The sequence below is a fragment of the Dipodomys merriami genome, unplaced genomic scaffold (assembly GCF_024711535.1).
Source record: "Dipodomys merriami isolate MVZ:Mamm:240054 unplaced genomic scaffold, mDipMer1.0.p SCAF_103, whole genome shotgun sequence".
Classification (NCBI taxonomy): Eukaryota; Metazoa; Chordata; class Mammalia; order Rodentia; family Heteromyidae; genus Dipodomys; species Dipodomys merriami.
This window is the reverse complement of record NW_027202305.1, coordinates 4,751,189-4,821,303: the sequence shown is the minus strand read 5'-3', so window position 1 is coordinate 4,821,303 and position 70,115 is coordinate 4,751,189. Positions and strand designations below refer to the sequence as shown.

Genomic DNA, 70,115 nt, shown 5'->3' with positions numbered 1-70,115 from the left:
GACTCCTTTGAACTCTGGGTAGCTTCACAAAGCAAGTGTGAGATTTGGTGTGTGGGGGGGGGGGGAGGGGGGGATTGAAGACAATATCCACTGCCCTTGGCATTCCCTCCTCATTCATTCCCCATCTCTGCGGGTTTCCCGGTCCAGCGGAATCCCATATATCTGGTGGAGGTGGATAGGATAACAATGGAAGCTCAGGCCTCACCCCTCTGAACAAGGCAGAGCCAAATCCAAATTCTGATGCACCCTGAAGGCTGAGACCTCCATTAGGGCAGATCTAAGAAACCAGCACAGTGGCCTCTGTCCCACAGTGTCACTGAACGGATGCAGAACGTAGGATCCGAGTGAGGAGACTGTGCTGTGCATCCCATGGGGATGGAGGGTGGACGGTGGGAAGCTGGTCCCCTGCTTTCCTGAGCTCCCCTATCATGCTCAGCTCAGCGTGGGGTGACAGGAAGGGGTCAGATGACATAGCCAGCAGCGGTCTCCCCTGCACCAGCCTCCACCCTTCCCCAAGCCCAGCACCCTCTCCCCACCGGCCTCGGGCTGCTGCAGAGCAGAATAGAACATGTTCTCTGCATTGTAATCGCTTGTTTACCTGCTGGGCGCATAGGGGGAAGGGAGCTCTCCCTCACACTTGTACACCAAAGCTGGCACTGGCTGGTTGAGCCAAGGAGCTGGGAAGTGTTGGTTAAAGGACTCTAGAGAGGGACTGAGTTAATGACTTCATTCCTTACTTTTTTTTTTTCCAGGGCATTTGCTGATTTTTCAGGGCCGTGCTCAAGCCTATCTGGCAAGCACAGAGAGGGCTTTCTCCTGGTCCTGCCCCGTCTCTCCCTGTCACATGGAATCACAAAGAATGGGGGCCTCTTCCCTCCTTGCCCCTGGCTCCTAGGGAGCACTCACCTGGCTGGCTCGCTTCTCACCCTTCCTCCTGACCACTGACACCAGGCCCAGGCTCCATGCACTTGTGGATTTCCAGATTGTGGACCAAGCAAAGAAATCTGACAGGCATTCCCTCCTTGAGCAGCCTCTGTGTCCCTCCCCTGACCCTGGTGTGGCTTGCTGGGGCAGCTCCAGCCCAAACTCCAGGACACAGAGCCCTGTGGGGTGTGAGCTGAGGAGCCCTTCAGTCTCTCTCTCTCTCGAGCTCCTTTCTTGGGCAGGTGATCACCTCAGTTGCAGAACTTCCTGTCTCTAGAGAAGATAGTTTGTGGGGGGAGCAGGGGCAGGCAAGCGGTCCTGATGGCGGGGGGGGGGCCTTTGGGGTAACTGACCAAGCCACCTGCTTGCAGCAGCCGGACTTGTGAGAGAGGGGAGCAGACCAGAGAGGCGTGTCTGCTGGGATTCCAGGTGAGGCCGGAAATGTCCTTTGAATGATGCACTCACCTGGACAGGTGCAGGCAAGGCAGGGAGGAGGCATTTCCCGGGCCCATGCTCCATCCTGGGAGACGCTGCCCCACACTGAGCAGGAACGCCCTGGCACTGGACCCCTTCCCAGCACCTCGCGGTCCCTCTCCTTCCCCATCTCTCAGGCAGCCCTCAGAAGCTCCTACCACCCGTGATCTCCCACCCACAAAGCACTGGGGCACCACTCCCGGTATTCATGCACCGAGCTGCCAGCACCCAAGAGCCTCGTGCCTGAGAGATCCTGAGGAGAACGCAAAAGGACGACTGTTCCAGTTCCACCATTCTTTCCATATTTATTTGTGATTTTCACACACATCCACACCCAGAAAAGTTTTCCTCATCCACAGGCATGAACTATAATTCCCTCTACAAAAAATGGGTAAATGCTTAATTCTTTCTCTTTAATTACCAATTCTTTGAAAACAAATTGGTTCAATAACTACCTCCACTGGTGGTAAATGAGTCAGTCTCTGTCTCTGTCTCTGTCTCTGTCTCTGTCTCTGTCTCTGTCTCTGTCTCTGTCTCTGTCTCTCTCTCTCACTCTCTCTCTCTCTCTCTCTCTCTCTCTCTCTCTCTCTCTCTCTCTCTCTCTCTCTCCTTTCTAACTCATGCAGCTGTTATCCAATCTATCCATCCACCCATAAATAAATATAAAAGAAGGTTGGTCAAGCCTCCGCCCAGCAGAATGACAGAGCTCTGGCTCAGCTGGAAGGCACCTTTTGCTCTGGCTCAGTTGATCCTCGGCCTCCCCTCCAGTCCTCCATCCCCAGTGCTTTTGTTTCCCCATTGGGACTGAGTGCTGAGGTCCTGGGTTGGTGGGGAGGGGCCGTGCATGCCAGCTGCTTGTCAGGGAGTTCCCTTCCCAGGGCTCCTCCCGAGGCCCACAGAGGAAAAGTGCATCCCAGGAAGCAGCAGAGATGCCAAAACCTTTCCACCACCAGCTCCAGGAGGCTGAGGGAGGAAGACCGTGGGTTCCAGCCAACCCCAGGCTACCTAGAAAAATCCAATTTCAAAGCAACAAGAGAAAAAAAACCTCAAGAAGAAAAAGGCAAAAAAACCAATTTAAAAATGGGCAAAGGCTCTGGGTAGTTCTCCAAAGAAGAGCTATCAGTGGAGAATAAGCCCAGGGAAAGGTACCTGGTATCATCAGTCATGGAGGACATGCAGAGCAAAGCCACCGCGAGACAGAGGCACAGGCAAGCTTGGGGAGACGGCCACCCTCCCCCATTCTGGTCAGGGCGTGAACCGCTGCTGCCACGTTAGGGACAGCAGTCTAGCAGCTGACCACACGCTTAGACATGCTTACAATGTGATCTGCCAATCAATTCCATGCCTAGGTATTTAGACAAATGATAAGCCTATTTCCAGAATAAAGCGTACAGACACGTTCCTAATAGCACTATTCACGATAGTCAAAGGGTTAAATAACCCAAAGGTTGTTTCCATTCATCAGTTGATAAGATGGAGAAGTTGAATGTGGTATATCCTTACAGTGGAATATGATTCAGCCATAAAAAGAAATGAAGTGTTGAAACATGCTATCGTATGGATAATCCCTGGAAACATTATACTAAGTGAAAGAAACAAGTCACCAAGGACCATGTGCCCAGGGCTGGCATGCCTGGACAGGCAGGAGGTTGACTAGCAGGTACCTAGAGCTGGGGGCTGGGGTTGGGGAGCAAGGTGCAGGCTGCTTCTGGGAGTAATAAAAGTCTTCTAAAATTGATTGTAGTGATGGTCACACACTAACATCCTCTGGCTTGCACACTTGGAGTGTGTGACTTCTTCGGCAAATGAATTATATCTCAATTAAGTTGTTAAAAATACAACAGGGAGACTTTTGCTTCTAGAAGTTAGAGAAAATATATTTTCCCTTGTTCTCTCACTAGACACAACTGAAAACCCCCAGATAAATGTGCAGAGACTCTGAGAAATAAAGAGATGAAGATAAATTTTCCAGGACCTCCAGATCTAAAGAAAGACATAGTAATGAATTCTCTGGGTTTCACTTTTTTTTTTTTTTGACTCATACATGCCAGACTTAATGCTGGAAAAGCTGGCTACCTGAAAATATCAGCAGCGACAGGACAAAAAACCCTAACAAAAGCCCACTAGGTCTAGTAAGATGGCGTTTTTAAGACAATAACATCTCTACTGTTGAAAAACATAACAGAAAATAAAAGCCAAAAACCCATGGCCCCACACCTGCTTATGACAGCAAAGGACCAGGGAAGAACTTTGATCTGTGCCCTTACAAGTACAACCAGGCACCCAGCACCCTGCTGAGGTTGGGTCAGAGTAGGCCGCTGCCTCCTGCCACCAAGTAACAAAGGCACAAGTGTCATGGTCGAAAGGACCCATGGAGGCAGATCCTTCAGTGTCAGACTTCCTGCTCCTTCTCTCCCTCCCCCCCTCATACACACACACACACACATATGCCATATCACAGCTGGGGTCCTCAGAGTCCCCGTCACCCCCCCCCCGAAGAGCAGATTGAAGAGAGCATGTGTGGACTGGGTTCTGCCTCATGCATCTAGAATGTACCATGCCAGGAGAGGAGACCGGTATGGACATTGTCACAAGGTATGGCTTAGTGAGACCCAGTCTGAAGCCTGGAGGCCAGCTAGGGGGTGAACCTGGACGCGCTAGCAGAGTGGACACGCCTCAAATTAGACACAGCTTCGGAGAAGCTGAAATGGCTTGGTAACCATCGCTACACAGAGATGCGCAGAGGGGGTTCAGAGAACGGATTGTGAGGCTTTGAAGGTGATGGGTAGGGTTCTCCCTGTGGGCTTCCCCAGAGAGGGGGCTGTACAGAGCCAGTCCCTAACCACTCCTCCACCGTTGAAGCAGGATGCCACAGGGTGCCATGTAGCTCCTCTCCTAGGCAGACACGCGTGTCCTGTTCCACCAGTGGGGGGGAGTCACATTCGTGGGGTTTCCCTCTGCCTTGGACACGCCCTTCATCTCCTGCCCAGCTTCTCTTGCACAGGGTGGTTGAGAACTGAGTCCAAGGAGAGAGAATGCACTGACCCACGTCAGCATGTGAGAGAGGACATGCGCGGTCATGGGCTCAGCGGTGTCTGTCTCGAAGGAGGGGCCCTAGCCATGCCTACCCCTGGTGGGCTTCTCCCTGAGGTTCTGGGCCACGTGGCTCATGGCTCCCAGTGCCCAGGAGCACTGGGGACACTAGTGCGAAGAGCCACCCACCTGCTCCCCCGGGACGGGCGGCTAGCCCTGGCTGCCTCCAAACGGAGGCTTTCTTCCTCTGGCTATTTTCTAAACGAAATGGGAAACTATGAATCTTATCAAGAGAGACGAGCGCGTTGGGACTGTGTGGGCAACATAAAACTATTGAAAGTTACAGCGGCTCGATGGTACCCTGAATGCATCCACGTGACCCAGCCGACATGGCGGGGGGTACGTCAGGAAATGAGACTTCCCTCACCGTTACCCAACATCCATTATGCCACCAGGCCCACCCCCTCCCCCATTCTAGAAGGATTACGAAGAGTTAAAGAAAAAGGGTGGAAGATGTCTTGAGCCCAAGAAACAGAACAATCTTCAAACCAGGCAACCAGAAGCAGCCCCCATCATCGGCACCGCGCACACAGGTTCATTCTAGCTCAGTTTGTCCTCCTCAGAGGGAGGAGGTCGAGGAGCAGCGATTCTAAGGCTGGAGGTTTAAGTCCCGGCCAGATCCTGACGTGGCCTCTATGGAACGAGGCTTGGGTTTTACCCAGAGGACAATAGGGACCCATTGAGAGATTTTCAGCAGAGAAGAGACGTGATCAGATTTGCCTTAGAAATGTAGCAGGGTGGTTCCCTAAGATGGTCATGTGCTGGGGTAGCCGGAGCAAAGGCGAGCTGCATCTTGTCTCCTCCGTGGTGAGTTTCTGGTAAAGAATGAAAGCTGCTTCCACCCCTCCTCCACCCTCCAGACTGAGGAGGCCCCACATGCCCGAATGTCTCCCAGCCCTGGGCTTTGCTTACCCACAAGGGGGAACTGACTGTGTTTCTCTGTGTTCCAAGGCAAAGGAGGAGGAGGAGGAGGAGGAGGAGGAGGAGGAGGAGGAGGAGGAGGAGGAGGAGGAGGAGGAGGAGGAGGAGGAGGAGGAGGAGGAGGAGGAGGAGGAGGAGGAGGAGGAAAGGAAGTTAGCAAGCCTTTCTGCCTTATTGTTTTTCAGAAGGTCTGGGTCTAGCCAGAGAGTGTCAGGACTAGGAATTAAGAAGAAGAAAAATGGCACTCAGAGAGCTTATGGGATAGATAGATGGGGCATCCAGAGAGACTGAGTGCCAGCACTTGGTGATAGTCAGACCCAGTCAGCAAAGAGAGGACAGGATGCACTTAGCTCTCAGGGACAGCAGGTCCCCAGGGATGTGAGCAAGGGTGCCTGTGAGCCTACAGCTGGAGTTTCTACCCTGCCCAAGAGCTGGCGGGCCCTGCCGCACATGCTTTCTGAGTAGCTGGGATGACAGGTGCATGCCACCACAGCCAGCTTGTCATTTTCTTATTGGTTGAGTTGGTGTCTTGAAAACATTTTTTTTTGTTGCCCAGGGCCAGCCTTGAACCACAATCCTCTCCATCTCAGCCTCCGGAGTAGCTAGCATTGCATTGAGTCACCATGCCTGGCATTCCTGATTCTTTTGGGAGAAAAGCCCACATGTATCAGTCTTACGTGGATCCTGAAGGCTGTTCCCAAAGGACAAGTTGAAGACACTTAGTTATTTAAGGAATTACATGTTCATGCCCAGGCCTTAGCTGGCTTCCATGGCAGGAGACTATAACCAACCTAACTGAGCAAATTGGTAAGGGTCAGACTTGACAACTGCATCCCACTGGACAATGGGTGGGTGGGTGGGAGGATGGAAAAATCCCCATTTGACAGATTGGGAAACTGAGTTTCAAAGCATCAAACATTTTGCCCAAGATTATAAAAACAGAGTCTAAGCCTGCTACCCTTGGCTTTCTTTGTTTCCCTTCCAGTCTCTCAAACACCATGTGTTGACTTCCTTTATCCTGAGCACTGTGTAGTACACTGGAGAGACCAAGACAATGGAGGAGAGACATTCCAATATGGCATCTGGAAGTGAGCGGTATGCCCGAACCAGGCAGAACAGAACGCTGAAATGAGTCCTACTTGGGAAATGGGCCAGTTGGAAGGCAGTTGGGGAAACTGAGCTCTGAAGATGTCCTCAAAAGAGACATCCAGTCAATGGGGTCACCGGGGCTCTGTGCCCAGCTGTCTGCTGCTTTTCTTCAGTGGAGTCCTCACAAACCTTTGTTTCTCCTATTCTCCTGCTGTGATCAATTCTTTTTTTTTAACCAATCTCTAGGCTCCAAAACACCCACAGCAAAAATGACACAAGATTGAAGCCTTTAGAGCTAGTCAAGAGACACCAACCGCGTGACAAAGTGCACACTGGAGGCTTGTACGGAGAGAATCCTGAGGGAGCTCAGGGCATGGACAAGTGACACGTGGGCTGTCCCACAGGACCAGTGGCAGTTGTCAGGCAGAGGAAGGGGTAGAAGGACAAGTTGCCTCTACACAATCACCCACCCCATCCATGACACCTGCTGCTCCCGGGCCCGCCCCACCAGCCACAGCCCCGCCCCTTTCCAAAAGTGGGTCTGGAGACAGCTTGGGGCCCGCCTCCTGGGGCAGGGCTCTGCCGGTACCTCCTGAGGTCCTCCTGACTCCACACCCCCTCCCTCAGCCCGATCTTCAGTTTAGCTAAGCTGCTGGATCCCTTTGGGTTTGATATCATCTAATTGGTTGTGGCTAATCCCATATTAACTTCTCTGCAGAAGCTAGAGGACCTCTCCCTACCCCCCCATCACATCCAACCCCTATAGAAGCCGCTCTTATCGTGTTTATGAGCCTCCACAGCCACCGACAGCGAATTTGCATATAAATAACCTGCCAGCACCAGAGACTGCAAGAGGCACCTGGTAACGACTCTGTTTATTACTCTGGAGAGAGAAGGAGAGCACAAAGGCCTGGTGCCTGGGTGGCCCAGTCGGACGGCTACATTTCCACCTGCTGATTAGCTGAGAAAGGGTCAGTGACCCCCCAACAACAGAGAAGGAGGACGGGGAACCTCCCAGCTCCGCCCCTTTGGGAAACCCTGGCCCTTAGCACAAGACCCGAGGCAGGAAGATCCGGCCTGAAAATGAATTCACGCAGCCAGGTAGGGCTCTAGGCCGGGCAGAGCTGGGGGAGCTGAGGTAAAGGGGGATGCGGGATAGGTGCTCAGAGGACCGGCTGACAAAGAGGCCTCACTCCAACCCTGGTGAGGGCGACCCAGGGTTTGATGAAGGCGATAGGGTGAGGGCTCCCCCTAGGGGGCACCCATGAGCAGGGCGTTCAGGGTGGGCCTTGGAAGAAGAGCTAGGTCGGCCTTCCCAGGTCAGGGCAGAAGAGGAGGCATTCCAGACTGGGGCTTGGGGGACCGGTGAGCAAAGGCAGGTCACGTGGAAGCCTCACCGAGTGGACTTTTTGACAGCTGGAAGGGCCAGCTGGAAGTGACCTAGACCATGCAGGCTTCCAGACAAGGGAAATGGTGCAAAGGCCCTAAGTTCAAACCCCAGTACCACAAAACAAACACACAAACCTAAGTTCTTTGTACTCACCCACCCAGGAGACGTAGGGTAGAAATAGTTGAATTACCCCTGGGGAAGCACTGGACACATCCTCAGAACTGGGTTCAAATCCCAGCCCTGCCCTGTGCTAGTTCGATGGGGAAGCCCTCCCTCCCTCTTCTTTGAATTGGCTCCCTCATCTTTGAAAGGAGGATTGTAGCTGCACCTGGCTGGAACAGGAGGAATGCATATGATCCTGGGTTAAGGTTACCTGGAACCCAGCAGGCTTTCTGAAACACTCATCTTTAAACTTAAACTAACCAGACACCAGTGGCTCACACCTGTAGCCCTTGTTACTCAGGAGTCTGAGATCTAAGGATTAGGATTTGAAGCCAGCAAGAAAGACCTTGAGACTCTTATCTCCAATTAACCAGGAAAAAGCCAGAAATGGAGGTGTGGTTCAAGCGATAGAGCACTAGCCTGGAGCGGAAAAAGCTAACGGGCAGCACCCAGGCCTTGAGTTCAAGCTCTGGTAATGGCACAAAATTTAAACTATGTCTCAAAAGTGAATGAAGAATAGTTTACCACATCCCCCAAACACCCACACCAGGAGATTCCTTAAAAGCCTGTGTGAGCTGGTGACAGAGAGATTCATCAGCTCCTTTGTGAGGCTGATCAGCAATTCCAGGCGCTCAGGGCCCCGGGTGAGTGTCGGGCAGGGCCTAGTAACAGGTTGCAGAAGAGTTGAGGGTGCTAGTGACTGACAGCACGGAATGGGCTGTGGGGAGAAGCAGGTGCCAGACATAGTGCAGATCCTGACCCCAAGGTCCACACTTTTCCCGTGGAGTCTCTTAGAACCACTGCCACGGGCAACTCAGGCCAGACAGACCCATCACAGGATTGAACAGAAGGATAATTCTATATCTGTGCTCCACATCCTGCTGGTCCCCTAAATTCACTAAACAATAGGCAGGTCTCTACAGCTCCCTTACTATTTGTGCTGAAGACCAGCCCTGTGCTGCCGGCTTTCCCACAGACCACTGCTCACAGGTGCTCTGGGCCAGCCAATCTCTCTGGAGCTGGGGCAAGGAGGGTAGAAAGATCTTCAGGCCTTGGGCAGTGATATAACACAGTGCTTTCCCAGTGCCAAAGCCAGCGCCACGCGGGCCCCAGCAGCCATCCTGGAGAGGCAGTTGTTGGCAGGCATCCTTCAAAGGATTATTTCCAAGGCCCGGTGGTGCGGCCCTAGGTGGAAGCTTAGCTTGTGGTCTGTTGATTCTTTGGGGCTGGAAAGAGGTTGAGAAGAGTGATCGGCCGTGGTGGCCTAAGTGTTTGGGGGGGGGGTCTTGCTTTGCTGAGACCATTCCACCATGGCCAGCTGCTGTGCAGAGTGTGGTGGCTTTCTGGCGATTAACTGGAGAAAAGAGTTTCGTAGACCTTCCTGCCTGGGCTAGCTTCTAACCACAAGCCTCAGATCTCAGCTTCAGGAATAGGTTAGGATTACAGGCATGAGCTACAGGCCCTTGGCGACTGCCCATTACTTTTATCTCCTGTCTTCTCCTGGAGTGGCTGTGATGGGCGCTGCCAGGCCCAGTGGGTGGTGATACAGCTGTGAGCTGTGAGCGCAGGTAGGGAGGGGGAGATGACACGAGAACCTCAGGAAGTGGCAGGTTTTCATCTGAGGGGCTGGGAGTTGGGGGGAGACACAGAAGCAGATGGCAGGATCAGAGCAGGGCGATCAGGGTGACAGAACCAACAGGGCTGGCTGGAGCGGCGCTAAGCCGGGTGCCTGGGCATGATGGAATGGCAGCTCAGGAGGGATTGAAGAGAGAGAGAGAGAGAGAGAGAGGATTTGCTACAGAGCCCCGAGCCCTAAGAGGAGCGGGGACAAGTAGAGGCTGATGCTTTAGATAGCTGCAGCTAGGAGGCAGGGGTGGGGGTACAGGAGTGAGTTAGCACCTGGGCAGAGGTGGGGAGGGGGTTCAGGGGGTGATTTAACACCTTGCCAGACAGGACAGGCAGGACCTGTGTGGAGCAGAGGGCTGCTTCCACCTATCCCCCTGCTAGAGACAGAGAAGAGAGGCTGGCTGAGCGGAGCCAGTGAGCAAGAGAGAGAGAGCAAGCGAGGAAAGGCACAAAGCTGGCTCCTGACACAGCCCGCAAGCACATTTCGCCTGCCACATTCAGACACATTCCAGGGCAGCTTTCTTCCAGGAAAGGGAAGCATGGTTCAAAGAGAACATAATGAATTGGCTGAAATAAATAGCTAATTAGTTCCACATAGCTTCAGAAGTCTGCCTAAGAAGTTGTGGAGTACATTGGCCGGCCACCCTCCCTTCCAGGCCTGACGGACTCCAGGACACTCTGTCTGAGCCTGGAGGGCTCCCAAAGCCAGCGGCCCTGGCCAGCAGGAGCCTGCCCACCCACGCCTGGCCAGCCCTGGCTGGAACCTGGAAGAGGCCGCTGCCCTAGGCCAGGGCCCGGCAGGTGCAGACAGGACCTGTGGCTGTCCCCTTAGATACCTTGAATAACTTCCTCAACTCCTGTTTCCTCAACAACAAGAGAGAGAGAGAGAGAGAAAACCAAACGCGTAGCTGGGGCATGGTGGTACCGGCCTGTCTTCCTTGCGTCCAGGAGGGGAAGACAAGAGGGTGGACAGGGCCAGGCTGGCGTGGCTACGGAGCAAGACTGTTTCCGGGGGTTCCTTGAGAACCACATGAGAAAAGCTCATGACAGAATCGCTGTGAAACACTAGCTTCCTGAGGCAGGAGGGGGGGTCCTCACTCTGCACACCCCCCCAGTGGAACAGAATGCCTGGCCCAAAGATAGGTTAAATGCTGTTGAGGGACGGGGGTCGGGGGGCAGCTGAGAGCATTCAGGTGAGTCTGTCCCCGGGCCAACCCCGCGTGACGTTCATCTGGGTTTTCATTTAATGTCAGCCATAGCTCGGTAGTTCTGGAAGGAAGAAGGTGGGAAGTGGTTCAGGGTGATGGAGCAGAGCTGGGCGGCTCCCAGGGGGCTCCTGTCTCTCCTAAAGCTCCGTGATCCCACCATGGGGTGGCAAAGGTCATTTCCCGCCATCCGGTTGCAATCCAAGGAGATCTGGAGCTCCGTGACACATCAATCTCCTTAAACACCCCTCCCCCCATGCACGGTGGGCATGAATTCTAATTTAGATATAAGCAGGAGTTAAGTGGCCGTTGACGGGTTGACATGTTTTGTAGACATGTCATCAAATTCTTATTAATTTTGATTTTCCACTTCCCTTTTTGCCTCTTGGGGACCAATCCATTCTCTTCTCGGGTACCAAGCATTTCTGGAAACCTCGGCGGCGGAGGTCAAGGTACGAGACGTCAGGCAGACGTCCCATCTTTCTGGGGAATAGGAGACAATTCTGTTTCTAGAAACAACCAGCCGCATGCTGAGTGGGCCCTGGCGAGCTGTGTGACTTGTCTCCGCCTCCATGTTCTGGTTTGTGTGGGCTGGGGAGGCAGCTCGGGGGACGCCAACTCCCCCGTCAGAAGATGGGTTGACGTGCAGGTGTGGGGCCACAGGGGCCACAGGTCCTGGATGTCTAGATGCTGAGCTGTGGCCATCTTGCTTGCCTGGGAAGTAGAGACTCTCCCTCATGTACAGTGAACCAGTTTCCTCCTGCAGACCAGGAATGAGCTCCCTACACCAGCTCCCTGGTGGCTATGGGCTGAGCACTGGCATCCCCTTTAAGTTCATATGTTGACACCCCATTCCCCTCTGCCCCCCAGGGTGATTGTATTTAGAAATAGTCTAAAGGGGAGTCGTGAAGGTTAAATGAGGTCAAAGGGTGGTACCCTTTGATTTGTGGCCTTAAAGAGCAGGAAGACACACCCCATGTCGTCTTTTCCTCATACAGAGAACGTTATGAGTATTAACTAGCAAATTCAGTTCTCACAAAGCTCAGATATATTACTATCATGACTTGCCTTTCACAGCCGTGGAGACTGAGGCACGGAGACGTAACTTGCTCAGGGCGGGAGTTGCAGACCATCACGGCTTCTGCTCTTGAGGCGTTGGCGTTTCCACCAGTCAATATGCACGCGTTGAGCTGTGTCTGGCTTCAGCGACGTTCAGGGGTCATGGGAGGAAAGGAGGAAGTGGAGGCATTGGCCCTCACCTTTCAAGAAGTCTTCTGGGGAAATTAAGACAAGCTCCTAAATTCCAGGAGGTTAAAAAGTCATCTTTGCAATCAACACGCATCCCCAGCACCACCACGGGGCTCTCCGTACACAATTCTCAGATGAGATGCTAGAATAAGGGATTGGAATACGTTGCTGATTTTTATATTGTTGCCTTAACAAATTGCTGCAGATTAAGCGGTCTAATTTGCCAGAGCACAACTTATTGTCTTACAGTTCTAGAGGTCAAAAAAAAATCCAGCCTGGCTCTTATGAAAGTCAAGGTGAAATTCTCCCGTGCCCTTCCCAGGCTCTCCAGGCTGCCTGCATTCTTTGGACCATGGCTGCTTCCTCTGTCTCCAAAGCCAGCATGCGGCTGTCCTTCCACATCTGTTTGGGAAGTCCTTCCTGGCATCTAACCCAAGTGGCGCCCACCGTGGGAGGCTGGTGAAGGAGAGGAAGACGGGGTCCCAAAGCTTTCTCCCTGTGAAGTTGGGACCATGCAGAATCTTGGCCTCTCCTCCTCCAGGGCCCCTTTGGACCTGGGCTAGCCCACAACAGCTCTCAGTGCTGAGATTTGCATCCCGCAGTGTCCCTGTACCCTAATGCAATCTCACAAATCTGTCCATGAGCATTAAAACTCATTTTCTGTCTTAATGACTCCTTTAACTGAGCTGATGGCTGCCCTTTGGAAGGAGACAGAAGACCCCACGCCCTCCGTGTCTCCTTGCCTCTGTGTTTTTAGACAGAGGTGCCCACAGCTGGGAAAATGAGAGGGGCTGAGAGACAGGCGGTGGCGGTGTGGCCCTGGGGACTTTCTCTCCTGCCAGTTCCTCCTCCATCCCATTAACCTCGCTCCATGTGTGCTGTGTTAATGGGCTGGGAAGTGCCCACAGCTCCTCTTGCCTGCAGAAAAAAAGGGGCTGTCCCTTGTCACCAGCCAACCTCAGAGCTGGGCGCAGGGAGCCCAGAGGGAAGCTGGGGGCCCAGGTGGGGCCGGAGGCCTGCTGTAGATGGGGAAGCTAGCAGGCCTGGGAGGACAATTCCTCAAGATCACTTTCCCCACAGATAGAGACTCAGTTATGTGCACTGCCAAGTGTGATGGCAGGACCGGAGATGATAACGTGTGTGTGTGTGTGTGTGTGTGTGTGTGTGTGTGTGCGCTCACGCACGTGCATGCACGCTCATGCATGCACACGTGCCCAGGCACCAATCCTGGGGCTTGAACTCAGGGCCCTTAGCTTTTTGCTCAAGGCTGGGATTCTACCTCTTGAGACACATCTCCACTTCCGGCTCTTTGCTGATTAACGGGAGATTAGAGTCTCATGAACTTTCCTGCCCAGGCTGGCTTCAAACTACGACCCTTACCCCTCAGCCTCCTGAGTAGCTAGGATGACAGGCATAGGACAATCCTTTTGATTTGCTCCGCTGTCTGCCTGCGGCCTCTCTGGGTCACTTACTGTACTGTAAGGCAGAAGAGGTGGCCTGGTGAGGACCTTCTGGGGTCGAGGGAGAGGACGGTTGTCACAGAAGTCATGTGTCATAGTCCTAGGGCACGGACACCGCCCCCTGCTGGTGCCTGCGTGGATCCGAGGTGTTTGCAATCTCCTGACTTTCCACTTGCCCGGCTGCAATCCGCCATCCCTAGGGGTAGGAGAGGGTTTTATTAACTGAGGTAGGAGCCCTGGCTGGGGGCTGCTTTAGAATCAGATTGGACATGGGATGGGTACTTGGCTCAAGGGCAGCCAATAGCCAGGCTGACCTCAAGCCTGTGAAACACCAGGTGCGAAATAAATGATCTCAACAGCAATGAGCTTAACCATCAACTCGCCCTCCAAGGAAAAGGGAAAGAAGCAAACAGGGGGAAGACGGGGCGACCCCAGAGAGCCTGGGGGCCACGGGACCCCGCTGGTGGCCAAGCGTGGGGCTACTAAGGGGCTTTGGAGGACCATGTTCCAGAGCTACCTCAGACCCCCCCCCTTCCCAGTCCAATCTCGAGGGCCTCCCCCAATTCCACAGCACAAGTCCTGGGGTGTCATCAGGAATGCCCTTGCCGTGGATCTCCATGTTCCGAAAGCTTCTAGATATACTCAAGGTTTCACTAATTTACCTGCTCAAATTCACCTGGGCCAAACTGAGACCTTTAGTCAACAAGGGTGGGTGAGGGGGGGCGACGGCGCGGCGGTAGGCTCAGTTGGTAGATAGATCGCTGGCCTGGCGTGCTCAGAACACTAGATTCAGCGCCCAGCACTGCAAAAATAAATAAACAAACAAATAAAAATAAATCCACACAGCGGCGGGATTTGCTAAGCCTGCAAGACTCCTGGGTCTCCTCCCAGAACCCTGAGTAAAGCTCCAGGAAATGTGCTTTCCGCAGGCAGCCAAGCCGGGGCTCACAGCAAACTCGCTTTCTTCCTGGTTCCCTTAATTCAACCATTAGAATCAGCTGGATTGATTGGGCAGCCCTGAGCTGCTTAAAGAGAAGAAAATGAGCATACTAGGGGCGGGTCCGGCTAAGAAGATGAGACATTCATTTCTTACCCCCTTCCGTCCTTCAGCCCCAGGCCAGCACCGCTTTCCTCCGTGGTAGCCACCGGATGGGTATCAGGTCCCGTCTGACCACTGTCTGAGGCTGGAGAAAATCATACAGTCATCGTCCTGGGGCAGAAATCAGTGGTTCCCCCAATATCCGTTTCCTGTCCGCTCGTGGGACACACAGCCACTGCTCTTGCCATCAAATGTGGTCATGTGACTACGCATAGAAGAGGAAGACATGGGAAGGTAAAGGAAATAAGGGAGCAAGCAGACAGCGGGATGCTGAGCCACCTCAGGGCCACTCCGGGGAGCAGTCACTCCCGGGCTCCCCGGCCAGGGAGCTGCAGCCTCCAGGCAGGAGAGAGGAATTCCTTCTCCTCCTCCTCCTGTCGTGGCCAGTGCTCACAGGGACCTCTGCTGAACTCCTGTATTCATTTCCGGCCCTATCCACAGAGGCTGAGTTCTCCTCAGCCACCCCACTTTAAGGCAAGAAAGTTCCCCATCCCTCCCTGCCATCTGAGCAGAACTTGCTTCAGGGGGTGTCTTCAGGGAATGTCTTCCATTCCCAGAGTCCATGGTCCCCCCTTCCCCTTCTCCATACTCAGCAAATTGGTATTTGATTGATTTTTGTGCCAATACTCGGGCTTGAGCTCAGTACCTTGCATTCTGTCTTAGCTTTTTCCTCTCAAAGCTGCTGCTCTACCATCTGAACCAAGCCTCCACTTCCAGCTTTTTGCTGGTTAATTGGAGACAAATGTTTCTTAGATTTGTCTGCCCGGGCTGGCTTTGAACTGTGATCCTCAGATCTCAGCCTCCTGAGTAACTGGGATTACAGGCTTGAGCTACTGGCTACCTGGTCCCAGTAAACTGTTTTAATCCTTTAGTCAACAAAATTATTTTCAGTAATAATCATGAAAAATGGGAATAATGGCTAGAAAACAAACAAACTATGGAAAAGTTACTTTCATTAATCTCATATACAACTATCCCAATAAAGGAATTTAAAAGAATAATATTTTAGGTAAATAATTATCTAGTAATTAATAAGTAAATTGTAATAAAAACCCAAATATTTGCAGATAGCATTTCTGTAGGCAAATACTACACTGTGCCAATGATGTTATATTTTATCTTCCTTTTAAATTTATTCTTTAGCTTTCCACAATTAACGACTAATACTTTTCCACTTGCCTAGGAGGTATAAAGACCTCAGTTCAATTCCCCATACCATACCAAAAAAAAAAAAAAAAGATACAGTTAATACTTTAAAGAGAATAATAAATTTTAATTGTAAAGATATTATTTGGGGAGATGATAAAGATAATATAAAGAAATAATAAAGGTATTTTTAATATTTAAATTAAGCAAAATATTTTGCATATAAACTAAAATTTGCACTTCTAAAACGAAAGCATTGTACTTCATGGTTTGCATTTTATTTCATTGCTTCAAAATTCAAACACAGATAAAATTCCTAGTGGCCCCACAGAAAGACAGAATGAAGTGACTGAAGTAACTCAAGACTTACTGCTTTTTCTTTAGAAAGTTTTTGTTTTAAATTCTTCATGGTTGTAGGGCTCAAACCTAGAGCCTTGTGTATACTTGTGTATACTTTATCACTGAGCCATGAGACCAGTCCTAGGTTTTCTGGGAGATAAGATCTCACTACATAGACTAGGTTGGCCTCGAACTCACAATCCTCCTGTCTCTATCTCCCCTCTAGTTATAAAGGCCATCCTGGAGAATACGAATATGGGTAATAAGGAACCCTCGGTGCTGTTGGTAGGGATGTAAAGTAGTACACCACTATGGAAATCAGTATAGAGGCTCCTCAAAAAACTACGAGTGATACCACTCAGATGTGTGCCAGACGGAATGCAAGTCAGAACCCAACAAAGGCACCTGCACACCCGTGTTTACTGTAGCACTATTCACATTCACCAAGCCACGCCAACAGCACAGATACCCCACCAGGGACGAATGGATGGAGAAAAATGTGGTTTTATATGTACACAATAGACAATTATTCAGCCATAAACAAGAACAAAATTGGATGGAACTGGAGAGAAATGTGTTCAGCAAAGCAAGCCCAGTTGAAAAAGACGAAATGTTTTCTCCCATAGGTGGGTGCTAGACCTAAAAGCCAACAACATGGGATTGTATTATACATGTCATGTTGTAGACACATGCGTACACGTATAGGTGACCAGTGTGTCATTGTGAGATCACTCTAGGGAATTGGGACGGGGTGTGTTAGAGGGGGAACAATACACGAGTCCATGGCACCTGTGAAAGGAGACAGCAAAGTGAAAATCACCAGAAGCTGTTGAATCGTTGGGGATGGCAGGAGGGGGAAAGTAAGAGAAACGAGGGTCAATCTGATGAAAGTACCAGGCTTGCGTGCATGAAATACCACGGGGAAATGCCTCTGGACCATTAGCATGTGCTAAGAAGAATGCGGGACAGGAATGCCGAACAGATCCAAGCTGGGATGGGGAGACAGGAGGAAGATGGGTGAGCGGAGAGGATGAAGGAGATGAATGTGGCTCAAACACTTCATGTCCGTGTGTGAAAACGGGCCAGTGAGCTTGCAGAGACTGGCTGGGGCGGGGAGGAGGGAGGGGAGTGACGGAGGGCTGCGGATGGCCTGGCTCCATGAGTCACATGAATCGGTGGACGTGTCAAAACAAAAGCCCTGCAAAACCAACTCGGAAACGTGAAACAAATCGGAGAGAAAGATGTTTGTGATTTTTCTTTCCTTTTGCCTAAGCTCTAGAACGTTTGTCTGTCTGTGTTTTGAAGAGCCTTGGTATTCTAGAACCCATAGCGCCAATCCTGAGCCCTGGGCCTGGCTGCCTCTCCTGGAGCTCCTCTTCTGGAGCAGAGACCCTTCTAGATCAATTCTGCACTGCAGAGCACCTGAGGGCTGAGGCCAAGTGTACGGAGCCTTTGCTTCTGCTTGGAAGGGCTCAGGGGCCTCCCTGCATCTCATTCGCCTGCCCCGCACGGAGGGCCTGCGCCAGGCTGGCACGGGGCACCGGCTACTCTACAGAGTTCAGTGCTGGGTGTAAAGACGGACAGTAAACAAATGCCCGGCCTAGCAAGAGAGGGGACGGGCTACCAGGAAAACCCAGCCGAGGTAGGAAGGAAGGGGGGGTCCCTGGGAGCTGTTCTGATAGAGTCAGCCATGCTCTCTGTGAGGAGACTAGGAGTCATGTACCCCATTTCCTACCCCCACCCTCGTTTAGGGGGGCCAGCGCAGCCTTCCCCACCCCTAACTCTAAGACCTTGGGTTCTGGTCTGAGTTTCAGCTACCAGGAATGGTAGGCAGATTCGTTCACCTGGGAGCCCAAGCGTTGATTGTCCCGAGGGCTCAGAAGCAAATCTTGGGGGGAGGGGGAGACAGACAGGGAAGAGACAGCCCCCCTCAGGGTTGAGTGAACACAGGAGGAAAGAGCAAAAGGCACACATAGAAAAAATGTAGGAACAAATGAGGATCGCTGTGATGCAGGCAGGAGGCAAGGCTCCTGTCCTGGGGGGCGGGTGGGGGGTCTCGTGGGGGTGGAAGGGACTTGGGTGGTCTCTGCAGTGATTCCATCTGTGCCACCTGAGCGTAGAGGTTGCAGACCTGGGAGGGAAAATGGCATCCCCATGCTCCAGGTCCCAGCTGCACAGTCACACAGAGTGCCATGTCCCCAAGAGTCCCGTGGGTGCTGACCACCCTGGCCTTGGGTCACAGCCCCAGGGGTGGTGACTGCTCTGCCCAGGCCTGGGCCACCCCAGAAACAGCTGAGCCTTGGGATAGCTGACCTTTGACCCCCAAAGTCCTGTATCCTCAGATTGGCAGATGGAAACTACTGGGGGGGGGGGAATCACATCGGTGCCAAGTGTGCGTGCTAACAATACAAGTCTTAGAAACGATGTTATTGATGGAAGGGATGAATTTGTTCAAGGTGCACGGTGTGTGAGTGTGTGCGAGTGTGTAAATATCACCACAAAATCCCCAACTGCTACAAATGTATGCTGATTCGAAAATAAAATATTAAACAAAAAAGAACTGTTGACATTTCATTCACATGGCATTAGGTGTTACAGGTAATCTAGGAGTGATCTCGAGTGTACAGGCGGATCTGCATGGCTGACAGAGAGGCCACACGCCGGCACATAGGGGAGCCGAGAATGCACAGCGTTTGGTGTCCCCAAGGCATCCTGAAACCAGTCCCCTGAGGGCACCAGTGACAGCAGAGTCCACACACACGGAGACGCGCCCTCCTTCTCGAGGGGGCCACACAGCCCTGGCGGGCTTCCACGCGGCCACATGAACTCTGGGCCTCAAGCTCCCTGGCACTCTACCACTTGAGCCGCCACCCCGGTGCGTCATGCTTTAGGGCTATTTTCAAATACAGTCTAGCACTTTTGCCCAGGCTTCAGCCTACTCATGAAGAAAGAGCAGACAAACACAAAAGGCAAATCATGCTATTTGAAAACGACGGCTGGACCTGAGTGTGCATACTTGTAGATCCCAAGGTGATGTAAGCAAAGGCAGGAAGGTCTCAAGTTCAAAGCTAGCATCACTGCCTGGCCAGGGGGTTAGAGGCATGGCTCAGGTGGTAGAGCACCAGCCAGTGAGCAAAAGCATCAGATACCAAGTTTGAGTCCCAGTCTTGGACAAAAAAAGAAAGAAAGAAAACCTGCTGCCATCTCCCTCCACATTTCAGCATCCTGGTCAGCCAGAGGGCTGAGATCCCTTGCTTCGCACATGGGCGCCGGGCAGTGTGAGGAGACAGAACTTCTCAATAAACCCTGGGTTTGAGACAAAGCCAAAATCTTATTCGGAGGGATTTGTTTTCAATTTCATTTTTTTATGCATTTTTAATAACAAGCCTATTCCATCAAAAGGGAAGTCTCTGACTGCCCAGAACCACACGGGGCTGTCCCTACATGTAATCTGGATCCTTTCCTAAACCCACTCCCTTTGATCCCGCCAACTCACATCTCTCTCCAGTCTGAAACACAAAGCCTTGCTGTCCGTGGGGCGGAAGGGATTCAGTTCGAAGCCTCCCCAAAGACATCTCCAGACTGAGCCCTGAAAGGCAGGAGAGGAAGTGACGTCACACAGACACAGGAAATGCCTGTCAGAGGGAAGTACCGCGCGGGCCCCCCAGGCCCAGCCCCCCCTCATAGCGTGGACAAGGCTAGCTAGGGGCAGAGGCTTCCAGACTGCACACAGTGCTCCTCTCCAGACGGGCTTGGCCCCCCCTGCTGGATCCTGACTTCCAGGCCTGCTTTCTGCCCCCTCTAGGACACACTTCCTCTACCTGGAGACTGTTTGTTAAGTCTTCAGGCCCCTACATCCCCTGGTTCAGGCAAAACAACATCCTGTGTGGTAATAGCAAAGCAGCCGTCCTTCAACTGCAGCATGTGATCTGGAGCCGTGGAGGCCGCTGGGGACAGGTGGACATCTCCTTAGAGCTAGGCCCGCCTGGAAGTCTCAATGCTGACGCACGGCCTTCTCCAGACAGAACCAAGGGGAGGGTGCCTTTGGCCTTTACCCTAAACAATGGCACTGGTGCTGCTGAATCTCAAGACCCGTGAGGGCCAAGGAGAAGACACAGCCCCCTTCCCATGGCAAGTCTGCTTGCTTGCCTTCCTTCCTTCCTTCCTTCCTTCCTTCCTTCCTTCCTTCCTTCCTTCCTTCCTTCCTTCCTTCCTTCCTTTCTTCCTTTCTTTTTGCCTGTACTGGGGCTTGAATTCAGGGCCTCACAATTTTGCTTGACTTTTTCTTCTCAAGGTTGATGCTTTACTACTTGAGCCAGAGCTCCCTTTCTGTTTTTGGTGGTGGAGACAAGAGTTTCACAGACTTTTCTGCCTAGGCTGCTTTTGAACCACAATCCCCAAATATCTCAGCCTCCTGAGAAGCTAGGATTGTAGGAGAGAGCCACCAGCACCCGCTTCCTCCCTTCCCCATCTCAGTACTGATTTCTGAACTCAACATTGAGTCGCGATGGAGATCACACTTCTTCCTCTGTGCTGACCTTGAAATACAACAATCCCAGTCTCCATTTCCTGGGTAGCCGGGATTACTGGCAGGAGCCACTGTGCCGGCATTCTAAGCCTATTCCTTCGAGATGCAGCATGTGACCCTCCATAAGTGATGTCTTGACAGGCCCCACATGGATTTCTCAGAGCAGCCAAACCAAACAGAAGCACCAGCCAACCGCTCTGAAGTTTGCAAGGAGACCCCCAAGGCTGATTTCATGGTCACACCGGTTTGTGGGAGCAGAGCATTTACCACCCTTCCTTTGGATACCGGGAGGGTTCAGTAGGCAGATTCTCACCCACCTGAGCCAGGGGTCCGCAGAGTTCCAGCAACCCTGCCAGGATGCGAAGGAGAAAGAGCAAACCCTGGCTGAGCAGTAGCTCCAATCATTCTGGACCAAATTCAGGTGAAATGAGATGGTTTTCAAAAACAATTTCTGGGTAAGTGGTGGAGAAAATAAGAACACTCTGGACACGCAGAGGAGAGAAAGGAACCACCACCCCAGTGCAGCACCGGTGCTCGCGGTGAGGCTGGGGGTGCCCAGACACGGCCCGGCTCGTTCCTCACACACCTCTGCTCAGAGGCCACAGCTGGGACCCTGACGTGTGGGGGTTGTCATGACAATGAAATTGAAATTGGGATAAACAATAGCCGCTCGGCTGGCAGCCTAACCTCTGGGCCAACCTGTCATTCCATAGCAGCTGCTGCACGCAGACATCAGGAGAGTGAGCTTTGGTACAGGTGGCCAGATGGACAGCTGGGAATCAACAGAGTATTTTGGCCCCTTCTTAAGCTAGGTGGAGGCAGTCTCTTCTATAAGGTCTCCACAGCCTGTACAGGGACGGAGCATCAAGCACCAGAAGCTAATGTACTGGGTTCTCCAGCACAAAGCAGATCAGTAGAAAAGGCCCAAACCCACTACCCCATTGTAAGTTCAAAACCTCTTGAAATCACTACTCACCTGCTAGGGGTGGCACTTCTAGAGCTCAACAGGGCTTGCCGGCATTCCTTAGCAAATGGACGAAGGTGAAATTTAATTGTTGTCCCTGACAGGACTGGAAAATTGCTGTGCAGTTTTGAGGCAAAGGCAAATCCAAATGCCATGTTTCTGCAGCCTGGGTTCCTGCCTTCTATCCGGGTGGGCTGGTGTCTCTGCAGAGGCTGAGCACCAGAAAAGGAAAAAAAACACACAAAAAAAAACAGAATATACCCACAAAGGGCTCTGCTTGGCTTTTGTTATTTATATTTAATAGCAGCTTCCTAAAGAGCTGCAGATCCTAGGGTATAGCAGAACTGTAAATGCCAACTGATTGTTATTCTTTCAGAAACTTAGAATTCCAAAGTTTAATCATCCTCATTAGCATAATTTGGGCAACCTCTGTCCATAACCTCACCCCCAGAGTTGATTATTTATGGCACCCTGAACAGAAGTCGAAAATTAACTTTGATTTCATGTAACCGTTCCATCCTCAGTATAATTCATAATGCAGATACGTTCGTCAAAGATAAATCAGACTGCTCAGAATGGAAAAACCAAGAAAGAAATAGAAAAGGAATCTCTAATCTTTTGTTTCTGTAGCTGTCCTCACACTCCCTTCTCCCTTCAAGTCTCTGCTTGCCTGAGGACTGGCTTCCGAAGGATGGAAAGAAATCCAGGAATCAGACCAGTGCCAAGGGGCGGGGCTACCCGGGAGGGGGTGGGGCTACCTTACTGGTGTTTAAAATTTATTAGTTTACAATTGGTTCTACCTGCATCACCTCATTTAATCCTCAAGGAAATAGATAGGGCAGCGGGAAACTGAGGCCTAGGGAATCAGAGCACTTTCCACGTCACACACTTGTAAAAGGAAGTGTTGACTCTGGGTTCTGGAGCTCCTGGTTTCATACACAGTCTCTGTGTGTGTGTGTGTGTGTGTGTGTGTGTGTGTGTGTGTGTGTGTGTGTGTGTGTGTGTTGAACTCAGAGCCTCAGGCTCTTGCTTGCACACTACCACTTGAACCATGCCTCTAGACCGTGGGTTTTTTTTGCTGGCTAATTGGAGCTAGGAGCCTCTTGGACTTGTCTGCCTGGGAGGCTGCCTTGTTTTGAACCCAGTTCCTCAGATCTCAGCCTCCTGAGTCGCTAGGATTACAGGTGTGAGGGGCTGCTCCCCGGCACACCGTGCTTTTAATTGGTGGTAGGTGGGGAAAAGGCCCCATCTCACAGCCCAGGGAAGCAGGACTCAGGATCAAACCAGCAAATCTGACTCTCAGGGAGGAGAGGAGACTCCTCTTCTCTGCCTGTCTTCTGTCTGCACCACCGAAGCCACCTGGACAGGAAAGTTGAGTAGCAACAGGTTTACCCACCAGTAACTTCCCTCCCTGTGAACACCTTCAGGCTGGCAGGACCAGTTGTCCTTTTTCTATGCCAGGCAGAGCTGATACTTTCCACCATGAGCATCTGAGCAGCGTGCCAACCGCTAGAGCTTGCTCAGTGGCTGGCAGGAAGGTGACCACACTCACTATGCCATTTGGCTCTTCGGCTTCGACGCTGAATATTTTTAAGAAGGAAAAAAGAAAAACTGGTTGAGAAGAGGTAAACGCTGTTGGCAAATTAGGAAGTTTGGGTTCTCTTTAGTCTCTTTAGACTCTGTAGCGTGTCTTGTGTGCACGCACACACGCACATGTCCTCACGCTCCGTCACTTATTTTTAACGGTTTCTGAAGTGAAGATGGAGTTGGGCCAGGAGACTTATTGGGAAACAAGAAGCATCCTGAGCCTTGCATAAAATCCCAGCCAATCCAACACTGGGTCACCATGATACCAGAACAAAGAATTGATTCATTCAATTAGAACAATCAATCAGTTCATCCAATTCAAACAACCACCTGATCCCACCAGTGGGGGGTGAAGGGGAGTCAGTCATTAGAGTCTTTGTTGACCAAACACTCAACAAGTTGGCCCAATGAAAGCATGTGTGGCTGTAGAGATCACAGCTCTGGACTCAACCTCCCCCAGGCCTCACTCTGCTGAAAGAAAGGGGGTAGCATTTCAGCCTGCCCTACTTCCGTGTCTGAATAGGTGTTGTTAGCAATAATAATAGGTGTGAGGGGGGGAAGGGGCAATCTGCCATGAGCCACACACTCTATTAGGAATTTCATGAACGTTCTTTCAAATGATTCTTGAGGTAGTGTAAGCCTTATCATACTGAGCATTTCCATAACTGGCCCTTGGTCACATAGCACCTATACGTGACCTTTCTAGAATGTTCTAAGCACACTTTTTGCCCCCTTTTTACACATGCTCCTATATATGCTGATGTCTCCTCGACTCACATTCGTTCCCTGACAGATCCTGTCTCTCTTGCTCCTTCCTGGATTCTCACGTTGAAAACAACCAGCTCCGGAGCCCCGAGTCGACTTCTAATAAAGAACTATTGAAGGTATGAATCAGCCCCAGCTCGCTGGGCTGAAACTGGGCCACCCCCAGAGCTGAAGCCCCAGCACAGACAAGAGCCAAGGAGAGGTATCGGGGTGCGGCAACTCCCAGAGGACAAGGCGAAGGTGTGCCCACACTCAGCTGTTTGGCACACTCAGAGAGGCAGGGACCTCCTCTTAGTCCAGCCAGGACAGGCTTCCTGCCAGCCATCGGCCACCATGGTGGCATCTATACTGGAAGCACCCAGGCCTCTGGCTTAAAGCATCCATGCTTCCCGTTGCCGAGCAGCTGTTGGACTGAGCGGCTTATGGCTTGGTGTCTTGACAATCCAGCCAGAGCTGGGGCTCTGCTAGTGTCTGGGTGGAGCTGAATGGAAGCGACTTCCAACCACACACGGCCAGAAGAGAGGGACGGCCTGGTGATGAGAGGGGAATGCTGATGGGAAAGCTCCGTCCTTTGCATTTCAGAGCTCAGGTCTGCTCAGACACACCTGTGCAGGGCACCCAACCTCCCCCACCTCCCCCCACCCCACTTCCCCAGCCAGATGTCATCTTCTGGACCCTAGGCAGGAAGCACCTGTGTTTCTGCCACTAATCAACACGTGCAGAACAGCGACCCCTGCTGGGCAGTGCGTGAGACAGCGATCCAACAGTGCCAGAGTTCTCTCAAGGCACAAGCCCCTCCTCGAGAGCCCGGTTGTCAACAACGCAGTTTGTGTATGTCTCTTGCACGGTACAAGAAAAGCAGGCTCCATCTTTCCCCTGGCCATGGCCAGGAACTCACCAGAAATGAGTGGAGCTGGAAAGTCTGGGCTTGGCAAACTGCTTCTATTTGACCTTCTGACTGTGAGATAAGGAATACTGCTCTAAGTTCCTGTTACAGATAAAGAAATAGAGGGCTGGGCCAGAGGCCACAGATCCTTCGAATCCATCTTCCCTCTCCTACTTACCTAAGTCCTGGGTCCCGAAGGAGCGGGAGAAGAAAAATAGCAGTGTTGCTGGGCGCCAGTGGCTCACACTTGAAATCCTAGGCTCTCAGGAGGCTGAGGATCACAGTGCAAAGCTGGTCTGGGCAGGAAAGTCTGTAAGATTCTTATCTCTATTAAGGACCAAAGAGCCAAATGTGGAGCTCAAGAGGTAAAGCCTGGAGTTTAAAAAGCTAAGGAACAGCATCCAGGTCCTAAGTCCAAGCCCCAGCCCTGGCTGCCTCATTGGCAGTAAATTTGCCTGCTTGGTGAACTATCATACATCACTCAGCTGTGGCATACTGCTGTCTTGCTCTGGGAGGGCTGGGATTGGCAGAGAGCCAGTGAGGGTTCTACTTGAAGGGTCCATGAGATACTCAGACATTTATTTGGTCAAACCTGGTGTGTGTGTGTGTGTGTGTGTGTGTGTGTGTGTCTGTGTGTGTGTGTGTCTGTGTGTGTGTGTGTGTGTGTGTGTTTCTTCCTGAGATTAGCTTTTTAATCTATAGACCTAGGAAAGTAGATGCCCCCCACCCCACCCCCACCCCTGCCATGAGATAGGCCTCATCCAAATAGTTGAAAGCTTGCATAGAAAGCCAAGGCTGGCCCTCCCGAGACAAGGAGAGAGTTCTTTCTGACTGGCAGCCTTTGAGCTGGGATGTTTGTATTTTCCTGACTTGCACAAAACCTTCGCTCTTCCTGGGGCTCAAGCCTGTCCGCCTTGAGCCGGGAACTGCAGCCTCAGCTCTGCCGGGTCCCCAGCTCGCTGACTGCGGATCTGGGAACTCGTCATCCTGTGGAAGTTAATGACTCTTCCTGTGCACATCCATGTATGCACCACAGCCTGTGGGCGCGTTTCCCTGCAGAGCCCTGGCTCACACGGGGCCTGACAGGCTCTGTATGGCAGGCAGGCCGAAGGGCAGGTGCGTCCCCTGTCCCCACAGCCATAGAGGAAGGAAGTTGCTTCTGCTCTCCCCCAAAGACGCCTCTTCAGGAACTGCTCTGTCTTCCAACAAAAGTTTCTTCAAAAATACGCACTGACACCCAGCTGTGGGCTGGCGGGGGTGGGTGCTGGGGAGGGGGTGGCCCAAGGCCCTGTCTTCACACAGGATCTCTTGGGCCCTGGTAAAGGAGAGCCACTGCGGGCCCCGCAGAGGTGTGGCATGAGCTGATTTGAAAGGTTGGGTCTGGCCACAGGTACAGGGAACAGAAGAACAGCCACAGGGCCTGGCGCAAGCTGCGTCAGGGTCGGGATGGGAGATGGAGTCAGGCAAAGGCTGCGCGCCCCCCGACACCCCCCAGAACCGCGCGGGCAGCTGCCCTCCTGCCCAAGACAACACCCTCCACACCTTCCATCCCAACCCGAGGGGAAACAGTGTCACACTGGCAACCGCTTGTCTTGTGAGAAACAAGGAAAAGTCCCCGCCCCTTCCCCAGCGTCTCACTATGTAGCCCAGGCTGGCCTTGAACTCTCAGTCTTCCTACTTCAGCCCCCTGAATGCTAGGATGACACATGTGTGCCACCAGGCAGAGCTGGAAGAATGACCAGAGGCTGATGGCATCACACAAGCCTGGGGCGGAAGCTGAGGACAGAAAGGCAGAGGATAGTGGCCTCTCCTGTGCGTACAATCGGAGGAGTGTGCCGGCACGCAGTGAACCACCAGTGTGTGTATGATTTTATTAATACAAAAGATATATGGCTATGTTTTATAAGCAATCATAAAATATAGAAAAGCCTTTTATGGAAAAGTCTATACAAATAATGGATTCTCACAGAACGTTCTAGATACATGTTGAGGAGCTCCCCTATTCGTGGGCAGCAATGGTTGCCAACTAACAAATGAGTATCATTCCCATGTCCACACGGGTTAATATTTTCATTTGTATTATTGGGGCGGGGGGCGTACAAGAAAGTGAAATAATGAAAAATTCTCAGCACCTCTTTTCTTTCGCCAGCACCAGACAAGAGCTTTCATTTGTCTGGTAAGAAGTCTTAGATTGTAGGGTAACATTGACGATATCATAGCCACAGGCCCAGCACACTTTTAAGGTTATTGTTCAGATTTTTCTTCCATCATTTGTACAAGTGTAGATGGGTAACAACAGAGGCCTGTGTTCCAGCATTTGTTTATTCATGCGGTATGACTATCCCCAGCCAGAGGTAGCTCCCGGTGGCGTGCCGTGATCCTATAGTGCTTAGTACTCTGCGTTGTGAATATCCCCAGCCCGGTCAATTTCGAGCTACCATGTCAGGTGTGCAATCAGGACCTCTCCTTATAGAGAATCTTCACCAGACAGAAGGAGATGCAAATTACCTCATAAGCATAGATCTTAGTGAAAACAGAGCCAAATAACTAGGAAGTAATGAGTTTTGAGTATTTATTACCTTTGTGTTTAATAATGCTTGTTTAATTGTAGTTTATATAATTCGATTTTTAGTAATAGCTGTGTTCATCAGCTAACTTGGAAAAATTACTACAAGCTTTTTTCTGTGTGTGTGTGTGTGTGTGTGTGTGTGTGTGTGTGTATGCATACACACAGATACTGGATCTTGAACTCAGGGCCTAACCTTTCACACTAAAGGATGGTGCTCTACCACCTAAGCCACAGCTCCTCCACTTCTGGCTTTTTGATGGTTAATTGGAAATAAGAGTCTTACAGATTGTTCTGCCAGGGCTGGCTTCAAACCAGGATTCTCAGATAAGAGCCTCCCAAGTAGTTAGGATTACAGGCATGAGCTACCAGTGCCCAGCTTGTAAATTTGACTCTTGGAACAGCCAGCTCCAAGCACCCTGCTGTATCGTGGTCATGGAATTCACTGCCTCCTAACTCAGAGGTCAGGAAGCCACTGCTACTGAAAACATGGGGAAACCGAGGCACCTAGGGGTGAGATGAGCTGTACAAAGTGATGCTGTGTCGTGTTATTCTAGAGCAAAAGCAAGGGTGTGGGGTGATCTGAGCGGGCCAGGGGTCGCAGGGAGGGAGGAAGAGCCCAGTGGGTCTGAGGCACTGCCCCGGGGCCCACATCACCCCCACCCTGTCCACCCTCTCATTCCAGATCCCCACACATCTTCACGGAGAGACAGCCTGGCCCAAGCTGCATAGCTGTGGCTGATTAATGAATTAGCTGCAAATCACACGCCAATCAACATAAATAACAAGTTTGTCCACAGCATAGGAAAGCTGCCAGGCCGGCCTCGGTGCCAGCCTCGGTGCCAGCTTCTCAGCTGGGCTTCTTGCAGGAAGTCAGGGGAATCTCTGGGTCCTGTTGGCCCCTGCGTGAGGGTTTCACTGATCCCAGAACTCTCTGGAAGGCAAAGTGAAGGGTTGGGAGGCAGGGAGGGCGCCCACAGACCACTGCTGCTCCATCTGTGACGTCCCTGCCCTCCCTGGGACACCCTCCCCCACCTTCAAGCCTCAGAGTCCCCATCAGGCTCCCCACGTTCCTCCTCTACTCACCTGCTATGGAAGTGCACGGCCCTTCACGGCCCTTAACGGCCCGGGCTGCGTGTTCCCGCTGTGCACGGCCTACCTTGGCAGCTCCGGGCAGAGCAGGCCTCTTGGTCGCTGAGTGCGAGGAGGACTGTGGGGAACAGGGAGAGGGGAAGGGGCGAAGGAGGGCGCGCGGGGAGCCCAGCTCCTGTGCTTGGGAGGGGAAGCCACGTGGCCTTAGTCAAGTGAAAGCGCCAATCTGAACTTCGAAGACGGAGCTAATACCCGAACCCTGGGCTTTGGCACACTGAATGGGGGCGCCGGGGGCGAGGGGGGGACGGTTTACCTGGGCAGCTCTGATGATTCAGGGGGCAACTTACCTCCCAGAAACCCTGGGGCCCGTTGCTTTGCCAGCAATGGGAAGGATGTGGACGCCCTGGGGCGGGATCTTGGCGGCAGGCAGGACTGGCAGAAGGGAGGAGGGGTCCCAGGAATACTTGGGGTCCTTCTAACCTCTCCTGAGCCGGTGCCCACCCTGCCTGTGGCTAAGAGTCTTTAGAGATCACCCTGTTCTCCTGGAAGGCGCCTGCCCCGCCCCTCGGCCCTCCCCGGCCACACCCGGGCATCACACACCTCTCTGAAGCAAACGTCGGGTCACCTTGGCCTCCTCTGTGGCCCCCGCCCTGGTCCCCGTGGGTCCGGTGACACTCTGGCGCTTCCCCGCCAAGTGGTGTCATTTAGCCCGGGTCCTGTGTTTTGATTTAGCCCAGCTGCGTCTGTGTGCATTTAGATTAATCCTGTTAGCTGGCGAGCTCCGGGCTGCCTGCTGGTTATCAAGAGCGCTTGTACAATTCCCGCACGCGGCCACCTTCCTGCGTGGAGGGAGGCAGCCTCTTCACCGCCAATGCGGCCCAAGCCCCCGTGGCCTCTAGAAGGCTCCATGGACACCGGAGGGGCTGCCAAGAAGCCGGGGGTGGTGGTGGTAGCCTGGGTTCTTGGGGGCTCCGGGGTGGGGGTGTGGTGGGAGGGCAAGTAAGGCGGTGTGGACGGCACTTAGGGAGCAGTGTCCAGGCCTAGGCGACGAATGGGTTCACCAGTTACCCCTCCCCCTCCCAGGCCCTCATCTGCCAAAAGGGTCATTCGCATCCCAAGGCCAACCAAGGTCAATTCTTGTCTAGCAGTTCAATTCTCTTTTGGGGGGGCGGGTACTGGGACTTGAACTCAGGGCCTGATCACTGTCCCTGAGCTTTTTTGCTCAAGGCTAGTGCTCTACCACTTGAGCTACAGCTCCACTTTTGCCCTTTTGCTGGTTAATTGGAAATAAGAGTCGTGTGGACTTTCTTACCCCGGCTGGCTTTGAACCTGGATCTTCAGATTTCAGCCTCCTGGGTAGTTAGGATTACGGGCATGAGCTCCACCTGCTTCGTACCCAGCGAGCGGGGAAGCTTGCCACCCTCAGGTGCCTGAGAGGGAGACAGGCCAGAGAGTCGATGTCTGCCCTAGCAGGCCCCACCCCTGCCTCCAAGCCTGCATCCAGACACAAGCACGCCACACCAGGGGACGCTGAGCTGGGCATCTCTGTCCATCTGTGCTGGATCTGTGATTGCGTCTGCATAGAGGCAACCAAAGAAGATGAGGTACACCGCTCCTCCCCCAGAGCTGCGGAGTCAGGGGAAACTGCCCAGGGTAGGGGCCCCCTCTGGGTCACCCCACCTGAGACCCCGCCCTGCAGAGGCCGTGATGTTGCCAATGAACCCCGGCTCAGCCTCTGCCCTGCCCCTCCTGGGGTGCACAGACAGCAGCACCTCTTCCCTAGAAAGAGCCCCCCCTCAAGGTTCTGTCCATCCATCCTCCACCTGAGAAAGGCTCTGAGGGAGGCCTCAGGGCCTCCACTCGGGACCCGCAGCCCATCTCCAGCCTCCGCCTCCCTCCATCCCCCGCCTCCCTCCCTCCCCCTCAGCCTCACGTGTCTGATGGTCTCTTTCTCCTTTGAATAGCTTTATTGATTTATAACTCACACACCGAACAATTTGTCTGTACAATTCCACGGATTTAGAATATGTACAAATAGATGCAGCCACCGCTCCCAGCAATGTGGGGACACATATTTGCATCATCATGGTATTCAGTGAATACTGCGTGGAAAATGAACTGTGGGACTTGTGAAGAGGGACGGAAGGGGAGACTGGGAGAAAGCAAAGGAAGGAGCCATTGTCCAAAAGAGAGATGTATGCATGCCATGAGACTCTTATCTCCAATAAACCGCTCAGAAAACCGGAAGTGGCTCAAGTAGTACAGAACTAGCCTTGAGCTGAAGAGCTGAGGGACAGCATTTAGGCCCAGAGTTCAAGCCCCATGACCGGAAAAAAAAACCCAAAACAAAACAAAAAAACAAAACTTTTGCATCATCTCAAGAGGTGACCCCCTATCTGGTGCTGTAGCCCACACCTATAATCCTAGCTATTTGGGATGCTGAGATCTGAGGAGCTTCTTACCTCCAATTCGTCAGCGAAAACTCAGAGGTGGATCAACTGGCAGAGTTTTTTGCTTAGCCTTAAACAACAAAAGCAGTAACAAAAAGTGAGGGACAGCGCCCTGGCCCTGAGTTCAAGCCCCATTATTGGCATACAAAAAAAAAGAGGTGATCCCCACACTATTTGACCACCACGCCTCTTTTCTGTCCCTTCCCTCCACTCTTCCCGTCTCCAGCCTGGCTTCACCCGGCTGCATGCAAATGGAATCGTACACTGTGTAGACTCTTTGACTGGGTTCTGTCACAGTTCCATCCATGTTGTTGTATGTGCAAGACTTTTGGTCCTCTCTGTGTCTGAGTCCTATTCATTCATTCATTCATCCATTCATCATTCACTCATTCATTCATCAGCAGATGAAGCCTCTGGGTTGTTTAATTCTGGGGCTACCATGGACTATGCTTCTGTGGCCATTTTTACACAAGCGTTTGTGTGCAGTGTTTGCTTTTCAGTTCTCCTGAGCCTAGACCTGGGAGTGGAGCTGCCAGGTCATGTGATCGTGTTGTGTTTAACCTCTTGATGAACTGGCAGGCTGTTTTCCAAAGTAGCTGCGACATTTGATACGGCTACCTCTGTCCCTCTGGCCGGCGCTTGCTGTGTCCCCCGGTAGAACTCTTCGGGGCGGGTGTGAGGTGGAATTTTGTGTCCCTCAGGGAGGCCCAGCACCTTTGCTTTTGTTTCCAACCATTGGTGTAGTGTATCTTCCTTGGGGAAATGTATGTTCAATTCCTGTCCCCACTTATAGTTGGGCCCCTGTGTTTTTATATCATTGAGTTGTAAGTTCTTCATAGATTGTAGGTGGAAGTCCCGAGGTGGACCCTGGGCCCTGGGATCCATGGGTAATCCAAGCCCTTCCTGGGACACCGTTATGAGGATTTGGTGGCTCACCCAGCCATCCATGACAAGGATGACTCACACTTGTGAATGGCACACATAGGCTGGTGTGCACCCGCTGTAAGTAAGGAGTCTCATTACCCCTGTTTTGCAGGTGAGGAGACAGGCTCAGAGAACTTACTGAGCTCATGGCCAGGTGAGCAGCAGAGCTGGTGCTTGAACTTGTGTCTGTAGAGCTCTAGACCCAAGAGTCACGTGATGGGGGCTGGGAGGGTAGCTCAGTGGTAGAGCGCTTGCCTTGCATGCATGAGGCCCTGGGTTCGATTCCTCAGCACCACATAAGCAGGAAAAGCCGGAAGTGGTGCTGTGGCTCAAGTGGTAGATCGCTAGCCTTGAGCTGAAGAGCTGAGGGATAGCGCCCAGGCCCAGAGTTCAAGCCCCATGACCGGCCAAAAAAAAAAAAAAAAGAGTCACGTGATGATGGCGGCATGCTCTCTGATGGAGATGCCACCATGGCACAGAGCTGTCCGCCCTCCTTCTGGGTTCTTCTAGTGACCACAAAACTCTGTCGTTGAGCAAAACTTTCCCAGCCCCCTCACCCCCCACCCTCCCACCCCATTTTCCAGGTCAGCCTTCTAAAGACCGCCTGCAGTCCAGGAGAGGGCTGGTGGTGTCTCCCGCTCAAGCCCGGCTGATTCTGGTGTGCTGTCTCTCTCAGGCCCCCTCAGCCTCCCCCTTCCCCCCCTGGAAGGCCAGGCATGGAGGTCAGCGGCAGGGTGACCCCTGGGAAATAGCTTCATAGTCCTGGCAGCTGCCCATCACGCGGCCCAGGTGAGGCGGGCGGGCAGGCTGAGCCCCGGAGAGTCTCCCTCTCTCCCTCTCTCGCTGCAGCCATCCGGCAAATCCCACGCTTGGTTGGCTCCGTGAGTGACACGGTTTCCCAGTGACGTGTGTGGCCTTGAGGTTCACCTGGCCAGCGGCCTGAGACTCCAGCCCCAGGCTGTGAAGCCAGATGAGGGAATGAATAGACGAATGAATGACCACTGCAGTGAGTGAGCCATCAGCTCTCAGGAAGTATGGTGGACTTAGTGCAAGGTGTTCAGATAGGTGGGGAGCACACCCCCAGCCTGGAACGGCCTGCCTCAACCTCCCTGCGCTGGCAGCCAGCTGAGCCCACAGGACAGCGAATAACGAGCTTTAATTAGTGCAAGAGTAAATTACATTGGACCAAGAGAGCCCCGACTTCTCCCATGCACAGCGCATGGAAAATGGAAGCCCAGCATTTTCAATTTAAGGTTTAGTTAGATAATGCCTATTGGTGCCAGTAGATTACAGGGTGGATATTAAATCCTGCAGGATTTGGAATGGGAGCGTACAAGTGGAATCCGTGAGTAGGGGAAGCAGCAGGAGAAGCTGGCCGGCTGTCCTTGGCGAAGGAGAGACTTCGTGACCCAGCAGCTGTTGCAGAGAACTGGTCCCCGAAGGGCCCGCCAACATCTGGAGAGAGCATGGTGAGCCGGGCACCGGTAATCCTAACTACTCAAGAGGCTGAGATCTGAGGGTCTTGGTTCAAAGCCAGCCTAGGCAGCTAGGCAGGAAAGTCCATAGGACTCTTATCTCCAGTTAACCATCAAAAAGCCCAGAAATGGAGCTGTGGCTCAAGTGGTAGTGTGCTAGCCAGAGGACATCTTGGGCAGGCCCAGCAGGAGGACTCAGGCTCAGCACAGGCAGAGAGAGCAGCTTGTTAGTCTAAGAGGGATGAAATGTGTAAATTAATTACCCCGGCCACCCATGCATGTAGCGGCCGGCCCTGCGAATAAGGAGAAGCTTGGCCTCCACGCGTACACGTTGGATCGCCTGCCAGACGCAGCCCAGGGGACCTGTGGCGGCATGCCCGTCGGGAAAGGGAGAGCCCGGGCTCTGAGCTCCGGGAGATGTTCAAGCTTTCCCCTGCCGGACACGGTTGGTGTCCACCCACTACTGAGAAAGCAGGCGTCAGAAAAGGAAAGAAAGAAGAGGACTGGAGGGTGGGAGGAACGGGAGGGGAAGAAGGCCGGGGGAGGGGAAGGCCAGCCCTCGTCTTGTTCTGTGAGCAATGATACTGTGTCTATGTCCGCCCTCTGTGGCTCTCTGCGTACTTCATTTCATCCCTACAGAAACCTCATTGGTCACATTATTGCCCCATTTGTCAGACGAGGAAATGGAGGATCAGGAGGAAAACGTTCCTGTTGTATTGACTCCTCTGTTCCCTGTTCGTGAGGCTGCAGCTCCAGGGCAGCTGTGGTGTGCTGCTCAGGCGCAGGCTACAGCAGATCGGTGACATCCTGCCTCTGCTTCTCCACCCAGCCCAAGTTGGCTCCACCCATCTCCCAGCCGCCCCCCCCAGCCCCTGCCCCCAGCCCCTTCCCGCTCTGCATCCCGCCTGCCTGTCCACTGCGGCTGTCCACCTGCACAGCACTGACCTCCACGGTGTGGGGACCTCCATCCTCGCCCTGATCTCGATGCCCACCAAGTCTTCCTCGTGAGGTGGATTTGTCCATTGCCCTTCTCCACAAACAGCCCAAGCCCAGATCTTAACACAGCTGGGATCGAACCCTGCATCCAGTCCCCTGCAGGGCTGGTCTCTGCCAGCCCAAGTGTGGAACTCAGCCCAAGTCAGGCCGTCTGGTCCCTGCCGTGTTCACCCAGCCCTGGGTCATGCGCTCAGCTTAGCATGCCTACCTCAGCCCCTCCTCCCTTCCCGCCTTGCTGTGCGCCCCCTCCCCCCCCCCACTAGATGTATTTGGCTGTGGCCTAGGTGTGTTGGCCTCCACAGGGATTCAAGGAGGAGGCCACACCCCCTCCTGTCCTGGACAAGAATACCAAAACTCGGCCATGCTCCAGTCACTTATATATAACGCGATCAATTTGCATATAACCTAAGCACATCCCCCTGTATGGTTTAAATCGTCTCTCCAATTACTTGCATCTAATACAATGTAAATGCTATGTAAATCATCGTTACATTGTATTGTTTGGGGAATAATGACAAGAAGAAAAGTCTACGTGTTCTGTCTAGATGCATTTCTCTTTTTTTATTTTTTTTTTATCTTCAGTCCGCCTTTGGTTGAATCCAAAGATTCGGAACCTTGGCCATAGAGAGTGGGCAGGACCGACTACGTTTGTGACTGACTGAACATCTCCTCCTAGGAGCCCCTCTTTCCTGCTACTCCCCACAACCCCAGGTTCTTTTGTCTCATCTGGGCCTGAGCAATGGATCCAAATTGGGTCTGGGAACATCTGGTCCAGGCTATACCCCTAAACCAGCAAAGATCCACTACCCACCGGAGCCATCAGAGTCTGGAGTACGGGCTCCACAGGGCTCCGCCTTCTACTGCCTGCTCAGCCAATCATCAGTGAGGTTTGCATCCCATCCATCTGCTCTTGACACAGTGACTGGCCCGACCTTAGACAGAGCAAGGCAGAGCAGTGGACAAAGGCCAATCACAGGCCAGCAAGGGAACAAGCTAAACCATCCACTGAGAACTCTTTTTTTTTCTTTTTTGTCAGCCCTGGGGCTTGAACTCAGAATCTGAACACTGTCCCTGAGCTTTCATACTCAAGGCTAGCACTCTACCACTTAAGCCACAGTTCTACTTCCAACTTTTTGACAGCTGATTGGAGGTAAGAGTCTTCACGAACTTCCCTGCCCAGGCTGGCTTCTAACCAGGATCCTCAGATCTCAGCCTCCTGAATAGCTAAGGTCACAGGCATGAGCCCACCTGCACCCAGCTTGGAAACTAACTTCTTAATCACTGTGAGCTCAGCCAAAGGCCTCCCTCTCTCCCCAACTTGACACACTGGAGCCCTGGGGACCCAGGAACCATTTGCATCCCCTGCAAAGAGGCTCCTGACTCAACCACCCCGGGGCCACAACCTCTTGAAGAGGATCTTGATTCCCACCCCCACCACCTCCATCCTCTTCTCTCCCTTTGCCCCTTCTTAGCCTTGGCCCTGGCAAGGTGATAAACTCAGAAATGGAAGTTGGCACACTCTCTCAGCAATTAGCATTTATCTCTCTCGTTTACGTGGCTGAACAACAGCTCATTTTCAAACGTAATAGTCAATACTCCGGAAGATAAAAACTGCCTGGGTCACTCTGGGATGAGCTGAGGGTTTGATGGGGAAACAGGGATTGAGGGTGGGGCTTTGGAGACTCCATGAGCCCTTCTGGATCTTCCCCGTCCCCCAGGGGACCACCCACAGGGAGGGGACCCTTCCCCTGTCCAGCCTCTGGTCTCCAGCCCAGCTCCTTGGGGACTGGTAGATGGAGTAGGAAGCCCCTTGCTCCTGTTTAGGCTGGGGGTATGCTGTACTAGGATTGTGCATTCTGCAATCTAGGGTGGAGAGGCCTGCTTAGCTGATGTGGAAGGAGAAAATGGGGCTCACACAGTAGTGGAAAGGCTGGGGAGGGAGGCTTAGTGCTCATTAACCACAGTGAACTGCTGCCCCCTTCTGGTGTACCTTAGAACTGCATCTGCCAGGGCTCTGATTCCCAGCTGCGTCAGATGAGAAATTCACCTGGCCCCTTGCATCTCCTCCCCGCCTTCACCAGGTGCAGAAGGTTGGAAAGCCCAGGACAATCAAGCTTCACCCCAGGTCGAGATGCCGTCATTATTACTGCTGTTGCTTTGTTGTTGTTATTTCAATGATAATCGCGATACAATCTCTCAATTACTCACTGCTGTGTATGTAGGTCTTTGCGCCACACAAATACCTGCATGGCAAGTATTTGTTTTTGTTGCTCACAGTAATCCTTTTGAGTTTCATCCAGTGGATGCTCAGGCAGTCTGGGAAGCTCGCCCAAGGTCTACGCAGCTGACGAGAGGTATAGCAGGATCCCAACTGTGGCAGCCGGGCAGAGGCAAGGTACTGCCCTCTTCCAGAGGCCCTATCCCAGGCCAGGGGCGCTCCAGCTACCCCTCCCTGGACATCCTCCAGCTCCCCCTTTGGCCCCTCCTTTGCCTCTTCTCATCATCGCCTCCTGGCCTCCGTGGCCTGCCCATGTGCACTGTTTTAGGACAACAAAATGGAGTTTTCCCCCTTGTGTCAGGGGTCCAGCAGAGCCCCCAAAGCTTCTGGAGGCCCCAGCCTGCCTGCCTTCTGGATGAAAAGACACGTGTGCATGCGTGTGCACACACACACACACACACATACATGCATGCTCATAGAAGACTTGTCAGGCCTGAAGATGCTGGTCAGCTCCAGCGAAGCCAGGGGGAGGCACATTGGCTTTAGATCACAGATGCCCGGCACCCTTGGGAGGCTCTGGGCAGGTTGGTCATGGGATCTACTCACTCATGGAGGCCCTCAGAACATTCAACCTATTCCCCACCCTTTGTGTTCAGCATCAACCAAGGCCTTACTCTGAAAGTTCTAGTCTTCTTAGCCTCAGAGACTTGGCCTGGCATGGGGAGAGCGTGGAGGGAGACTCCAGGTACAATGAAAGACGCAAGATGACTGGACACTGGGCTGAGGGAAAGAGTTGTCCATGTGGCTGCCAGCCCCCGGGACCTCAGGAACACACCACACAGGGCCAGAGGAGTGAGGGGTGAGAGGTTTATTCAGGAGGCAAAGCCCGTGCTGAAAGTCCCTGTCCCCAGCCCTGTTTGCTGCCCCCCTGCTCAGCCCCGCCAGCCTCACCCCACCATGCTGCCTCTGGTTGGGTCTCTCCAGGCCCAGGGTGCTGTGTGTGGTATGTGACCTGGAGGGTTGGCAGAGGGCAGAGGGCAGAGGGCAGAGGCAGACTCCCCGCCCAGGCAGCGTGTGATACCCCCACCCCTGCCCACTCGCTCTCCCTCATCAGCAAGAACCTAGAAAATTCTACAAGTAACTGGGGTCTCCCTCAGGACCGCCAGGCTAGTGGCCTTGAGTACGGGTAGGTTGTTTCGCACGGTGGGTTGCGGCTTACTCCTGGCAGGTGGGAGAGAGAAATCCCCGGGCTGAGATGGTCCTGCCAGACAGGAAGAGCACCCCCAAGTGGATGGGGGAGCCCAGAGCCAGGGCAGGATGGGGCCAAGTCACCGAGGGGGCTTCCATCTGGGGAGGCCCAGGGCTGCTGCTTCTGCTAGGCTGGCTGCCTCCTCCTGACAGCACCAAACTGCTGGGGGAAAGGGGGGGACCCTGTAGGATTGGGGTGCTAGGAAGCTGGCCTTAGCCAGACATCTACTGACCTCTCCAGACACGGGGCACTGACCCTGTGAGCCGGTGACTCCGCCCCCGAGGGGGAGAAGCCGCCTGCCTCTCAGCCCTGGGGTAGAGGAGCCTCTGAGCACAAAAGAGTCGCAGTGATCACTCTAAGTCACCAAGCAGGAAAAGGCCGTGGACGGAGCCGCTGGCCGGGCAGCAGGAAGAGTGCAGGAGGCCCTGAGAGGGCTGGCAGAGGCTGCAGGAGGGCAGGGTGGAGCTGGATGGGTTCCCTGCTCCCCATCCAGAAGACAGTAGCTTAGAAAGCAGAAGCGGCAGGGAGGGCAGGGGTGAAGAGCTGTGTCTCTCCTGCCCAGTTCACGGGGCCTCGTTGGACCCGGTCCCGCTGCCCTTGTTGACGTAGAACGGCCGGTAGTGAGACTGTGGAGAAAACAGGACTGGTTAGAGAGCCAGCAAGCCGGCCTGGCCAGCCCCACACTCCCAGGCTGGAAGGCTCTATCCATCCGCCCTGACAGACGTGGAGCCCTGATGTTCTCCAGTGTGGGTTCATTCCGGCCTGGGGTTCATGGGCTCGAGCCTCTGCCTCCCGCCACCGCCACCTTTCCACAGCAGTCTGCTCTCCTGAGCTCTACAGCCCCGTGCCCCGTGCTGCGCACAGACAGACTTGCTTGATTTTACCACCATCCATGAAATGAGTTGCTGTTACTGTATCCTTGTTATCATCGGGCAAACTAAGGTCAGGCAACCTATCTGCTGGAGCGTCCGGCCTCCCACCTCTGTCTTGGCATCATTTTATGCATCTCAGGTGCTTCACTGCTTTGGCTTCACCCAGACAGAGGGGTGCATTGTGGCCCACCAGGGACCCAGGATCCCATAGCTCCTCCCATCCTGCCCAGTGGATGGTGTTGGGACCAGCTGCTTCTCGGGACAGACCAGGGCTCCCCCCCCCCCCCCCGTGCACCGCACTGGGTGCTTCCAGGAGCTCAGGGGCCCCTTTCCTCCCAGTCACCACATCTGGGCCCTGAGATGCCCCCCAAACCCTAGGATGAAATAGAAGAGCAAGGCAGGGATGGGGGGAGATGGGAGGGCAGGGATGGGAAGGGGAAACAAAGGAGGAGGCAACAATGCTTGATAAGAAATGTACTCATGGGGCTGGGGAGATGACTCAGTGGTAGAGCACTTGCCTTGCATGCCTGAGGCCCTGGGTTCGATTCCTCAGCACCACATAAGCAAAAAGAAAAAAAAGCCGGAAGTGGCGTTGTGGCTCAAGTGGTAGAGCGCTAGCCTTGAGCTGATGAGCTGAGGGACAGCGCCCAGGCCCAGAGTTCAGGCCCCACGACCGACAGAAAAAGAAAAGAAAAGAAAAAGCCCGGCCGAGGTGTGCCTGAAGTGGCCTGAGTTCCAACCTTAGTACCTCAAAACAAATAAAGTTCTAAGGGCCCTGCAATCATCTAAGCCATCCGATTCATTTTACAGGTGGGCAAACTAAAGCAGAGGACAAATACAGGGCACCTGCGTCTGCCCTGCCAGGGCCTGGGGGGGTGAGGTGGTGGGGGGAGCCTGCTCTGTAGGTCCCAGGTCTAGGGGGGAGGGACACATGGCAGGGACGAGAGGGGCTGAGTCCTCAGCAGAAGCCCCCATTTCCCTCCCATAGCTGCGTCCTGCAGACCTGCTGATACAAAACCCCTGGGCCAGGCTCCAAATTACACACGGTTAGTTAGCTCTGCTTGCCCTCAGATTAAAGATTGTTTCCAATTAAGCCAGCCCCAGCCTCTTTGTGGTCCGGAGCCAATGACCTCATACTCTGACCTCCAAATGCAAAGACTGTGGGAGGCAAGGGCTCAGGCCTCTGCTACACCTGGCAGGGCCCCGGCTGTGGCCTGGACCTCCGGAGAGAAGCATTGCGGGCGTTGGAGACACTGCAGGTGACAGTCCTGGTCACTGCGGTCCTGGGCAGAGCTTGGACACGTCAGATCTAAAGGATCATGGGGATCACTTTGTCTAAGCACTCATATTTCTTTTTGGTGGTAGAGGGAATTGAACTCAAGGCCTTGTACTTACTCAGCTGGTGCTCTACCACTTGAGCCACATCTCCAGCCTAGCTTTTTGTTGGTTATTTTGGAGTCTAGTGAACTTTTCTGCCCAGACAGGCCTCAAACTGAGATCCTCTAGATCTCAGCCTCCTGAGTGGCTAGGATTATAGACATGAGCCACCCACATCTGGCTCAATACCACATCATGAAAAACAAAGACGCCGAGTCCCAAAGAGGGTCTGTGGCTCATTCAGTGTGCCACAGCCAGCAGGTGACCTGGGCCTCGTGGTACTTTATTTGATACGGATTTCTAATGCTCCGGCCTCCCTGCCCCCATCCTGTTACCTAAAATGTCTTTGCTCCCAGAACCAGAAAGCTGCTCCATCTCCAGGACGCCCATCTCCTGGACTGAGAAGTTCATAATCCTAGAGGAGTTCAGGACCAAGCACCACCAGCCACAGGCGTTCGATAGCCACTTGCACAGGGCTTACACAGTGCTTACTCAGGTTAGAACACTGAGGCCCAGTGTGTACCGACCCCGGCTCCCTGCCTTCGCTGCATGCAGACATTCCAGCTGCCGCTCATCCCTTCCCTCCCCACCACGTGGCCCAAAGGAGTCAGATTCTTCCCACTTGCGCGAGGGAAGCGGGTGCTCTGGCCTCTGGGGACCCTGTCCCCACAGCCCTCCTGGGGGCGGCCTACTCACCAGCAGGGTCTGCTTGCCAGGTTTCCAAGTCTGGGGCTGGGCCTTGGGGACCTGGCTCCGCATGAGGGAGGGGTAGCCTGGGGAGACAAAGGCTGGTCAGAAGGAGCCAGGGGCTGGTGGTCAGGGACCCCCCGGGGGGGCTCCCAGCACAGCTGCCTACCCCATAGACACCCCCAAGCGTCCTCTAGCCCAGTACCGAGTGCAGCCAGTTGAAGAGGCATGCAAGCAGCCGGGCCGCAACTGGCGACTGGAAACCAAAGGGAGGAAGCAGCAAGGCAGACAGGAGGAGGGACCGGCCAGATGGACCGGCCAGATCAGCACTGGACGGCTGGGATGCGGGGACAGCCACACACTCACCCTGTGGGGTCCCCTGTGGGTTCCCCTCTTTCCCAGAGCCCCAAAGAGTGACCTCTAAGCATTTCCTGACAGGATTCCTCCCCAGCAGGAGCTGCTCCTGACTCTGCTTCTCATTTCTTTCTCTTTTTTTTTTTTTTCCTTTTTGCCAGTCCTGGGGCTTGAACTCTGGACCTGGGCACTGGCCCTGAGCTTTTTCACTCTTCCACTTGAGCCATAGCTCCACTTCTGGCCTTTTCTGTGTGTGTGGTGCTGAGGAATGGAACCCAGAGCTTCATGCATGCTGGGCAAGCGCTCTACCACTGAGCCCCCTTCCCAGCCCTCTGTTTCTCCTTTCTGAGCCCAGCTTTGTACCAAGCACCATGCCAGGGCCTGGCCGTGCCCTGCCTCTCTTGGTCTCTGTGAGCTCAGCAGTTCACCTCAGCTGCACAGCTGGTAGGTGGCTAGCAGAATCTGAAGCCAGGCTTCATCAGACTCCAAAACTCATACTTTTGCCAGGCACCATGGGCTCAAGCCTGTCATCCCCCAGGAAGCTAAGATCTGAGGATCAAGGTTCAAAACCAAGCCAGGCAGCAAAATCCATGAAGCTCTTATCTCAGATTAATCACTAAAAAGCCAGAAATGGAGGCGTGACTCAAGTGGTCAAGTGCCAGCCTTGAGAGACAAAGCTAAGGAACAGTGCCCTGACCCTGAGTTCAAGCCCCTGTACCAGCACATGCACACACACACACACACACACACACACACACACACACACATATTCACATGCCCTCCCATGTGTTCCTCTGCTTGTCTCCCCTGTCTCATTAGAGAAATGGGGGTGGAGAGGAACAGTGATTTGCCAGTGTGGCTCTGCCCAGGGTTGAGACGGCCAGGCCGGAGCCCAGAGCCCCGAGCCCTGAACAGGAAGCACACTCTGGGCTTGGGACACACCACGGCCCCAGGCCTCCCTCGGCACACAGGATCTGTCCACAGAGCCGCAAAAACCACACCGCGCCAGCCATCTACCCTCAGGCACAGACTGGGAAACGATCAGCCATGACCTAGAGGCTGAGAAGCCTGAGAACTCGCCAGGGCCCGTGCTTGGCTGGTTCCCTGACCAGCAAGGCTGTGGCCTATCTGAGACACTCTGCCCTTCCCTGCTCCACGCAAGGCTGCTGTGCGCGCAGGCCACCGCAGCACCGGGCCAGGCGGCGGTGGGAAGACAGAGCCGGGACCCCAGGGCTCTTCTCTGCACCCGAGGGTGCAGGGCAGCCTGGGAGGAGGTTCCTCCAGCCCTGGCTTGAGATGGAGAGTCCTTGCCTCTGGTTTCCCAGAAAGAAAATCCCATGCCAGCCATGACAGGTGAAGATGGGGATGGAATGGTCGAGAAGACCAGCCTTGGGCAGCAGGCAGAAGTCCAGACAGAGTGAGCTGGGGTGGCGGCGGAGGGGGGGGGGAATGGCTCTGGGGAGGAGGGACCAGGACACCCTAGAAGTGGCAGAGAGGCCCCCACGGGATGTCTGCCCTGCTGTGGGAGAGGAGCGGGGAGGAGCGGGAAACGGGAGGTACCGGGATTATTTTTAAACAGCCCACTGCGGTCCAGTGGCTTGGAAAACTCAGCAGTGGCCTGTCCCAAGGTGGTGAACTGATAGGGGGTTTGCCCAGTGCCTGCTGGGAGAGAGAGAGGCATTAGCCACATGCGCCATCCAGGAGGCTGAGGCCTGCACACCTTGGGGGGGGGGGGGCTGTGCCCTGGCTTCCGTGCTCTGAGCCCTGCTCAGCCTCCAGAGCTGTCCGGGAAGTCCCAGCATGCTCTCTGCCTATGGGGCCACCGGAGGAGTGCAGGTGGGCTCGGGGGTCCTCCCTGCACACAGGACGGTCGCGGCCAAAGCCCTGTCCAAAGCCATCTGCAGCTCCAGCATTCGGGGCGCTTCCTTAAGCACAGTGTTTGAGCGGAGCCCCAAGGCCATGGACTGACTGGTCTAGGCAGGCCACTAAGGAGCTGACTAGGGGCCAGGGGAGGAAGCTTCTAGAAGCCAGATTGGCCAAGACATGCCCTGGAGCTTCCCACTCTTGACTTGGGGGCAAAGCTTTCCCCAGTGTTCTACAGACCCAAATCCCCTACTTCTAGTCCCTTCTCCTTCCCTGGCCAGCCATGCAGGAGTCCCATGCCCAGTGGAGGGGCAAGATGACCCAGAAAGGCCAGTGCTGGGGTCCATCTGCCCCCCACACAGCCTCTTCCCTCCTCCTCCTCCTCCTCCTCCTCCTCCTCCTCCTCCTCCTCCCTTTCCTCCTCCTCCTCCTCCTGCTCCTCCTCCTCCTCCTCCTCTTCCTCCCTTTCCTCCTCCTCCTCCTCCTCCTCCTCCTCCTCCCTAGGAACCCAGCATCTCACCTCTCCTTTCAGACCAGATATTTTGAGGCCAGGGGGAGACAGGGTCCCACTACCCCAGTTCACCCAAGCTGCTTCTAGAATCTATTGGGAGAGATGTGAGGGCCAGGAGCCCCTGTGCCCTCAGAGTGACCTCAACCCCGGGGGGGGGAGGGGACAGCAGGCACTGACCACTTGGCCTTGTTCCAAGAGTTCTGGGCACCCCCGCAGGTCAGGAGGGGGGCAGGTGTAGGAAAAGGAGGCCTTCCAGGTTGCCTGAGTTCAAGCCCAAAGGGGCTTCCACAATGTGGCTCTGAGAGGTGCTAATGGCCTGCCCTCCAGTCCACCAGTGCAGGAAGTTGCCAGGAGGGCAAAGTTAAATCCAGCAGAAGATGTAAAAGGCTGGGCCTGCGGTGGCTGGGGCTTGGGGCGGGCGGTACCCTGTCCTGCTTCTGAGCCCCTGTTTGCAGAGCACACTGAAGGGACCCGTAGGTGGTCCCAGGGGCCCTGAGAAAGGCCAGGGCCTAGCCCCCACCCCTGCCCTAGGCCAGCCCAGGCTCTCATCTCCTGGAAGGACGGCACAGAGACCAAAGCAGGGCGGCAGGGGGAGAGCTCACCTTTCAGGGAGAAGGAGGAGCTGCCTTGAACAGGGGGGTGGTCATCGGAGGTCTGGATGCTAGATGAGTACTCCCAGACTCGGGAGGTGTAGTTACCTGGCAGGGCAAAAGAAAAGGGGTGGGGGGAGGCATCAGAACCCCCAGGGGGAGCTGGAAGAGGAGAGGCCAGGCAGGCCTGCAGGACCCACATGGGGCCCATCCTGGAGCTCTCTCCGTCCTCCTGCTACCTCTCTAGCCAAGAACCTTGCTTCTCCTTCGTCTTTGCTGCTATCTGAGGTGTGAAATGCAAGCCGGGAGCTCACGCCTGTCGTCATGGATGCAGGAGGCTGAGATCCAGAGGATCGCAACGTGAAGCCAGTCTGGGCAGAAAAGTCCCTAAGCCTCCATCTCCAAAATAACCAGCAAAAAAGCCAAGCGGGAGGTGTGTGACTCAAATGAGAGGACACAAGCCAGGCCAACACACAGCCCTGGATGAGTTCAAACCCCAGTGCTGACCAAACCAACCAAACAAGGTTACAAAGCGCAGCCCTGTCCCCGTACCACTCACAGCTCCCCGGCCTCGGAACAGAAAGCCAAATCCTTATCGTGGCACACAGTCTCGTGGGGGCGCCCCCCCCACTTCCCTGCTTCCCTCCAGCCCCTCAGCATTCCACCTCTCTCTCGGGCTTTGGACCCAGAATCACCTGGGACACCCCCTGCTCCCCCATTCAGCAATCATGGGGTGAGTCACCTTCCACAGCCCCTCCCCTAGGCAGTGTGAGCCACACACACCCTCCTCCTCCCCCCCAACACCGTGCAGGGTGGCCCTGTGGTCTGGAGGGGTGGAGGGGTGAGGGTAGGAGGGACGCAGGACATCAGGAGCATGTTGAAGCCAGAGTCTCACAGCCGCCACCCGGGAAGTGAGACACCTTTCTCCAGCCCCAGCAGCCTGGAGCCCTGGGTAGCTCCCAACTCAAGATCTGCCCAGGAAGCCAGAGGTCTCCAAGAAGATGGGGGTCAGTGGCTAGGAAGGGCTGGGGTTGGCCATAAGCCCCCCCAGAACATGCTCCATCCCAGAGGACCCCGAGGAGGATCTCAGTGAGCCCCGAGACAGGAGAGGCCAGAGGCCTGGCCCTTCCGTTCCCTCCCTCCCCTGCCATAGACTCCTTCTGCTGCCGTGTCCGGGCGGGACGAACCTGCCCCTGCCTGCCTTTCCTTTCATAGCTAAGCTGTGGCACGAGGAAGCGCCGTATAGCTTCCCAACAGAGAGGCACACGAACCAGCGGAGTCTTCAGTGGGTCCTTAATCCGGTAGTTGCTGGGAGGGATCCCCAGAACTAACCCCAGAGTAGCCATTCCCTCTACTTTCCCAGACCCACCTTCAGGGACAGTTAGCCTGCTGGACACGGGGATTCCCCATGAAGCTGAGTAAAGACATCACGCACGCGGCCCGGCCCTCTGCACACACGCCAACACCGTGAGCTCAAAGGCATCCACCCTGCCCAGCTCCTCACGCAGGTCTGCTCCTGGGGCGTCTGGTGCCCCCTCAAGCCATGGCCCAGCCCCACCTCCCCCACCACTCCTCCTCCTGCTCCCCACCTGAGGCCCTTCTACCTTTGGTGCCATACAGGTTGTTGAAATTCTTCTGGTTGGTCTCCTTGGAGAGGCGGCCGGGAGAGGACGGCTGGTAGGATGACCGGGCCCCACCTATGGGGCAGAGCAAGATTGCCCATCATTGTACAAAGGTGGGCGTGCCCCGGGGACCCACGGCCTCTGGCTTGGAGGAGCTTAGCACTCTAGTACCCACAAGAGGACTGTACTGTAGTACTGGTGTAGTAGAAGGTGCTCTTGCAACTAATAGCCAAATGGGGAAGGGTCACTGCTCCCAGACCACCTCACCTGGACAGTCCTGGATAATGAAGATGTACAATTGTTCTATGTAGGACATTTTGGGGGTCCCCAGAAGGCTGACAAGCCAACAATTTCCTCCTGAGCCAACCCCCATGTGAATGAGACTTGGGACTGGAAAGGGGAGGCTTAGGAAGAAGTGACCGAGGCGATGGTGGGGACTGAGGCATTGGGCCCTGGGCCCAGTGAGGGCGGAGTCATCTGCAGGTGGCCAATGGGTCAGCCAGGGACACGTCCCCGCTGCCAAGGTGGACTGGGAAACATGGCTGCCGTTGGAGCCTCCTGTCCTCCCCACACTGGGCTCCACATGGCCCGTGAAGAAGGGGGTGAGGTGGACACCCACCTCATGGGTGTGCGAGGCAAAGCCCCTGTGGGTCAGGATGCTCCACCAGCTCTTCCCCGCTCACCTAAACTTCCCACACCCCATCCCCAAATGGGACCCAGCACCCACAGGTCCTCCCTGTAAACCCCGAGTCTGCAGCTCCTCCATTTGCCACACTGCCCTCCACCTCCTCACCCTCTGCCCTCCCCCGGGATCCCAAGCTCCTGGGCTCAGCACCTGGTGGCCTCCAGTGGCCCAGTCTCCCAGCTCTGGACACTTCTCCCCAGCCCCTCCCTGCCCCTCCTCTCCCCGACTCTGGGAGGGGTGGCCAGGCAGGGAGGAACCAGTTTCTTCCACCTACAAATGTCACTGGAGGCCGTGGCCACGCCTCTTCTGGGGGAGGGGCACTGGAGCCAAAGGGGGCAAGGACCACCCCAGGCCACCCAGGCCCTTGGACTCCCGGCAGCCTGCCGTGGGGCCACACTGGCTCCCCATCTCCCCTACAGGAGCCACCTGTGACTGCCAGCCTCTTGGGGGTTAAGGGGGACTAAGGGGGCCAGCTGGGGTTCCATGACTAGAAGGTTCTGGAAGAAGAGTACTGGTGTGCTGATGAGTATAGTTCACCCTCTCACTCATCCAAAGGGACAACGCCCAGGGCAAGATGCCACCAAGGAGCGGCTGGCTGATGAGGGGGGCCAGCCCACACCAAGAATGTCAGAGAAGGGGGCTGGCATCCCCGCCTCAGGCCACCTGGGAGGCCCAGGTGTTGTGTTCAAAGGTGGGGTGCAGGGGTTTCCTCTCCAGGAAGCTCGCCCTCCAGATTCCCAGGCCTTCCCCCCGTGGGTGCATCCTGCCCCATGGGTGACAGCTGAGGGCCTCTGCCCCTGTCCCTAGCCCTGAGCCTTCCCAGGTCTCCTCCCTTCCCTTCCCTTCGCTTCCCTCCCCTCCGCCCCTCCCTCCACGCTCCCCCCCATCCCTGGCCCCTGGCTCCCCCTTCCACTTGTGGTTTGTTGCTGGCACCCAAGAATTTACGGTAGCAGAACAAGGGCAGGGAGGCCCCGGCCTGGACCCCAGCTATGGTGACAAAGTCCTCCCCAGAGGCACCAATGACATTCTAGGTCACTGCCCCTGGAGAGCCGGCAGCTTGGAGACTGGGCCGTATAGGCAGGAGCAGCACACAGCGGTTGAACAGTTCCGACAGGGCCACAATCCCCAAATCCCAGGCCAGGCACCCTCAAGTAGAGGATTGTGGGAGCACCGATGGGCTGTGCCAGCCACGTGCCAGCCTGTCCTGGGCAGCAGGACTTGACTTAGGAGAGGACTGGGGGCATGGCTCAAGGGGCAGAGCACTTTCCAGGAGGCATGAGGCCCCAGTAGGCTGGGACTCGGAAGGGGGACTGGGGAGCTGGGGAGCAGGTCAAAAACCCAGAGGAGGAGTAGAGGTCCCTGGAGGTGGTGGCCCAGGGATCAGGATTCTTCAGGACCTAAGCTAATGCTCTACACAGCCCGGCACTGGCAGAGGGGAGGCCCAGAGACCTCCTGAAGGACAGAGGGTTAGAGGAGGGCAGGCAGGGCTCCTAAGCCTGAGAAGAGAGGTCCTAGAGGAGCAGAGGAATGCTGGATTATTCGTCATCTAAACCAGTGCACCTGTCACCCTGACAGTGAAAGGAGACACCGTTGGTCACCTTGCACATGCCCAGACTCTCCTGGGATGGTAGAGGTGAGCCGGCCGCCCCACCCGGGAGGAAGGACCCGGCTGAGTCAGCGCGTGGGCCTGGGGCTCACCCTTACCCTTGGGCGTGAGGTACATGGAGTATCTCTTCATGGTGTCTGGAGCACTCCACTCATTCCCGTAGCTGGTGTAGTTGTTCATGTAGCGATGGTCACCACCTGGGAAGTCCAGAGGCCAGGTCAGCAGAGGTTGCGGGGGGGGGGGGGGACAAGCTGACCCACTGCGACCTCACCCTCAGCCCCACCTAGGGAGAGCCAAGGATCCCCCAATGCAGAAAACCAGGCCGTCAGCGAACAGCACAAGGTCACTCCAAGGTCTGATTGATGGGCCACCCCTGCCCACCATCTGCCACCACTGCTAGCCACCAGGCAGCAAGGACAGACAGGACGTTGCATTAGCAAAAGAGGCTTTCCTAGCATCCCTGACACAGGTCAGGGCAGCGCCCAGCCCTGCACATACCCTGCACCTGATGCAGGGCCACAGCTGGATGGAGGCTGTGACCTAGAAACGGCGCTGTGACCAGCCCAGAGACTGGATGGCTCCTAAAAGGCTCCCACTCCCAGTTAGCGCCATCGTCCCAGGTCTGGCTAGGCCTCGGGGGGGGGGGGGGACCCTCAGGATGACAAGCAGCCCTCCCCTCCCCCTGCTATGCACCCAGCACGGCAGCATCCTCTGAAAAGATGCCTCTCTCCCTGAGCCTCAGCCTTCTCTTCTGTAAGATGCTCCCTGCCTCCCTCAGAGAAAAACAAGGCAAGGCAAGCCAAGAGCTCAGCACAATGCCCGGCGTCCAGGGCGCACCGGGTCTCCGCAGCTCGCCATCCTAAGAATCATCACGCTGTCCTTAGGAAGAGTTTTCAGGGTCTTAGCGCCACTGAAAGCCAAATGATTGTCTTGCTGAAGTGGCTTACCTGTCCTTCGGGGTGATTGAATGTCCCCCATATTTCCTGAGGACTCTGATTTCACAGAGCTGGCCCTGACTGGTCATTCTCTACACTCCCAGACCCCTCGAGAGTCACGTGCTCCACCCAGAGACCAGAGAGGGACATTGCCTCGGGGCATTGGTGGCCAATAGACTTTAATCAGGCTGTGTTCTAAAGAGGTTTTGCTGAGCCCGGGCCACAGGTGGAGCTTTGGGGAAAGTGCTCGGGCTTCAGGCCCTAGAGAGACTTGATGGGCAAGGACTTAACGGGGCAGTTTCTCAGGTTCCAGGGCTTTCTGGAAGATGACTCAGTTGACCTCTGCAGGGACAGCCTGGCTCAGAGGAGGGGCTGGTTTCAGCAGAGCTGGTGAGTCAGAGACACACTGTATCCCATCATCCCCAGCCCAACCCAACACCACCCGTCACAGCTAGGGTGACACACAAGCCGTCCCTCAGGCCACAGGTGGCATTCTAGGTCATTTCTCCTGGAGACTGCAGAGCCGCCCGCTTGGAGACTGGGCCGTACAGGCAGGACCGGCACTCAGCTGTTGAACTTTAAGTCCAATGGGACTGCAACCCCCAAATCCCAATCCATGGTACCCTCAAGTAGAGGATTGTGGGTACAGCGACGGGTTGTGCCAGCTACACATGCCGCCTGTCCCAGGCAGGAGGAGTTGACTTAGGAGAGGACTGGGATCAATCCCCAGAACCACTGAGAAGGAAGGGAGGGGGAGGCAGAGAGAGGGAGGGAATCTGCCTGGGAGAGAAGTGCTCGTGGCCTGCACACAGAGGGCCCCTACCGTTCTCCATGTGGTTCCTCTCGATGAAGTTCCGGCTCAAGTCTGCCTTGCACATCTTCTCCACGTGGCGCATGCACACATTGAGCAGGTCATCCTTGAAGTTGCCAAGGGACTGCCCCAGGCCCTCCCCCTCCAGCAGGACGTGGTAGGTGGGCAGGGGTGGGGGAAGAGAGTAATTGCTCATCAGTGTACCAAACTCCTATCAAGGAAGAAAAGAAGCCGTTAACTTCCTGAGTCTCTTCCAGCTGTTTGTCTACAAGGGGGCGCTCATAGCTCATCTGGAAGACTGGGCTGTGAGCCAGGGGAACTGGGTTCTAGACCTGCTTTTCCTTCCTGGGTAAAAGGTCCAACTAAAAGCCAGTGGATGCTTAATATCTGATCTATGACTCCATGATTCCCAATCTCTGAAGTGGGGGGGGGGGGTGTCATGCAAATGACACAGGCTAGGAAGAATCTGGGGTGAAACTATAAAGAGATATAGGGCTTTCTAGAGCATTCTAGGTATTTCCACCTTTCCACATCTCTCTCAATCCTGTCTACACTTCTGTGCCCTTCAACTCCCTTCCATCCCTCTTTCTCCTCCTCCCTCCAAGTGGCCTGGAAGAGTCCACAGAAACTCCATCTCCACAAAGCTGCCCTTCACTTGTTCCTGCCTGCTCGCCCTTCTCCGCGGTTCCACAGGCATTTATCTCCTGAGCCACATGCTTTATCATTTAATTACACACTTTCCTGTATTGTTCTTTAATTGTACATGCCTTATCTTCCCAGTTGGATTGCAGCTGCTTGGGGGCAGAAACCATGTCTCAGACTACTCTATTTACCACAGCACCTAATAGAGTACGGGGCACCCAGGAGGACCCAAAATATTTTCTTGGACAGAAAGATGGATAGGTGAATAGACAAATGGACTAGATCAAAGATAATAAATAGGCGGAACTCAGGCATCACCCTGGAGCAGACAATACTAATCAATCACAGAGCTCCCTCTGATTTGAGCCTGGGGCCCTACTGGGCCCTATCGAAGTTAGTACAAGGTGGTATTCGTGTGCCTCCATCTTTAGTAGGGGAGTAGAGTGGGTGCAAAAATTAAATGATTGGATGGATGGATGCATGCATGCATGCGTGGATAGATGCATGGATGGACGAATGGACAGACAGATGGACAGATGCATGCATGGATGGATGGGGGTCTGGGAAAGTGGATGGGAAGGAAGGATTGAGTTTGAATGGTGGTATGCCATTACCTGCAGAAAGAGCACAGAGTCGCTGATGCTGTGCAGCTGATCTCGGGTCTGTTTGTCTTCGTGCAGCACCTTGGCCCTCTCGTCCAGAGCGTCCACGATCACCTTCACTTGGTCCATGGCGTCCTGTTCCCGCTGCTCCAGGGCAGCTCTGACTTCCTCCTTTTGCTTCTCTAAGTCTCGCACTAAGTCTCGGAAGTTCTGCTCCAAGATGGCCTTCTCGTTGGTGGTGAAGCTCTAGGATCAGAAGCAGGGGAGAGACAAAGAAGGGTTCACTAAGGCATGGACGGAGCTCTCCCTAGTGAAGCTCATCTCTGGGTTCCTAACACAGAATGAGGGCATTTCCGGTGCCCGGCCTGGTCAGCCCAACTGGCCGTGAGTCTCGTTCAAGGGTATCACCGAGGGCTGCCACCTGTGGATAGATGAACAGCCCACCTTTCCTTGTCCACTGTGGAGCCACTGTTCCACCCTGAGTGACTCCCTGCAGGTCCCGACAATCTCTCATGAGCCAGGCCAGGCTCACCAAAACCCCAGCCGCAACCACGCATCACTCAGAAAGGGAACTGGCTAGCATTCGTGTGGCTAGAGCATATGGTTTGCAATTACCCAAACCACAGCAGACAGACACCTAGCCACACCGGCCCAGCAGAGGCAAAATGGCAAGTATCTGGTGGTTTGGTAGTCTGGTAGGAAGAGCAGGCATCTCTTTAGCTGTGATGGAATCAAGTGAGCTGTAGGTGACAGGAAAGAGCTCACCAGGATGCCTGGTGAGGATGGAGAAGGGGAGAAGGTAGGAACCCCAAAGGGGGTGGGAGAATCCACAGAGCGTGGTCAGCAGGATCCCTGGCCTGCCTCCTGCCAGGAGCACAGGAGGGCGCGGCAGGAGCCCGGGGCTCACCTTGATGCGGTCCTTCTCCTTCTGCCACTTCTCCGCTTCATCCTCCACCTCGATGATCTTGAGCTGCAGCTGTTCCTTCTGCAGCGACAGCTCCGTCTGCAGGAGGGGGAAAGGACGAAGTCAAGCATGGAGGACTGGGACCAGCACCAGACCCCCAGGCCCCCAGGCTGTGGGCCCACTGGAGAAGCAAACTGTTGGTAGGCTCAGCACCCCTCCATTCTGACAACAGTTAGATAGATCTCCAAGCTCCTGGCTACATCTTCATAGGCGCTAGACCTCCCTCCTGAGCAAGCGGGAGGCTGGTTGGTGGGATTCTTGCTTTTTTTGATGGGGGGAGAGGGCAGACCTCAGCCCAGCCCAGCCCAGCCCAGGGAGTGTCCATAGCAGCCACAGCATGCAGCGTTACTGTGGAATGACGTGGGGCTTGTGTTGAAAGCCGAGGCCAGGATTGCCGCTGGCATGGGCTCCGTCCGGGCAGGCTCCGCTATAAACCTGTTTATGGGAAAGGAGACTGCACCCGCAGATTCAGCAAGATGAGGGCTCTCACCCAGGGTGTCTGGGGAGGAAGACTAGAGGGTAAGGGCCTAACACTCCGGCTCAGGGGCCACGCACGCTGCAGGGGTCTGGGGTAGGCTGTTTCCAGATTGCACTGGAAGACTGGGTGACAGACACCGTGCATTCTGTGAGGGGAGAGGCCCTTCTCTGAAAAGCTGCCGTCACTGAAGCAAAGGGAAAGGAATTGCATGTTTCTCTCACAGGGAGAAGCCAGATCTAAAACATACAGGGATGTAATAAAATATACAGGTCTCTAGACGTTCACACACAGTGAGAGACCACAGGGGATGCTCTTAAGAGAGGAACAGAAAGGCAGAAGGCCTCTGCACCTCTGATCACACAAAATAATGTTCACCAAAATGAACTCCAGGAAATGAAAACAAAGAAGTTTTTTCCCTTTTTTTGCTGTTTTTGTTTTCTTTGCTTGTTGTCTTATTTGTTCATTTGCATGTCCCTTTGGGAGGGTAAGTGGAGGCACAGGAATTAGGGACAAAAGATGAACAAATGCAGCAGTGAACACTGCATTGGAAATGAACTATACAACTTGTGGATGGACAATGGGAGGGAAAAATCTAGGAGAGAGCGAGGGAAGAGATGTACTCTTTACCTGACGTAGGTAACTGGAACCCCTCCGTATAGCACCTTTATAATAACAATAATTTTTTTACAAAAAGAATGAGAGACATAAAGCTAAAGTCAACTGCATTCAGTCAAGTCAAAGACACAGCTTCAGTGTCATTGGGCTCCTCTCTGAAACTTCCGCCGCCCTTCCAGCTTAGAAGGAGGCAAGCGCCCATGTTCACCCAACAGGCAGCAATGGCAATGCATCCGAGAAAGTCTTGGTTTGCTCAGAGACCCCTGCCCCGCCCCATGGCTGGGGTTTGAATGCAGAATCCCACCCCTTCCTCTAGCTGTCTCCTTGAGGCATCCACAAGAAGCAGGCGGAGGTGAAGGATGCACAGACCTCCAGAGCCATGGGCTCCATCGCCCAGGCGTCCTGAGCAGCCGGGCCTATCACCACTCCACACACCTCTAGGCACCCCACCAAGGTGCAGAGGGGTGGCTGGGCTCCCCAGGGCCATGGAGCCGACCGTGGCTAGAGTAGCCTGGTGGCTTTGGGGAAGGAAGCCCTGCTCTCCCTCACCCCTCTCCTGGGCTGTCTAGGCAAGGCAGGCAGGGGGCCGCGGGTGGGCTTAAACCCCTGACAGTGGGAGAAGGTTTTGACTAGAGAAGGAGAAGGCCAAAGCATGAAGGGCTAGATTCGGCTGCATTATCCAAAGGGACACCTGTCGGGAGGTGTGTGGTCAGCTGCAGGTAAGAGAAGGCCGCGCCTGGGCAGCATAGATTCACTGGGTCAAGAGGGAAAGGGAAGGTACTGAGTATATGGGTCCAAATCCAGGGGTGCTTAGACCATGAAGCATCTAGGCTCACGAGAGAGTCAGGCCTGTGTGTGAGAGTGAAGGGAGGGAGCGGCCAGCCAGCTTGAGTCTGGAGCGATGTCAGCCAGCAGCCTGGGAGGAGTGGAGGAGAGGCGGCTGGTTTGGACACGCGCAAGGGCAAACGTGGAGTCAGGCTGTCTGCGGCAGTGGGTGGAAGAGTGGGTCCAGGAGGCCGAGAGCTGGCCCTCCTTTTCTCTGGGGCACAAAAGAAGTTGGACCTGGTCTGGGAGGGGCCTGCTACCCGCAGCTGGCAGGATCAGACTTGCAGGACACCTGGGCTCTGTGCTACACAGCTAGCACAGCCCCTCGTCCCCAAGATGAGTCCCGGGCGTGGAGGGGGGCTGGGGCTCAGGCCTTTAGGGAGGAGCCTTGAACCCACTTAGCTCTGGTTAGATTTTCTGGTGCAGGAAATCGTAGAACCTGGGAAGATTCTAAAGGAGGAAGGAAGTCACAGAGTGTCTACCAGCAAATGCTTCAGGCAACAAACACCTGGGAAGGCCAGGAGTGTTAGCCCGCTTTCCACATGCAAAGACCCAGGTCTAGAAAGATCCTGAGACTTCCTGAGACCTCGTGAAGAGAAAGAAAGCAGCAAGGCCCGTCGCAACCACAAGAGTCTCTCTGCTGGAGAGAGCTAGAGCCAGCTCGGGGGCAATGGCTCCAGGTTCTCCTGTAGCACACTGACCTTCCCCTTCACCCCTGCCAATCTAAGCCCACCTAGGCTCAGAGGTACAATCCGGAGATTCTCTCTCTTCTATTGCTCCCCTAGGCCCCAGCTTGCTCTCTCTCCTCCCACGGAGTGTGGCTGGAGCCCCTGGTGTCTGACAGGCCTCAGCTTCCACCACCCCACCCCTCTCCACCCCTCCTTCCTGACTGCCTTTGCCCTGCCCAGGCCTGCCCCTAAGTGCTCCCTTTGTTCCTTCTCCCACACTGTCTGGTGTGTGCGTCTCCTCTCTGTCAGCCCTCCGTGGGCCACACAGCCGTGAAATCCTTCCTGCAGACAGTGAACACAGGTCCCTCAGAGCCGAGGGATGGCACAGCTCTGTCGGCTCAGCCTCGACTGGGCATCCAGTGTAGACCTGCCTGAGGACTCACCCGGACACATGGACACATGGACACATGGACGTGGTGGTCCCCCAGGGAAAGGGGGATCGGCTGGCCGGCATCATCCCCTGGCCTGGATTAATTACATGGGCCTTGGGCTGTGACATTTGCCAAATGAGCCAGTTAATTGCCAAATTTGTACTCCTAGTCACATGGTAATTATCTGGATAAGAATCTGAAATGCTGGATAGATTTCCCTGTTTCCACTCAGATGTCAAGCAGCCCGGCATCAGTGCGTCTACTTGATTAGAGTCTCTGCTCCCTCCCAGCCTTGAGGTGAGGGAGGGGCCCGCTGGGACCTGGCACCGAGAGGGTAGCCATTCTTCCTCCCTAGGCATCGGTTTCCTTGTGAAAAATTGGGCTAGATCTCTGATTCCTACCCTGGCACACATTAGAACCCCTGAGGGAGACTTAAAAATATAGACCCCAAGCTCGGACCCCTTGAGCCAGAATCTTCCCTAGGAAAGACTCCGAAATCTGTATCTCAACAAAATCATCAAGTGACTCCATCCTAAGGCCCGCCATTTGGGAACCCTGGACTCAAGGCGCACAGGAAGACCCGTCTGGTCCTCCAGGAAAGCACCGGATCTTGTATAAGTCTCCTGGTATCGGTGAACCTGTCTCTATGCACTAATCAAGTGCAATACCCTCCCCCACAGGACAGCTGCATTTGTGGCCATGCAGATGCCAAGCCCACAGACATGCTCCAGAGAGATCCTGCCACCACCCGCCTGCCTACCAGTCACTCTCCTAGTCCTGCTTCCGATCTGTAAACCTCTCTTATTTGGCTATTTCCAGAATAGCAGGTCATCTACGCCCAGTCTCACACCCTGTCCCAGAGCAAATGGGAATTCTCCCTGTATTCCCTGTAGAACCTAAGGGGGGGAGGGAGTTGTTCCTGGGCACCCCAGCCCTTCCTTTGCCTCCTCTTCCCAAATCTCAGCCCCCCACTGTCTACCTAAAGAGCTTTCCTGCCTAGACCAATGTGGCCAGAAAACTCAAGGACCAATGGCTGCTCATGCCCAGCAGCCTCCCTGGAACAAGTAGCCAATCACGGGTTGTGGTGGGAGAGGTGATCTGTGACAGATGATAGAGCTGATAGGCACCAAGGCTGAGCCTCTCTAGTGAGCATCAGGAGGGAGGACAATCAGGCTGTCACCCCCAGCGGCCAGCTGGAGCCAACCTAGGACAGCGCTGCCCAGAGCAGTTAGTGGCCCACCTGAGTAAGGTCCTGAGGGCCTTCAGACACAGGAAGACACAGGTCCTTTCTGATTCGTCACCTAACCTAGCTTAGGAAATACACAGAGGCAGAGGGGGACCAGTGTGCACCTCTGATATTTTGGAAGAGGGGAAGCGTGGCGACCTGGGGTCTTACCAAAGGAGAGGACACTGTCATGCCGCCAAGCCAAGTTACCTTTCTCCTAGCATAGCCTCTACTCACAGTCTACTCAGAGTCTGTAGGAAGAGCACAGGCCCGGGGAAATCAACACCCACAGCATTCTGTCATCATCAGCTTTGTGCAACTAACCCAGACAGGGCTGGGCTTCCACCCTCCAGCCCTCCCCGTGGGCCGGCGGAGCAGGTTCTGCCTGGGCTCCTGGACAAAGCTGTGTGGGGGCCGATGTTTGGGTCTGCAGAGAATGCCTCCACAAGATGCCAGCGTTGACACAATCGCTCTTCGTCCCACTATCCTGGCTGGGCCCCAGTGTCCCCGCGCCTGGCATGCGAGCAGAGCTGGGCCTTCGCAGACTGCTTTCAGCTCATCTCCTGGCTTCTCAGCCCCCTCCTCCCTGCCTCTCCTCACCATGCACGTGCGCGTGCGCGCGCACGCACACACACACACACACACACACACACACACACACAGAGGCTGCCCCAAGTTCCCTCGAATGCAGTCACTCTAGTGGATCTAGCATTTTCTCCTAAAGCTCACGTCTCTGGAGGAAGTAGGAGCTTCTTCTCCTAACAAACATCTTGGCCGAGTCCCTTCCTTCCTCCGGGCCGGTGTTCTGCTCTATGGGGAGCAGAAGGAGACCTCGTGGCTAATGCTCCACCAGGCCTGGCATTGTCCTCTCCACGCTGACTCACAGAGCTTCTGCATCCCTGGGAGGGCGCTCCAGTCTTGTCTGTGTCTGAGCTCTGTGTGTCTGCCTCCTGACCTACATTTCGAATCCTCAAATCCAAGGATTACCTGAGCCCCACAGAAACTCTCAAACCAGAACATGAACTTAAGAGTTCTTGGGGCCTTCCTATGGGGCTGCCCACCAAAACTGCCTCTTCCCTGGGTACTCAGAACTTTCCAAGGTAGCACCCTAGATTCTGATGGTATTTGGGACCAAAGTAGATCAATATGTGTGCCTGGTTTATAAGAGAGGTGGAACCTGGAGTCTCTGTCCTCTGGGCCCCTCTTTGCCAACCCTCCTTACCTTGAGGACTCCAAGGCCTTCCCAAGAATCCTAGAATTCCATGGGGGTAACTCGAAAACCAACCAGAGCCCAACCCCTCCAGCTCACATAGAGGGAAAGTGTGACCAAGGGAATGAAAGGCACTCGCCCGCTGTCTAGCAGCTCATTGGAGGCAAAACCAGGACTGGAGCACAGTCCTCTCTAAGTGAGGCTCACTCAGCTCCTCATCATGGCCGATGAAGCCTGCCTGGTGTTCCATTCTGACTTCCCAGCTAAGGTCCTTACGGGTGAGCCCCGTGTTCCTGCTTCAGCGATGTCCCCCACCATGAAACTTGAAGCTGGGGGCGGTCAAGGGTGAACATGAAACTTTTGGAAAGCATCTTTGTCTGTTGTCATCTTTAACTCATCCCTCCTTACCCAAGGGTGGGGGTGAGGTACAGAGAGAGACAGAGACAGAGAGAGAGGGAGAGATCGGCTAGGCCAAGAGGGACCCAATGCCAGCCTGCTCTGGGGTTGCAAAACCTGTGGAAAGTGGAGTCCCCTGCATTGACCAAGAGGAAGGTTTGTCCCAGGAAGGTGTGGAAGAGTGGGCTCGGCCCGTGTGGGGGCAGGGACAGAGCCTCCGCGGCCCCTCCCTGTGGGACCTTCCCCTGGCATGTCCTGCCCACAGGCCTCTACTTGCCTCCACGCCTCCCCTCCACCGCGCACACACCAGATTCACACAAACACCTTACGTACCTCCTATGCCAACACCCACATTCACAGACACCCACATGCGTACAAAACACACATCAGTGTGCACCCCACCCCAGCGGCGTCCACCTGCAGCCACACACACCCCGGGGCCCTTCCTGAAGGAGGGTGCAGGAGGCTGGGGGAGAAGTGGAGCGGCCCGGGTCAGGTGAAACCCGCTGTCACTGTACTGCGAACGCAAGCCACCGGGGACATGTCACTGGCCCCAAACTCCCCCCATCTAGCATCTTCCCTTATCTCCAGCCCATTCCCAGGGCCAGTCCTGCTCAGGTAGGAGAAATGCTCTCTCCCTTAAAACAACCAAGAGCAGACACCCCGGCCGGGGGCCACGCCCAAGAGTGCGGGTGAATAGTTGGGTCTCGGCCGAATCAAGCTCCCTCAGCCTTTTCTAGGCCCTTATTTGATTGTCTGTGAATCAGATCTGAGAAGATTGGGCCTTGAACCCCTCATCCTGGGTGTAGAAAAAGAAAAAAATAATAATAAGCCAGTCATGCTGGTGGTGCATGCCTGTCTTCCTAACTACTCAAGAGGCTAGGATCTGAGGATGTAGGTTCAAAGCCATCCAGTGTAAGAAAGTCCATGAGGCTCTTATCTCCCATTAACCAACCTGCCCCCCTCAAAAAAAAAAAAAGCCAGAAGTAGAGATGTGGCACCAACTAGCCTTGAGAGGGGGGAAAAAAGTAACAAAGCAAAACAAAGTAACAGTGCCCAAGCCTTGAGTTCAAGCAAAACAAAAATAAAATAACAGAATCGAATAAGAGCCAAGCGCAGCACAGGGAAGGTAGGGAGCTAGGGAGACCGAGGCTAGGGTGCGTCAGGTGCAGGTGGTGGTCAGGGGGGAGCCCGGGGGAAAAGGGAAGGAGAGGAGGGTCCCCCCCCCAGGCCAGTCACCTCCTTCTCGGCCTTGGCCTCCTCCACCGTCACGGTGCTGTGGTTCTTGTGCTCCTGGAACATGCACAGGTAGCAGATGCAGGTCTGGTCGGTCTGGCAGAAGAGCTCCATGGTCTTGCCGTGGAAGGGGCACCTGCGGGCCTGGAAGTCGCGGATGGGCTCGAGCAGCGGGTGGTCTCGGAAGGCGGCGCCCTCCAGGTGCGGCTTGAGGTGCAGCTCGCAGAAGGAAGCCTGGCACACCAGGCAGGACTTGACGGCGCGCTGCTTGTGGCCGATGCATGAGTCGCAGGGCACCTCCTGGGCGCCGGGGCCCCCCAGCTCGGCCCGCGGCGGGGTGCCCAGCTCGGCCCGCGGGCCGCTGCCCCTCCGGGCCTCCCCGGGCTCAGCCAGGGGCCCCGACAGCCTGCGGGGCTCCGAGAAGATGGACTTGCGCAGCTCGGCCTTGTCAGCGAAGGTGACCACGGGCTTCCTGGCCGCGCCCAGCTGCAGCCCGGCGTACGGGGACCTCCTGCCCTCCGCGGAGTCCATGCTGAAGTAGTTGGGGCCCTTGTCTTCCCCGGACTCCACGAACTGGACGATGGGCCTGCGCCACTCGGGGCCCGAGGACAGCGCGCCCTGGCTCTCGGCCGCCCTCGGGGAGCTGCCCGCGCCGCGGCCCGGGGCCGCCTCCCCGCCCTGCCCGCTGCTGCCCGGCTTGGCCTCCGGGCCCTCAGCTCTGCCGCCGCCGTTCTCCACCACCGTGCCGTTGGGGCCCGGGGGGCTGCGGGCGTCCCTGCTGTCAGGGCTCGAGCTGTTGCTTCGGGATGCGTCCGTACCTTCCATGTCGAAGTGGCTGGGGGTGGCTGCTGGTGGAGCCGTCTGGGGCTGCAGGCCGGTGCCGCGGTGGGTGTCCGGGCAGGGAGTGGGGCAGGCGGCCACAGGTTCCCCAGAGACACACCTGGGACACACCTGCGAGGAGGAGGAGCCACGACCGGGCCCTGGGAGAGGCCTGCCGCCTGCAGAGCAGCCAGTGAGACCCCGCCCCGCCTGGTGTTTTAGAAGTGATCCCCCCCCACCCCCTCCTTCAGTGTAATCATTTTCCACCACGCCACAACCAGCCAGGCTGCTTGCCTCCGACTGACTGACGCATTCATTCCCTTCTCCCCCAGGAAGCAGGTCCTCTGTCCTCACAGAGCAGCAGCCCTTGCTGAGCCCCAAGGCCCTGGGGCAGAAAATGAGGTGGCTGAAGAGAGGCCCAGAGGACAGACGGCCCGAATTGGGTCACACAAGCCAAATAGCCTTGTAATTAGCCGGTCTGATTTCAGAGGAGCGGCTCCACCCCACACAGAGGGGCTGCTTCTCAGCGGAAGCTTAGCCCCGGAGCGTGGGCTGCCTTGAACAGAGATCTCAGGAGACAGGGTGATGGGGGTGTTGGTCACATCCAACATGCAGGCACTGCCCGGCGTGCTTGACCACCATCTTCAAAGCTCCGAGAAGACGGCTCACTGGCTTCCATCCAGCACCAGAGTAGGGATTTGAACCCATGACCTGAGAGAGTCTAGCATCCCTTCTTCAGCTGAGGAGCCCTGACACCATCTGAATACCTCTCCTGTCCCGTGGCCTCAGAGAGGCACAGCCCGGCCCTAGCTGTCTCCTAGAGCAGGTCTGAACCTGCTTCCACCCCAAGGCCAGAGACACAGCACAGGGGAGGGGGAGAATCTGTGCCATGCCAGCCAAGGAGTTGGGACCACCACCCCAAATCCTCACTAACTCCCCCTTCTCAAGGTTGACTTGTCATGTGACTCAAAAAAAAAATCTGCCTACATTCTCCAGATAAGACCACGGGTAATCTCCTCCACAAAAGACACCAGTACAGTCCCGAGCTCAGATAAACCAGGAGAAAAATAGCCTTTCCCTCTCCCTCTCTTCCTTGCCCCCCTGGGGAAACCCTAGGATCCTCAGCCCCTGAAGAAAAGTAGCCTCCCTCCCCCGCCCCCTTGAATACAGGACAGGCTGGACAGGGGAGGGTAGGCAGATGGTGGATGTGGCCAGAGAGGCGGGTCCTGGGCTATGTGGAGGGGAGTGGGCTTCTGTCCTTCTCCTGGTTAGACTCCACACCCTTGGCTCAACCTGGCTGAACAGCTAATCCTTTGCCATCCCAGCCCTGGGAACAAGGGGAGAGATGAGCTTGGCTCACAAAGCAGCTGGGTTTTAAGAGGAGGTGTGTGTTTGGGGTGTGGGGAGCACTGGAGCATGACCCGTGTTCCCCTCCTTCCCAGAGCTCTGTCCTCAGGCCCCGCCCGAGCCCCCCTCTTGTTTGGACTTGCTGATGACTTGCCCACAAGCTCACGGGGATTTCTAGGATGGGGAACCCCTTCTCAGAAAGCCAGGCTCAGCTCTGGTGGGGGGGGCTTTTGCCTGGGGGGTGAGAGAGAGAGAGAGGGAGAGAGAGAGAGAAAGGCTGCTCTGCTATGCTGGGATGTTTCCCTCCCACTTCTCTGGGAGACTAGACTAGGAGAGAAAGAGCAGAAGAAACGAGAGGGGACACGGATGGCCGGCGATTCATTTCAGATTCAATATCAGTACTCACCGAATCTGGCAGGCCTCTTCCAGTCCTTAGAGTTTATGTACCTGCCTTCTAGAAATCTGGGGAACTACCTTGAGCCTTAGGAATAGGCTGACACAGAGAAATACCCAGAAAGCTTTTGATGGGTGAGTGGATGAACGGAAGGAAGAAAAGAAAGTCAGACAGATATGAATGGGAATGGATGAAGGGATGGCTATTTGTACAGCTGATAGATATATGGGTGAATGGAAATGGAATGATGGAAGGATGGATGGATGGATGGATGGACAGGTGGATAGATGAACAGGTGGATGGATAGAAAGGTGGATGGCTGGATGGATGGATAGGTGGGGAATTGGCTAACATAATTGGGGAAAGGGAGAAGTTGAGGGAAGGAGAGAGGGAGGGAGGAGGTTTACAAATAGTAGACCAGGGTGTGCTAGTGGAAGCTCAGCACGGATCTTCCCTGGTGAGAAGGCTCTGGTTGGCAGCGATTGCTGATGTCTCCCTCCATAGTAGCCGGGCTGCCATGCTAGCTGTGCTAGAAGGAGACGCCTGGGGTCCTAGCACGCTGAGAGCCAGTGTGCAACTTCTTGGACACCTCCAGGAGGGGCAGTCTGGTGGTGATCAGGGGTCAACGGGGACCAGAGAGATGGGCACTGGAGAATGCCACACCCAGTTGTCCTGAAGGCCTGGACCAGGCTCCCGTGGTTTAAGGTGTGTGGGAAGAAGAGTGGCCTGCCCCTCTTCCCAGCCATAGGAGAGACCCTCACGGCTCAGCTCCACAAGCTCCCGGACCGTCCTGCTGACAAGGCACTCAGCTCAGACCACCCGTGCTCAGGGCTCATTCACGCACGCACGCGAATTTAGTGAGCTTCCTGCTGTGTGACACATCCAGGCAGGGACTGGTCACAAAGGCATGAATGAGTTCTTACACGCCTTGGGGGACTTGTCTAATGGGAAAGGAGATGATAAGCAAAGCATTTGAATTTGGGGTAAACAGTGAATAGGAAAAATATGTGCTAAGGGTTTGGGCTGCCCAGAGCAGAGAGTCTATGATGAGAGAGAGAGAGAGAGAGAGAGAGAGAGAGAGAGAGAGAGAGAGAGAAAGAGAGAGAGAGAGATCTAAGCAGACTAAGCAGGGCTCTGTGCTCCAAAGTGTTCTCCCAGACAGAGGCGAGCTTTGATTTCACAGGTATTCATTCAGCTGAACGCTCAGTGGGGGGCTGATAGATTGGTTTCCCATCTATATATTGGAACCCAGGCTCTCTTCCTTTGGGGGTACTGTTCCCCCCAACAAAGGTGAATCTCCTGGACTTCTTAGGACCAGAGGGTTGCAAAGACCCAGTGAAGTAATCGGATCAGCTGACCTTCGGGGCAGGCCTGCTCTGACCCATGTACCCCAGCCCCCAGCCCAGAGTGGAGCCAGAGCTGGCCGAGGCTTCCACGCCTCCGGTTCCTGGGTCTGGAGTGAGCCCCCAGGATGGTCCAAGGCCTCTAGCCCCCTGGCTGCAGTCCTGCCCCTCCCTCTTCAGGCCAGGCTCGGCGGGGGGGGGGGGGGGGCGCTGGCTCAGTGTGGCTGAAGGGGTCTTGCTCCGTGTGGAGGGGCCTCTCATTTTACAAAGACTTGAAGCAAAGAAAAGGATTCCGTGACCTCCCAGTCACTCATCTCCCACCTTATCCTGTCCCACCCCTGATCTAGCTGGAAACTTCCTTGCTACAACATGGCCGAATTAGGTTGCCAGCCCCTCTCCTCTGTGGCAAACAGGAGGAGGAAAGAAGAGGCAGCAGGTGTGGCTTCCAACGCAGGTGACCCCCACGCTTCCCCTTGGCTCTCACAGGCCAGGAGAGCTCCACCCAGTGCTCACCCACTGACTGCCAGTCCCGGCCTCCTCCCAGCTTCCTTTGCAAGCAGCCTGAAGCTGTTCCCCTCCCTGCAGCCTTGGGGGCCCTGAGTTCAAACCCCATGTAGGGTGACGGGAGGGAGGGAATGAGAAAGAGGGAACCGCCGATACTAAGCAAAAGGAAAGAAGTGTACATGTCACCGGACTTGGAAGCAATAGTTTCACGGTTACAGTTTGTAGCGTTCATAAGCTTCGTAGATCAAGATAATGGCAATCTGCATGGTGAAGGTTAATGTGTGTGTGTGTGGCTTTAGCGAAGTATCACTATGTCACAATACTGTGAAATGTATGTAATCGTTTAATCTCAATAAAGAAAAAAATACCAAAAAAAGAGAAACAGGCTTCCTTTTTTTAAGTTTTTCATTGTTACCAGAAAGGTGCTGTACAAAGGAGATACAGTTACAGAAGTCAGGTAAAGAGTACTTTTCTTTTTGAGCACTGTTACTCTTTCCCTGGCTCTCTCCCTGTTTTTCCCTCCCATCTCCCACCCACAAGTTGTGTAGTTCATTTTCAACATAGTATCCAGTGAGTGCCATTGCTACATTTGTCCACCTTTTGTCCCTCCATTTCTAGGCCTCTCTTACCAAAGACATAGAAACAAGAACAAAAAGAAAACAAACACAGCAGAAATAAGACACACACCTCTTGTTTCCACTTCTCGGAGTTCATTTTGCATGATCAGATGCCCATAGGCGCTGTGCCTTTCTGAGGAACAGGTTTCTAGAAGAAGAAATTATGCCTCCAGTGTGCAGCGGCTCCTGCCCGCATCTCTAACTTTTCTCTGGATTTCAGACATGTTGGCTCCTGCAGTTTCCAGTCCATGGAGACAAAGCTCGTGGTTTAAATACACTAGGAGCATCTGCTGTTTCTATTTCTCTGTGGGGTCCTGCCTGCTCTCCTCCTCCCCCCCCTCCCACAGCCACAGCAGGCTCTGAATCCCTGGGCCTGCAGTTTCTTGGGCAGAGAGGAGCTTGGGCGGGCGCCTGTGAGGCTGGCTGTGATGTGGGCAAGAGCAGCAGGTGCGGGCAGCCAGGGTTTCTGGATGTGTGAATTTGGGCAAGTTACTTAATCTGTCTGAGCCAGTGCCCTTGTTGACAAAGTGAGGCTGGCCCCGGCTCCCCAACAGGACAGCTGAGGGATTAAGAAGGTCCAGATTGGGCAAGGGCTTAAGAGCTGTGCACTGGGTTTTTGTGACCATGAAGTACCGCAGCAGCTGTGGAGGACCAGGCTGGCTCCTAAGGCTAGCCACGGAGGCCCCCGCTCTCCTCCTCCACCTGTCTTAGGTAGCTCCCAGCTGTGAAATCCCATGATGATAGGGTAGCGACCTAAGACTGGATTATTTAGCCTGGACAGAGGTGGCTTAATCACTCACTCCTTCCTTAGCCTCAAGAGAGTTATTCGATTAAGGCCTGGCCAGTTTTCCTTCTCCATCTAGAAGGAAAACCAGAGGGACCTGCTAACAGGCAGCTGGAGGGATGGAAGCTAGACAGCAGGATATTCGCGAGCACTGGGGACGGGGACGTGATTGCTGGTGGGGAACAGAAGCAGCCACCTCTTGGCTTTCTCTCTGATGTCTGAATTCTAGAAATGGCTTTCTCAGAATTTTGGGAGATGGGGAGCAGGGGAGGGGACAGCTGCAATCCTAGCTATCCCAGGAGGCAGATGTAAGAAAAATCTGGCTTTGCTGCTTAATTAGTGACTAGAGTCTTGTTGGTCTCCCTTGGCTGATTTTGAACTTCTCAGATCTCAGCCTCCTGAGTAGCTAGGATTACGGGTGAGAACCACCGGCGCCCAGCCTTCCCCATCTTAACTGTGAGGAAACAGACACAGAGAGGTTAAAGGATTTGCCCATGGTTATTCGGTTAGTAACTAGCAGAACTGGGTTCTGAACACCACATGCTCTCTAATCCCTTAAACTATGCTGGTTGTTTTTTCCTCCTGGCTGAGCATGCTGTCAGCTACCCTGGTGATGGCTCTGCCTTTCTTCCTGTGTCCTCCACGTCTTCCTGCCTCAGTCCTGGAGAGGTGTCTGGTGAGCTCTCTCCCTCCACCCTTGGGCCGTTGCTGCGCCCACCCTGGCTTCCTGATCTCTGCAATGGCAAGGCCCTGATCCCCGGGGGAAATGACAAGGTCAGAATCAGCTCCTCTGTCCCCAGAGAGGCCTGACTCCCTGCGTGTGTGGCTTTACCTGGGTGGGGGAGGGGGGAACACAATTAGCCTCAAAGCAACACCAGAGCATGGAGGACACAGCGGGGGAGGGGGGCAGCCTGGCAGCCTGAGCCCACAGAGGCGAGGGCAGGGCTGAGGCCAGCTTCGCCTGAGTCACTGCCCAGCCCGAGGCGTGGGGAGGCCGGGGAGGCGGGGCAGCTCCCAGGAAGGAGGGAGGCTCGGGCTCTCCAGGCCTCATCTCTGGCTGGATCTTCTCTCCACACCCAAGTCTAGCCAGCCCAATGTTCCCAGGAAGCCCTGCCAGGGCTGAGGGCCCAGGGCTGAGTCTCAGGCTGTGTCCCAGACTCTGGGCCCACTGAGGATCTCAGCTTGGTCAGCGTTGCTGTGTGGGGCTCCCATCCACCCCCACTCCTGGCAGGTGACTCCCGCCACGTGCCCTGCAGCCTCCTCTCAATATCAAGAGCAGACCTGGCCACACAGCTCTGGAACCCTCTTCCCTCTCCACTGCCAGTGCTCTGTGAGCCTGAGCCGCCCTCACACCACGGGCGCTCACAAAGCGCCCAACACAACTGGTGCTCACGAGGCCTCTGCGGAGTTCACAATGGGCAAAGGGTTGCTAGAGTGAGGACAGAGTTAGTTGTAGGTACCTAGCTGATGCTGCTCAGAAGCCCGGAGTCTCCCCAGGTGTTCAGCCGTGTCAGGCATGAGCCATGGGAGCAATGTCTGAGAGGCTGGGGGAGGCTGAAGGGAGGCTGGGGGGAGGCTGAAGGGAGGCTGGGAGGGAGTCTGGGAGAGAGGCCAGGAGCACTGGGAGGCTGGAGGGAGGCAATACTCCATCCCTTCACTTCATCCCACTTTTTATTATGCAGTACATCCACCACACACAAAGTAAACCTAAATAAAGGTCCAGCCCGGCAAACCATCACCCAGCAGCGTCAGCCATCGGCCCGCACCGTGCCCAGGTCAGGGCATTTTCCCTCCACTCACTTCCATTACTTTCGGACTGTTACTATTGTCTAAGAATTTCACATGGAGTAAAATGCATACACTTTTGCTGTGCAATGCTGATACATTTTTCATCTAAGTACCTTACATCCTATTATAAGAAGTGATGTGAGGAGTTGGGCGTTAGCTCGGTGGAAGAGCACTTGACTGGCAAGTGAAAGGGCCCTGAGTTTGGTCCTCAGCTCCAGAAGAAAAAAAAAAAAAGCTATAAAAGACCAAAAAATAAGTAAATAAAAGAAGTGTTACGACTGAATCATATCCTTCCTTCCTTCCTTCCTCCCTCCCTCCCTCCCTACCTACCTTCCTCCCTTCCTTCCTTCCTTCCTTCCCTTCAACTGTGATGTGTATGTGCACACACCAGTACTGAGGCTTGAACTTAGGGCCCCATGCCCTGCTTGGCTTTTCCCAAGGCCAGTGCTCTTACCAACTGAGCCACACCTCCACTTGCAGCTTTCTGCTCACTAACTGGAGATGAGAGTCTCAGGAAGAAGTGTTCTGCCTGGGCTGCCTTTGAGCTGAGATTCCCCCTGGATCACTGGGATTACAGATGTCAGCCACCGGCACCTGACTGATGACTAATGTGGTTTCCAACTGGGATTTGCTTTGCTGGATGTAGAATGTCGTGTATGGCATACGCAACACGCATTGCTTAACACCTTTTTCTCTGGTATTAGGTCTTTGAGAGGCACCCACCTGATGCAGGAATTGCCATTTGTTTCTTTGTATTCCCCCATGTGAATATACCAGGATTGGTCTGTTGGGTAGCATCTGGAATGTTCCTGCCCAGGATGGTGGGAAACAAGGCCTCTGGGAGCGTTTGTTTTTGTGAGCTAGTTTTCATTTCTCCTAGACAAGCACAGGGGGTGGAATTTCCACATGAGCATAGGTGTGTGTTTAAGGTGGTAGGAAACAATCAAGCCTTTTTCTGAAGTGCCAGCATGGCCACCGCTGTGTAAGAACATTCCAGCTGCACCACGGGCTCAGCAGCGTTGGGTTATTATTGGATGGTTTTAATGTAGTCACCTTAGCAGAGTGGGCTGGCATCTCACTGTACTTGCCAGTGGCTAGTGACGTCGAACAATGTTTCCTTTGTGTGTAAACACTCAGACAGGTTCTTTTGTGAAGTTTCTGTTCAAGTCTCTTGCCTGTTTTTAACAGGGTTGGTGGATGATGGTGATGATGATGCTGCTGCTGCTGCTGGTGGTGATGCTGCTGCTGGTGGTGATGATGATGATGGTGGTGATGATGATGATGGTGATGATGGTGGTGGTGGTGGTGATGATGATGGTGATGATGATGATGGTGGTGATGATGATGATGGTGATGATGGTGGTGGTGGTGGTGATGATGATGGTGGGGGGGCGGTGTATGCTTGAGATTGAACCCAGGGCCTCACACCCCACAAATCCCATTATTGAATCACAGGAATCCTTTGTATATTTTAATGCCAGTGAGTTTTTTTTTTTAATCAGATACATGTTTGCTGGATATTTTCTTTGAGTCTGTTCATTTCTTTGATGATATGAGATGTATTCTGGCATATTTATATAAATCATGCTTTATCTCATAGCACTCTGAAAAAGTATGATATGCATAAACCAACTTTAAGTGTAACAACCAATTACTTAAAACTTTGATTTGGGTTTTGGTTTTGAGCGTGGTGAGGTTGGAACTCAAAGCCTTGGGCTTGCTAGGCGGATTCTCTAGCGCTTGAGCCATACCCCAGCCCTTCTTTTCCAAATAAAGTCCTGGCTTCATGCCAGACCTCCTCCTGTTCATACTTACCTATGTCGCTGGAACCAGAGGCACATGCCACCGCACCCCAGCTTTGTTGGTTGAGATGGCAGTTCACTAACTGTTTTACCTGGTCTGGCCTAGAATAGTGATTCCTATGCTCTCTAACTTCTGGGTTGCTGGGATTACAGGCAAGAGTCACTGCACCTAGCTGTTTATTGTCTCTTTCTGTGTGGGATTTCTTTCTCTTGTTTGGAACCAGAGTATCCCCTAGCCCAAGCTAGTCTCAAACCTGCAATTCTCTCTGCCTCTGACTCTCCAGGGTTGGGATTCCAGACATGAGCCACCAGACCTGGCTCCGTCGATGAGTTCTTAGGACATGCATTCAGTCATGAAATCATCATGAGACATACAGAGAGCGTGATACATTTCTATCACTCCAGAAAGATCACTGCTCCCTTGTAGTAAAACCTCTGCCTTCCGCCCTTGGGAATTACTGATCTGCCCTCTGCCTTCACTTTCCTAGAATCTCATCAGGAGAAACCTGCGCTATGTGAGCCTTTCTGCCTGGCTTCTCTCCCTCGGTGCCCTGCTTCCCAGGGTCACCCGTGTGGTGGCTTGTGTGAGCAGAGCCTCTTAAATGTCAAACAAGAGGACGGTCTGTCTGTCATTCACTCATCATTCACCTCTCCCAGGCCAATGGTCTTTGTCTCAAGGTGGGGCTGTGCTCAAGAGAACTGCTAGGAATGATCGTATCCGTCCATTGTGCTGAGTCCAGATTCTTACTTTCTAGGCAGATTTTGGAAGTGGCTTATGGGGTCATTTGGTAAGAAGATGTTTAGCTAATGTATAGGCGAGTGCCAAACTATTCTAGAAAGCATCTTTGCCAATCTGTGTTCCTGCCTGTGAATGGGCAGAGATGGCCAGTAGGGCCTGCCCTGCCTGCACTTGGTTCTCCCGTCTCCGCAGGCGCAGCGGCCTGACTGACAGTGACGTGCCGATAACTCGCCACGGCTGAGATTTGTGTTACCGGTGATGGATGACGCCACGCTTCCCGGGAAGGGATGATTTGTCGTTTGTGGGCCATTATTGATGAACTGTCTCTCCATGTCTTTTGCCCGGCTCTTAATCAAGTTGAGTGGGAAGGGTTTTGTTGGGTTTTTCTTTCGTTGTGGTTGGTGGTGGGTTGTGATAGTATTCCAAGTTCTTTGCTAGTCACATGCTTTGCAAGTGCTTTTAGCCCACTTTGTATTGCCTGTCCCTCTCAGAGCCAGCTCAAAAAGCAAACAGGTAGGTGGAGATGGGAGGGAAAACCTGACAGAGTGAGAGGAGAACCGTGCTCTTTACCTGACTTACGTAACTGTGACCCTGTGACCTTGATAATAATAATTTTAATTTTTAAAAAAATTAAAAAATAAGACAAATAAAAAGAAAATGGTTTCCACTTTTATAAAGTCCTGTATATTAACTGCTTTTCTCTGATAGGGCTTGTCCTTTCTTTACCCTACCTATAAAAACCTTGGCTAACCTTGTGTTTCATGGATTCCAGGTCCTTGGCCCACCATGTCGGGTTTCCTCTTGCTTCTGTCCTTATACATGGACATTCAATTGCTCTAGAACCATTTTTCAATAGATTACCATTTGCCCCATTGAATTCCCTTGGCATTTTTTTGA

At 54.4% G+C, this 70,115-nt stretch overlaps 1 protein-coding gene across 1 annotated transcript; it reads right to left on the bottom strand.

Annotated features, from left to right (window-relative positions):
- Positions 1–38,335: 38,335 nt before the first annotated feature.
- LOC138809590 (tripartite motif-containing protein 29-like) lies at positions 38,336–59,964 on the bottom strand. The gene is made up of 9 exons (XM_069996288.1): positions 59,085–59,964; positions 51,941–52,036; positions 51,046–51,279; positions 49,802–50,000; positions 48,142–48,240; positions 45,735–45,827; positions 44,143–44,238; positions 40,822–40,898; positions 38,336–38,502 (listed from the first exon to the last, which is right to left on the bottom strand). Exons 1-9 carry the CDS (start codon positions 59,904–59,906, stop codon positions 38,440–38,442), a joined length of 1,779 nt encoding a protein of 592 aa, XP_069852389.1. The 5' UTR covers positions 59,907–59,964; the 3' UTR covers positions 38,336–38,439.
- Between the last annotated feature and the right edge of the window lie 10,151 nt (positions 59,965–70,115).

Coding starts and splice junctions, on each gene's coding strand:
- LOC138809590 (XM_069996288.1), bottom strand. CDS start 59,906: ATGGAAGGTACGGACGCATCCCGAAGCAACAGCTCGAGCCCTGACAGC. Junction 45,828..48,141: donor CATGTACCTCACGCCCAAGG/GTAAGGGTGAGC, acceptor TCTGCCCCATAG/GTGGGGCCCGGTCATCCTAC. Junction 38,503..40,821: donor CTGGCAAGCAGACCCTGCTG/GTGAGTAGGCCG, acceptor TTTTCTCCACAG/TCTCACTACCGGCCGTTCTA.